Below are 70,299 nucleotides of genomic sequence, written 5' to 3' on the forward strand. Positions count from 1 at the left end.
CCAGTTGGTGGGGCTGTCTTCCTGTGAGGGTCAGTGTGCTAGCATCCTGCCCCCAGCTACCTGTGTCTCAGGCTGAATTCTGAGTGAGTGTGTCTGAGAGGTGAGGGTCCCTGCCTCTACTCAGCCTCAGGTCTCATTCATGCAGCAAATGCTGCCCTGGGTTCATCATGCTGAGAATCCTGGGTCTCTGGTCACCTTTGCTCCAGCTTATGGGAGAGGGTCATCCTGAGAGAGGCAAGCTGAGGATACCTGGAGCTGCTGCCCATCACTCAAGGGTCAGCTGAGGACACCTGGAGCTGCTGCCCATCACTCAAGGGTCAGCTGAGGACACCTGGAGCTGCTGCCCATCACTCAAGGGTCCAGCTTCTAAAGTAGGCATGACACCAGTGAGACAAGGTCGCTGCCGTCAGTTCCAGAGCTGTGGCTGAGAGATTTTGTCCAGGGAGAGTGGCAGGATGTAGAACAGAGGTTCTCCTAGTCTCTCCCAAAAGGAACTGACTTCATTTGCAACAGAGTATGAAGTTCAAACCCAAGGGTGCTCTCAGAGTCAGTGGAGGTTGCGGTGAAGGGCAACTGGGAGAAGACTGATAGATTCATGAGAGACAGAGCATAACTCTAAGATGGCTAGTTTTCTGGAGAGAAATGGAGAAAGAGAGAGCTGGGAAGAGACTTTCTGGGTTAGTAAGAAATCTTGAGCACTGGCCTTTCCTTTCAAAGGAGTCAGAATTTGATTGGATTAGTCTGTGAAGCAATTTATTCCCTAGGGTGATGTCAAAAACAATCGAGCAACAACTTGCGATGACGAGTTTAGCAACTGGGTTTGGTCAGGGGAAGAGATGAAGAGAGCCTTCCCACACCTCCATCATATCAACGTGGACCTGCCCACTACTTCTCAGAGGAAACAGACTTTACTGTCGTATTCCAGTCAATCACTAAACAAGCAAACACACAGATAATAATAAGAAGCTTGGCAGGGGGGTGGGCCTGGCATCTGCAGTTGCTGCACTCTAATGTCTAAAATGTCCAGTTTTCAACAAAAATTACAAGACATGCAAGTAAACAGGAAAGTGCAACTTGTACACCCCAGAAAAAACAGCAGGCAACAGAAACTGCCTGTGAGAGTGACCAGATGTTAGATTTAACACAGAATAGAAAGTAGCCAAAGTCTCTTCATATTTTTCATAGAGGCGGAGTTTCACCATGTTGTCCGGGCTGGTGTTGAACTCTCGGACTCAAGCGATCGCCTGCCTCGGCCTTCCAAAGTGCTGAGAATACAGGTACAAGCCATTGGCTCCAGTCAGAAGGTAGCCATTATATATATGTTTAAAGAACTAAAGGAAACTGTAATTAAAGAAGTAATGGAAGATAGGATGACAAATGACACATCAGTAGAGATCACCAGTAGATAAATAAAGATTGTGAAAAGGAACCAAATGGAAATTCTGGAGTTGAAAAGTCCAATAACTGAAATGAAAAATTCACCAGAGAAATGAAGATTTGTTTTCACACAAAAACCTGTGCACGAATATTCATTGCAGCTTTCATCTAACAGCTTTCACACAATTGCTTTGGGCTATTCATGATAGCCCAACACTGAAAATCCAGGTGTCCTTCAATGGGCGAACAGTTAAATAAATTGGGACTCATTCACCCTATGGAATACGTTTAGCAACAAAAAGGAATGAACTATTGATACAGACAACAATCTGATAATCTCCAGAGAATCATGCTGAATGAAAAACAAAAAACCAATTCAAAAGGTTACATGCTGTTTTATTTCAGTTATATAACATCCTTGAAATGAAAACTTTATAGAAATAGATAACCAATTAGTATCTCCTAGGGTTTATCCCCCAGGGTTCCTATAGTGATTAATGTGTTTGTTCTGTGTTTTGAAAATATCAATGCCAATATTCTGATTGTGATATTGTACTATAGTTTTGCGAGGTGTTACCATTGAGGGAACTGGATAAAGGGTTCATGATATTCTATTGCTTCTTACAACTGCATGCAAACCTACGATAATCTCAAAATAAAAAGATTAATATATAGAAAAAGAATTAGGATACTTCTGCTTTGGGTCAAGATAGAGCCACAGAGAATAAATAGACACTTGTAAATGTAAAACAACAACAACAAAACCAAGACAAAAACATTATTCTCAAGAGGTAGACAAGAAAGGACTGGGAGGTGAGCCCTGGGACGTGAGCCCTTCAGTGGCCCCAGGTTTCAGCCCTGAGAGTGTTTCCAGGTCATGGTGCAGGGAGGATACCCTGGCAAAGCTCAGTGTATTCCTTGAGTTGAGCATTTGTGAAGTGTGTATATATGTGTGTGCATATGTGTGCATATATGTGTGTGTTATACATGTGTGTATATATGTGTATGTGTGTGTACATATATGTGTGTACATATGTGTGTATATATGTGTATATATAGTGTGTATATATGTGCATGTGTACATATATGTGTGTATGTGTGTGTATATGTGTGTATATCCGTGTGTATGTGTGTATACGTGTGTGTATGTGTGTGTACATATGTGTCTGTATATGTGTATATATGTGTGTATATATGTGTGTGTATATGTGTGCGTGTATATATGTGTGTATGTGTGTATATGTGTGTACATATGTGTGTGTACATATATGTGTGTATATGTACATATACATATGTGTATATGTGTGTATATATAGTGTGTGTGTATATACGTGTGTATATGTGTGTGTATATATGTGTGTATATATGTGTGTGTATATATGTGTATGTATATATGTGTGTGTATATATGTGTGTATATGTGTGTGTATATGTGTGTGTATGTATGTGTGTGTGTATATATATGTGTGTGTGTATATATATATGACAAATAAGTGCATGAAAATATGCTCTCCATAATTAGTAATTAGGAAAATGTAAGTTAAAACTGCCATGAAATAATACTATATACTCCTTAGAACGGCAACAGGTTTAAAAAACGGGCTACGTCCAGTGCTGGCAGAGGTGGCAGTAAATGGAACTGTGTACACCACTGTGGGAGTGACAATGGTATGGCCCCTGGGGAAATCGGCATGGCAGTTTCTTATAAAATTAAACATGTGACTCAGCAATCCTACTCAAAGACACTTATCCAAATGAAATTAAAATCTATGTTCACACAAAAACCTGCATAGGAATGTTTGTTTGTAATTGCCGAAAGCCAGAGAAAGCCCAAACTGCCCCTCGAAAGTGGATAAACTGTGGTACATCGGTAATCTGGAGTCCTACCTGGCAAACCAAGGGGCAAACCATAGAGGCACAACACGAACGAATCTCAGGGCATCAGCCTACGTGAAATAAGTCAGGCTTGGAAGGTTCCGTGTTGTATGATCCCAGAACGTTTGGCATTCTGGAAAAAGCTATATTACAGAATATTACAGAAACAAGAAAAAGATCACTGGTTGCCAGGGCCTGGGAGTGGGGAAAGAACGTCTGACCACAAAATGGCACCGGGGATTTGAGTGGAGGTGACACGACTATATGGGTGTTAAAAACCCAGAGCTGTGAATGTTACCTTATCATCATTTTGAGATGGAGTCTCACTCTGTTGCCCAGGCTGGAGTGCAGTGGCGCCATCTCGGCTCACTCCAACCTCCACCTTGCTTGGGTTCAAGCAGTTCTCCTCCCTCAGTCTCCCTAGTAGCCGGGATTACAGGTGCCTGCCACCATGCCCAGGTAATTTATTTATTTTTTTGTATTTTTAGTAGAGATGGGGTTTCACCATCTTGGGCCAGGTTGGTCTCAAACTCCTGACCTCAAATGATCAGCCTGCCTTGGCCTCCCAAAGTGCTGTGATTACAGACTTGAGCCATCGTGCCTAGACTATTGTTTAATAGGGGAAATAAGTCCCATCCCAAATGTGTCCCCAGTCCCTCCTGGTGTCCCTGCCAGCTGGCTCTTGGGATCCCAAACGTGTCCCCGGTCCCTTCTGGTCCCTGCCAGCTGGCTCTTGGGAGTCTTACTGTGTCATGTCTCACATCTCACCAGGTCCCATCTGTTGCTGACCAGGTTAGGCTGGTATTTAACCTCAGTCACTTGGAAGTCAGGTGAAAAGACAAAGGGCAGCTTTCAAGAGGCACCTGTTGCCTGTGTGAGAACGATTTCAGCAGCTTGCTCAAACGTGACAGTAGTGTTAGCTCTGCCTGGGGGGGGGTCGACCACCTGTTGAGTTCTGAGAGTCCAGGCGGGCTGCAGAGTCAACATCTTTGGGGACACATCCGCATGTTTCTGTCTCTGTTTCGAGGGCTCTGACTTCATGCCCCAGGCCTTCCTTGGCTGAGCAGTCCAACCTCTCGGTGACTCTGGGACCATCACAATCAGGTCCTGAGTCTGCCACTCAGCTGGGTCTGCCTTCCACGGAGAAAGCAGGGGCTTCTTCGTGAGCTAGCGCCAAGCCCCCAGCTCCATGCTTAGCCCTGGACTCTTCACTGGCAGCCGCCGTGTTTCATTATCCTTGGACTGGGCCTCCGTGCCACTCGGCGGTGCCACCCAACCCTGCGGATCTTCTTGGCACTGTCCCCTTGTGTTTTCCAAATGCCTACGTCATCGTACTGCCACAGGGCTCTCCTCCACCTAGATCTTTCCTGCAAATCATCACCAGCAAGATTTTAACAAGGGAGTCTCCACCTCGTGTCAAGGGCCGTCCATGCCCCACCCAACAACCAGAGGGGTGGCTCCTGTGCCTCTGAGCAGTAGGTGGGCCCATCCCAAGTGCTCATCCCAGCACCCGCCTTCTCAGGCCACTCTCAGCACTACTTGCATTCATCAAGGGCCTTCTAAAGAGCAGGCCCAAGGACGGGACTGAATGCAGGGGATTTCAGCAGGGAAATGTCTACGTGGAGGAAATGGGGAGCAGCCCTAAGGGCTTGGGGAGCCATGACCCTGCTGCAAGAGTGACCGTGAATGAAGGGTGAGGGGAAGCAGCGTGGGAGACCACCATGCTATCAGAAAAACACTGGACGAGGCCTCCAGGGATCCCTGCACCAACATCTTTCATCAGAGGAGTGTCAGGTCTCCCAGGAGCATTTTGTATAGCACCCCAGTCTCTGGAAGCGGCCCATGACTTTGGGGTAAATACGGTTCTGGATTGCAGACTGCGACTGCTGGGGCCTGGGACAGCCACTCTCCCCCACGGCAAACTCGATTTGTATGCAGAAGAGCGGAACGTCACCATGAATGCACGGCCTACAAGTCCTCTAAGGAACCCAGCACCAACACAGAAAAGTACATATATTTTCTCAAGGACATGTGACACATTCACAAAAGATTGACCATAAAGTAAGTATTGAAACATTTTAAAAGATTGAAATCATATGGTGAGTATTCTCTGCATTTATGCTACAACTCCATGAATACAATTTAAATAGAACATTCTGGGCCGGGCACTATGGCTCACGCCTGTAATCCCAGCACTTTGGTTGGCCAAGGCGGGCAGATCACCTCAGGTCAGGAGTTCGAGACCAGCCTGGCCAACATGGTGAAACCTCATCTCTACTAAAAATACAAAAATTAGCCAGACATGGTGGCGGGAGCCTGTAGTACCAGCTGCTCGGGAGGCTGAGGGAGGAGAATCGCTTGAACTCAGGAGGCGGAGGTTGCAGTGAGCGGAGATCACGTTCACGCCACTTGAGACCAGGAGACCACCCTGGGCAAAATAGAAAGATTCCATCTCTACAAATACACACACACACATATATATATATATATAAAAATTGACCTGGTGTAGTGGTGTACACCTATAGTCCCAGCTACTCCAGAGGCTGAGGTGGGAGGATGGCTTCTGCCCAGGAAGTCAAGGCTTCAGTGAGTCAGGATCACACCTCTGAACTCCAGCCTGGATGACAGAGTGAGACTCTGCCTCTAAAAAAATTAAAATTGGCGGGGCGCGGTGGCTCAAGCCTGTAATCCCAGCACTCTGGGAGGCTGAGATGGGCGGATCACGAAGTCAGGAGATCAAGACCATCCTGGCTAATACGGTGAAACCCTGTCTCTACTAAAAAATACAAAAAACTAGCCGGGCGAGGTGGCGGCGCCCGTAGTCCCAGCTACTCGGGAGGCTGAGGCAGGAGAATGGCGTGAACCCGGGAGGCGGAGCTTGCAGTGAGCTGAGATCCGGCCACTGCACTCCAACCCGGGCGACAGAGCGAGACTCCGTCTCAAAAAAAAAAAAAAAAATTAAAATTAAAAAATAGATTAATTAAAATGTTTTAACAAAGGTTCATCTTACCCCTTCTTGTTATTTTTGTTTTTTGGGGTTCTTTTTTGAGATGGAGTTTCACTCTTGTCGCCCAGGCTAGAGTGCAATGGCGCCATCTTTGCTCACTGCAACCTCCGCCTCCAGGATTCAAGCGATTCTCCTGCCTCAGTCTCCTGAGTAGCTGGGATTATAGGCGCCCGCCACCACTCCTGGCTGATTTTGTATTTTTAATAGAGATAGGGTTTCACTTTGTTGGTGAGGCTGGTCTTGAACTCCTGATATCAGGTGATCCACCCACCTTTGCCTCCCAAAGTGTTGAGATTACAGGCGTGAGCCACTGAACCCAGCCTACCCCTTCTTTTATTCAGCATTTTCTTTACCAGTTTGTCAACCAACCAATTTGTCACCAACTTGCCACAGTTATCTTGCACTCAAATTGCACTTAAAAATAAAATTAGAAAACATAAAAACATCTGAAGGGAAAAATGGAAGCTCATTGTCATAGCATTTTTACACAGATACATACTAGATAAAAGAGCTGTAGAAAGTGCTGCCTCTTTGGCCCTCTTGTTTGCTGTTTGTGCACCAATCAAAACAACTGACGGTCGTCGGAATATGGTGCATAATTCAGACGGTGGAATATAATATTCTCTGACTAAAAACTGCTGCATTGAGTAAAACAACAGAAAAAGTATTTTTTCCCCAGGTACTCAGGAGGTTGAGGCACAAGAATCCCTTGAGCTCGGGAGGTGGAGGTTACAGTGAGCTGAGATTGTGGCCACTGCACTCCAGCCTGGACAACAGAGTAATTAAAAATAAAAATGAATGCATTAAGCATTCAGTGCAAGATATTGGAGAGAGAAGGACATAAATAGGATAGCAAATAAAGCAATAACTATTAAAGGAATTCAAACTAAATGAAAACCTTCCTACAAAGAAAGCTCCAGGGTCACGTGCCCTCACCAGCTGCTGCACCAAATATAAAATGCAGAGGCAAAAACCCCGTCAAGCAACTCGAGGCCAAGCAGCCAAATATTGGCTCCCAAGCCCCGGGGGGGCAGGGTGCACAAGGAAGCCGGCGAGTCCGGCACACACTTGCTTCTGGAACAAAAAGGCACGACAGAAATAGCAGCGTTTCAAAGCACAAATACACAATGAACGTTTTAGGCCCAGTCCAGGCACACAGCCTGTTTTAACATTAGACAAAATGTCCAAGAATGTCATTTGCTGCATTAACTTCCTGAATACAAGGAAGAAAATAGCATAAATGATGTAGAAACCTTGTTCCATAACATTTCATAGGAATTTAATAAAATGGGGCCATTTCTGCCAGAATGCATTGAGTAAGATGCAAACTAGCTCAAAAGCATTTGGCAAATAAAGCAATATCAGTATGACACTAGAATTATTCTCTTTTAGACACCTTTTCCCCCAGCATATTAATGATGTAAAAGGACTGAGGTAAGCATTTTCACAGTTAAGACAGGCTCTTCTTTCAATGCGGGCCATGGCTGGCTTGGTGTCGGCAGGGACTGCTGCGGCACCTGCCCTGATGAGCTATCTGAAAAAGCTGGAGGCACACTTGAAAAAGCTGACAAGTGCCAGGCACAGTGGCTCACACCTGTAATCCCAGCACTTTGGGAGGCTGAGGTGGGCGGATCACCTGAAGTCAGGAGTTCAAGACCAGCCTGGCCAACATGGCGAAACCCCGTCTCTACTAAAAATACGAAAATTAACCGGGCGTGGTGGGGGGCACTTGTAATCCCAGCTATGCAGGAGGTTGAGGCAGGAGAATTGCTTGAACCTGGGAGGTGGAGGTTGCATAGATCATGCCATTGACTCCAGCCTGGGTGATAGAGCGAGACTCTGTCTCCAAAAAAAAAAAAAAAAAAAATACGTTTCACCCATGGTGAAAAAAAAATCATGACAATGCCTGCAATCTGAAGCACACGTTTAAATTTGGCAAAATCTGAAGCGAGTGCCTCTCAGGGCCTCTTTGTTGGAATGAGAATCCTGAGCCAGGATTGAAGGCTGAGAGGGGGCAGTTGACAGGTGCCGGGGCGACGTGATGATGGGGACTGAACTTTGCTAATGCTTGTCATTTACTCCAGTCCCAAAATTACACAGTTTTGGAATAAAACTGCTGCCCAAATCTATTTTTCCATCAGCTTTGTTAGTTTTTAGTCCATGCTTTCTTTTGCAGAATAAAAAGTCTTTCCTATTTATGGCATTATAGCAAAAATGTCAATATTAGCATATTATAAATGATAGGGAAATTCCTTAAGTTAATAGAGGATGTCTGCAAATACCCAGAACAAATATCACACAAGTCCTACAACCTTCAAAGATTTATCTTTGAGATAAGGATGATAAAATAAAAGCCCACTATCACCACCTGTTTTACATTGAAATTGAGGTCCTAGAAAATGCAGTTAGTCAAGAGAAACACATAAAATGCATGTGACTTAGGAAGAAATAAAACTCTAATCATTTATATGATAAGGTGCTATGATTGTATATATATAAAAAAATCTAGATAAAGCCAGAAAACATTATTAAAATAAAAACTACATTTAGTAAGAATCCTGGCTGTATGATTACTCTTTAATTGTCAATTGTATTTATTCACATCAGTAATAAAAACTTAGAAAAGAAAATGTTTCAAATGGTGTGACATTTACAATAGCATAAAAATCAAATATCTAGAAATAAATTCAACAAGCTCTGTGTAAGACTCTACACAGAGAACTATAAAGCAGTTTTTTTTTGGGAGAAATTAAAGAAGGCTTACATAAATGGGAGGTTATAGCATGCTTGGAGATTTGGAAAACCCTTGCCTATCGTAAAAATATGTAAAGAAAAACTTACATATTATAAAAATGTAAATTCATTAATGGCAAAAATCACAGTTACTTTTGCACCAGCCTAATATTTGGGGAGAATTTGCATTTTTATAATGTGTGAGAGTTTTTGTTTACATATGTTTATAATATGTAAAGATTTTCCAAATCTCCAAGCATGCTATATGGCATACTCTTAATGGCAAACACCACAATTACTTTTGACCCAACCAAAATGTATCTATAGATTTAATCAAAATTCTGATAGGCTTAAAAAATTTGGATAAACAGGCTCTAAAATTAAGTGAAAATCTAAAGTAAAATAATCGAGAAATTCTTGGAGAGTGACAATATGAGGGGTGGAAAGGACATGTGTGCTTATTCTAAAGCTACAGTAGGTGAGATGATCTGGCCTTGGTGCAACAACAGACAGAAGAGCAAATAGAGAGCCGAGAACTAGACCCCTGCATCCAGGAACTCCTGATGTCTAGCTAAGGTGGTGTGGCAGGGCAATGAAGACAGGACAGGTTTTCAAAACGCCAGAGAGGTGGAACTTACCTCTGCCTCTCTCCGTGCGCAGGTAGATTATCCATCTAAATATGAAAAACAACATAATAAAGACCTAGAAGGTCATCAAGGGTGATATCTTTTATTTTATTATTATTATTATTATTTTTGAGATGGAGTCTCACTCTTGTCACCCAGGCTGGAGTACAGTGGCGCCATCTCAGCTCACTGCAACCTCCACCTCTGGGTTCAAGTGATTCTTGTGCCTCAGCCTCCCTAGTAGCTGGGATAACAGGTGTGCACCACCACCCCTAGCTAAGTTTTGTATCTTTCGTTTCACCATGTTGGCCAGGCTGGTCTCGAACTCCTGACCTCAGGTGATCTGCCCACCTTGGCCTCCAGAAGTGCTGGGATTACAGGCGTGAGCCAGCGCACCTGGCCAGTGATATCTTTTAAATCTGGTTAAATCAAGAACTGGTAATAAAGAAAAGGACAACCACCGAAGACCCCTGCTTCCTTGAGATGTATCACACTAGGAAACAACGCTACGACCACTAGAAAAAATGCAGGTGACAAATACACATAGGACATTCAGGAGCCATAAAAGCGAAGAAGACTGGAGCAACTCAAATTCCAAAGAATCACCTTTCTAGATAGTTGCTCTAAACGGCCGATTTTCTCTTGGGGGCCCATCTTGGGAGAGGACGGAGGATTGGGCTTGGCCTGGGTGTTGGGATTCTGCTAGGGAAAGAGAAGCCAGTGGAGACGTTGCTGAGTCTCGTGGGGCTGGAGGGGAGTGGACGGGAGGTGCAGGGCAGAGCCGGTTGTGGCCGCTGGACACTTGTCCAGGTCTAGGGTGGCCCGTGGCGTGGGGATGTTGGGTTGGGAACTGTTAAGAGGCTGAGTGGGCCGGGCGCGGTGACTCACGCCTGTAATCCCAGCACTTTGGGAGGACAAGGCAGGCAGATCACGAGGTCAAGAGATCGAGACCATCCCGGTTAACATGGTGAAACCCCATCTCTACTAAAAATACAAAAAATTAGCCAGGCATGGTGGCAGGAGCCTTTAGTCCCAGCTACTCAGGAGGCTGAGGCAGGAGAATCGCTTGAACCTGGGAGGTGGAGGTTGCAGTGAGCTGAGATCGCGCCACTGCACTCCAGCCTGGGCGATAGAGCGAGACTCCATCTCAGGAAAAAAAAAAAAAAGAGCTGAGTGAACTCCTCCCTTGCAGCCCCATGGTTCGTGATTCCCTCTGGAGACAGTGGCCTGCTCCCAGGGTACGGGGCCCCCGGGATTCCCACCCAGCTCTCCAGCCAGAGCGAAGAGCAAAACCTCTGCCGGGAGGACGGAATGTGTGTCCTCTTTCACGGCTTAGGAGAAACACTGAAGGGCTCAGGAGGGTTCTGCCCCAAATCGGTAACAAACTGAAAGTGACTGACTCAGAAAATCTCAAACCCAATCCTGAACAAATGCAGTCAGACGAATTCCTCAGACAAACTGGGTTGAAACCGTCAACCCCTCCCACACGATCCACCTAACCGAAGGAGAAAATCCTCTCCACGAGAAAACAACAGTTTGTCTTTAATAAGTTTATACATAATGTTTAGCCTCTGAAGTTCTTTTACGCATGATGTATGAAATGCAAAAATAAATAAATGGAGACATGAAAAGAAGATCAATGCATCTAATATCAAGAAAATAAATGTAGCAGGATGGTTACCTGTTGTAAAAAAGGAAAAAAAGGAAAGAAAGCCAGACAGTAAAAGGCCACCACTTATAATCTGTATGTTGGAGTGAGCAGACATGCATTAAAAGAACTATTATAAATATGTCTTTAATATAGAGGAAAAGATGAACAAAATAGATGAGAAGATGAAGAATCTTATCAGAATATTGGAACCTAAAAAACAATGGTATAAGCATTGTTAAACTAAACATCATATCTAAAATTTGAAAATACATTGGATGAAAAGACAGAATATAGCTGTGCTATGCCCACATATCCTTTCTGAGAGTAGGTCCTGAGATACTTTCACAAATTATGTTCTAAGTTAGCATCTCCTAAAGTGTTTGGCAATAATCAAGGTATAATTAAATTTTGCTTAAAATATACAATGTATAGAAAATGTTAGATTAAGCAACACTCAACAGGCTAAGCAACATGTGTTTTGTGAGTTTTATTTTACCTAGCTAATACGCATCATGAATCTTCAGAGAAGGGTTCTTTTTTTTTTTTTTTTTTTTTTTTTGAGACGGAGTCTCGCTCTGTCGCCCAGGCTGGAGTGTAGTGGCGCGATCTCGGCTCACTGCAAGCTCCTCCTCCCAGGTTCACGCCATTCTCCTGCCTCAGCCTCCCGAGTAGCTGGGACTACAGGCGCCCACAACCGCGCCCGGCTAATTTTTTGTATTTTTAGTAGAGACAGGGTTTCACCGTGGTCTCGATCTCCTGACCTTGTGATCCGCCCGCCTCGGCCTCCCAAAGTGCTGGGATTACAGGCGTGAGCCACCGCGCCCGGCCGAGAAGGATTCTTAACATATTCTTTTGTTTTCCTTCACACAGGCCAAGAGTCCTAATCAAGATTTTCTGCAATCAACTATGATTCTTCTAAAAACGTGTTGGGTACATTCAATAATACACTGAACATAGCAGAAGAATGAATTAGTAAATTCAAAGAAAGATGAATAGAAAATATACAAATTAAAGACATTCTTTTATGGGACTGTCAATATAACTGACTGGTTTTATAAGTTAATTGATTTCTCATCAGAAACAATGGGAACCATAAGAGAATGGGATGACAGCGTGTTGTTGGATTTTTAAAAGAAAAAGATGGCCAACCTAGAATTCTATAGTCAACAAAAATATCCTTCAAAAATAAAAGCAAAGACCATTTCAGACCAGCCAGGCTGCTGCAGGAAACACGTAAGGGAGATTTTTGTGCTGAAAAAAAAATTGTCCCAGATAGAATGCAGAACTTCAAAACAGAAGACAGTGTCCTGGAAAGGCTGAGTAAGTATGCAAGTCAATGCATGGAAAAACAGAGAGAGAAAGAGAGAGAGAGAGAGAGAGAGAGAGAGAGAGACTGGGTATTTAAAACAATGAGATTACAGATGTTTAGAACATATATAGAAGTAAAATATAAAATGACAATAGCACAAAGGGCAGGAGGAGGTAGACGTGGTTAAATTTCTGTAAAATGCCTGTACTGTTTTTGGGAAGTGGTAAAAGTACAACTTTCTTTAGACTGTAACAAGCCAGTAACTCCCGTTGTCATATTATAACTCCTAAGAGATCATTACAAAAGTGTATAGCTAAAAATCTAATGGAGATAAAATGAAATAAAAACACTCGATTTGGCCAGGCGTGGTGGCTCATACCTGTAATCCCAGCACTTTGGGAGGCTGAGGTGGATGGATCACAAGGTCAGGAGTTGAGACCAGCCTGGCTAGCATGGTGAAACCCCGTCTCTACTAAAAGTACAAAAAATTAGCCAGGTGTGGTGGCGCTCGCCTGTGATCCCAGCTACTTGGGAGGCTGAGGCAGGAGAATTGCTCGAACCTGAGAGGCAGAGGCTGCAGTGAAACAAGATCGTGCCACTACAATCCAGCCTGGGCAACAGAGCATGACTCCGTCTCAATAAATAAATAAATAGTTGTTCATAAAAGATATAATTAAAGGATATGGACAGATTGGGATGGAAATATGATATAGTTTATAAACATTACCCAAAAAAAGCAGCAGTAGCTAAATAAACTTCAGAAAAGAAGTAGACTTAATAAAAGAAATATTGCTCCCAATAAAATGAATCATTTGATCATTTTAAAAAGATCAATTGGCCGGGCGCGGTGGCTCAAGCCTGTAATCCCAGCACTTTGGGAGGCCGAGACGGGCGGATCACGAGGTCAGGAGATCGAGAGACGATCCCGGCTAACACGGTGAAACCCCGTCTCTACTAAAAAATACAAAAAAACTAGCCGGGCGAGGTGGCGGGCGCCTGTAGTCCCAGCTACTCGGGAGGCTGAGGCAGGAGAACGGCGTAAACCCGGGAGGCGGAGCTTGCAGTGAGCTGAGATCCGGCCACTGCACTCCAGCCTGGGTGACAGCGCGAGACTCCATCTCAAAAAAAAAAAAAAAAAGATCAATCAAGAAGACACGACAATTCTAGACTTCCATTCATCTGATAACATTGCTTTAAAATACGCAAAAGCACAGCTTGGCAATGGCAAACCTACAATCAGAGTTGGCAGCTTCAATCCACCTCAGCAACTGATAGGACAATTAGACCGAAACCGAAATCAGTAAGGTGGAAGAAGATTTCAACAACACAGTTAACCACTGGAAATAGTTAAAATGTATAGTCAATAACTGGAAAATAAACATATTTTCAAGTGCACGTAGACACAGTTACAGGAACAGACCGACTTCTGCTTCATAAAGAAGCCTCCAGCATTGTTAAAGGATTGAAACGATCTACGTATGTTCCCTGACAACAGGAAAAATAAAGCCAGATACTGCGAACAGAAAGATAACTACAGGCCGGGGGCCGTGGCTCACGCCGTTAATCCCAGCACTTTGGGAGGCCGAGGAGGGCAGACGACCTGACGCCAGGAGTTTCAGACCAGCCTGGCCAACATGGTCTCTACTAAAAATGCAAAAAATTAGCTGGGCATAGTGGTGGGCACCTGTAGTCCTACCTACTTGGGAGACTGAGGCAGGAGAATCCCTTGAACCTGGAAGGCGGAAGTTGCAGTGAGCTGATGTTGCACCATTGCACTCCAGCCTGGGTGAGTGAAGAGTGAAACTCCGTCTCAAAGAAAAAAAAGTAATGATAACTATAAAAATCTGAATGTCTGCCAGGTGCGGTGGATCACGCCTGTAATCCCAGCACTTTGGGAGACCGAGGCAGGCAGATCACGAGGTCAAGAGATCAAGACCATCCTGGCTAACATGGTGAAACCCCCTCTCTACCAAAAATACAAAAAGATTAGCCGGGCGTGGTGGCGGGCGCCTGTAGTCCCAGCTACTCGGGAGGCTGAGGCAGGAGAATGGCACGAAACCAAGAGGCGGAGCTTGCAGCCAGCCTGGGCGACAGGGTGAGGTTCCGCCTTAAAAAAAAAAAAAAAAATCTGAATGTCTGCAAATTAACCAACAAGTGTCTATGTAATCAAGGATTCAAAAAAGAAATCAGGATAGAACTCAGAAACTATATTAAAACAAATGATAATAAAACATATATAATAATCAACACTTGTAGGATATTTATGGGTTTAAATTAATTCATTATATTATGAAAGAAGAAAAGTTAAAAAAAAATTATTGACCAAAGAGGCTGGAGGGAAAAAGAGCAATTTAAACCCAAAGAAATTACAAGAAAGGGAATAATAAAGTTAGGAACAAAAACTAATGAAATGAAAAGCAGACACACAATAGAAAGATCCATAGGCAAACTTTTTTTTTTGAAAAAAAGTAACTATATTGATAATTATCTACAAGACTGACCAAGAGCAAAGAGAATCAAAAGTTGTCAAGAGTATGAATTATCATGATCAGAAATGAAAATGCGGGCATCACTTCAGATCCTACGGACATCCAAAATGTAATAAAAATATTCTATGAACAACTTTATGTCAATACGTTTGGCAGCTTCGATGAAATGGAAAAATTCCTTGCAAACATTACCAGTTATGAAGACTTAACACAGATAGTATTCCCACAGTAATGAAGACAGTCCGATGTTGCTGTAAAGTTAGATAAACAGACCAGTGGGATAGATAGAAGTCCAGAAACATATGTACCACATCTCTACAGTCACCCAACCAACCACTGAGAGCCCCTGCAACTTAGTAGGGGAAAGATGGTCTTCTCCATGAGTGACATGGCAGCGTGGGGACGTCTGTATGGGAAGAATAAAAATACTAACATTGCCCCTGAGTTGGTTCAGGTTCTCCTGCAGCAGAACCTGAAGTGAGAAGATCCACGTGTCTGTAATTTACTGGGGACACGCGCCTAGGAAAATGTGGGAAGGAAAGTAGGATTTCAGGAGAGTGAGGGTTTCTGTGCAGGCCCAGCTTCTGCCTAATCAATGGCAACTCTTCATCATAGACCGTAAGTTTATCTTGATGCAGACAGGGGAGCTTGGCTTTGGAACTCCAGCCAGAAACAGCAGTGACTAACGGCTGTGAAAGGGATATAAAGTCCAGATACAGGGTCTTCCCAAGTACTGTCTCAGCCGTGGACTCTTGGAGACAGATGCACACTGAGGCTGGGGTGGGGCAGAGAGAAACAGTGGTATGACCCAAACGGACCTGGTGGAGGACCTACAGGGTCCTTGGCTCCCCCCACCTCCCACCTCACGTCATACACAAAAATTCATCCAAGGCGGAGCCCAGACCTAGATCCGAAAGGCAGAACAATAAAGCTATTAGGAGAAAACCTTCATGACGCTGAAGTGAGTAAAAAAAAAAAAAGACTTTAAAAATTAACAGGACGTGAAAAACATCAGTCATACAAGATAAAAATTATAAATGGAATGTAATTAAAATAACTTAGTTATCAGAATATGACATTAAGAGAGTGAAAAGGCAAATCACAGAGTGAGAGTGTGCCTAATTTCATTTGTCTGGAACAGTTCGTCCATCTTTCCTTGACATTCGTGACCTCGACTCTTCTGATTACAGGCCAGATCTGTTCTCATGATCCCTCAGTTTGGGTCTGTCTGGTGATTGGCTGTGCATTTTTGGCAGGATATTAGTCAGCTCAGGCTGCCACACCTAATATGACATGGTGTCTGAAACAAAAAAAATTATTCTGTCGCAGTTCTGGAGGCTGGAAGTACAAGATCAAGGTGCTGGCAGATTTGGGTCCTAGTGAGGGCTCTCTTCCTGGCTTGCAAACGGCCGCCTTCTCACTGTGTCTTCACAGGCTGGGGGAGAGAGAGAACAAGCCCTCTGGTGTCTCTTCTCGTAAGGATACTAACCCCATCATGGGAGTCCCATCCTCACGACCTCATATAACCCTGATCAGCTCCCAAAGGCCCTGCCATCAATACTGTCACAGTGGAGATGACACATTCAGTCCTTAACCGGCAGAAATATCACAGAAACGACTCTCTTCTTCTCAGTGCATCCCATCAGGTGGTGAATAGTTTCGATTTATCTGGTTATTGATGACGTTCACTTTGATCATTTGATCAAGGTGATGCTTGCTGGGCTTCCCCGCCTGTAAAGTTACCTCTGACGGCATAAAGTCATAAAGTTTCTTTGTGATTGCGATGACTCTTCAGGAAGTTTCTTTGGAACTAAAGATCCCTGCGGTTGTTCAACTTCCAGTTTATTGATTTATTAACATCAGTATATTAAACTCAGATTCCTATTTTATTTAATGAACTGGAATCTTGACTAACATTATTGGTTTTGATGCTCAAGTTGTCTCTGGCGTGGCCGGTAGGAAGCGACTCCTGTGTATTTTCTGCAAGTTGTCGCCCTGGCTCATCCTGCCCCTGACCTGTCTCAGTCTGGAAACAGCTGCTTCCCCAGGGAGCCCCGGGTCCTGTCGTGGTGAGTGGTATTTAGGGCCCAGGGTCTGCCACTGGAGGAGGGGGTGGGGTTACTGCTTGCAGAGTCTCTTAGAGGAAGGAGCTGGAGAATAAATGGATTCCTCCAACTCCAATCCAACACCGCAGGCTGCATTCTAGTTTCATGCCTTTCAATATTTGTCACTCTCTGCCCACAGTGAGAAAGAGGACTCTCATTAGCTTTAATATCTTTACTTCTTTTACCGACTCCCTGGGTGTAACCACTTCCCTCCCATTGCCACTGCCCATCTCCCTGCAGATGCCCTTCTCATCATGCTTGGCTCTGGCCCCCTCCTTGCAGCCCCTCCTCTCCATGCCCAGCCTCCTGCCCTCCTCCTCAAGTACCTTCTCCACAGGGACGCCCTCACATTCTCCTCTCTGTGCAGCTTCGTTCACAATTAAAATTACGAATCACCACTGCTCACTTCCCTTCCCAGAGCCGGTTTTCTTCCAGAGATATTCTATTCTATGCATTGGAATTATTTATGAATAAATATAAGGATAGTTTCTCTCACAAATATTACTTGAACCCAAAGATGTGCATATTTATTTATTTTATTTTCATATGCATATGAAAATATGTCAGTAGACATTTGAGTTATTTCCCATTGGTGGCATTTATGCATAATACTGCAATATATAAAGGACATAAATATTATACAGAAAACTACATCAAGCATAAATGTACAACTTAGTGACTTTTATAAAGCAAATACTCATGCAACCACCACCAGCATCAGCAAACGGAACCTTCCCAGCAACCCAGAAGTTGCCCCACCTGTGCCCAGATTTGTCAAATGCATCGTTTTTCATGATGATCACTCTATTTGTGTCTTGCAGAGAAAATCAGTAACCAAATGGAAGATGTTGGTAATTGTGACTATATTAAAATTGGAAACTTCTGTTTATAAAAAGATGTCATCAAGAGAGTTAGGAGGAAAGCCTCCAAGCGGAAGAAATTATCTGTACTGCGTAGAACCATCAGAGGACGTGGACACGCTGTCCTGAGAGAACCCCTAGAATCACGGAGAAACTGACAGCCTGGTAGGAAAGAAATGGTCAAGACACTGAAACAGGCATTTCACAAAGAGGAAAACCAAATGGCCAGTCAGTGCACAGAAAAGACGTTCGACTTCCTCACTCCTCTGGGAAGCACAAACCAAAACCACCGCGAGATACTACCACGTGTTCCCTTGAGTGGATAAAATTAAAAAAAAAAAAAAAAGACTGACAGCAGGTGCACTGGGGAGGAAATGAAACGGTGGGAACACACACTGCTGGGGGAGGCGCAGCCACCTTGGAGGGTGGGCGTTGCCTGCTGAGGTGCAGGATCGGCAAACCTCATAATTCGGCCATCCCACCACGAAGGATCTGCCCAAGAGACACGGGGGCCGGGGACCCCAGGCAGCGTGCACAGGGATGCTGGTAGCAATGTTGTCCCTAAATGCCAAGATGGAAACTGCCCAAGCGTTTGTCGGTAGTAAAATGGATATGTACGCTGTGGTACATGATGCAGTGGATGTCAGGCTGCAACGAAAATTCATAAGCACCCCAGTGAATCCCAGGGGCGTGACACCGTGCAAAACAACAAGCACAAAACAGTGCATGGCCTGGTTCCATTCATAAAAAGCTCCAAAATTCGGGAGCCTGTTTAACAGGTGACGGCGCTGAGGGATGCACTCGTAGGTCGTCAAAATGTACACAGGAACTTGGGATTGATTGCTGGGTGTGGATCAGTCAGGGTGGGGGTCCCAGCTGGGAAAGAAGGGGGGCAGGTCAGAAGGAGCCCCTGGGGGCTTCTAGGGGTCTGGACAAAGTGCTCCTTCTTGATATTTTATGGCTAAATTGATGGGTGATTGTTTTGTGAAGATTCATCAAGCTGTACATTTTAAAAAAATGTTACTTTTAATTGACTTTGGGCACTATTCTGTGCATTATATTTCACATTTAAGAAGTTTTTGTTTAAAGAAATCCTTTCTTTCCTATAGGTTACGGACAGCTCACTATTTTTGGCTAAAAGTCATCGTTACTACTTTGAAAATATTCGATTTTCTCTGGCTGCTTCGAAGGCATTTTCCTCTGTGTCTCTGGTGCTGCACAGTTTGGTTGTGATGTCCTCAGTCAGGGATTTAGTGTTCTATTGTGTGGGCTTCCCTGATCTCGAACTAGGGGGTTGATGGAGCTTATCAACTGTGGGCCATTTTCAGATGCTGTTTCCAGTGACTACGTCTGCCTCTCCCACCATCACAGCCTCTCTGGCCAGTCTCCCAGGAGCACATCTCCCGTCCTGGCTGCCAGCCGCCCCTGACCACCCCTGCAAAGCCTCCAGCTCAGCAGGTGGATGTGAAGGGGGGATGGGGAGGAGATTCCTGTCCCTTTTCTGTCTCAGAACAGTTCCCCTCTCCGCCCAGTCCCTGTCAAGGGCAGTTCCTCTCATTCTGAGGTCCAGTGCAATGGAGCTCGCCTCAGTGGGCCCTGTGGTTTGGTGGAGTCAGAGACTTCCCCAGCCCCTTGTGCCCCTATCCATCTGAGCTGTCAGCTGCACGCTATGGGAGCAGGAGGACCCCAGGGAGCATATATTCCTGGTCTCTAAAGCCCCCGTGGGACTGCTGAGCACATGCAATTAGGAAAGAATGTTATGCAGATCTCCCATGTCTGGAGAACAGGCATCAAGCTCTGCCGCCTGCTGGAGTGGGCAGTGGCTTGGCAAGGGCAGGGGAGCCTAGAGAGCTCTGGGCCACTGTGGTCACAGGAAGGGAGGCTTGGGGATGACCCTATAGCACATCCTCCCCAATGCACACACATTCTACACATGCACACAGCCACACACAGCACACATACACAATACACACATGCACACATACATGCACACATGTACACACAACACACACAGGCACATAGTCACGCATGCACATATTCACAATCCACACATGCACACAGTCACACACACATGCACACAGTCACACACAGCACATATACACACATACACAGCCACACACATGTGTACACAACACACACACATACATAGTCACACACATGCACACAGTCACAAACATGCACACACAATACATCCACACACATGCATACACATGTACACACAACACATACACATGCATGCACAGTCACACACAATCACACAAAGCACATTTACACACAGGCACATATGCACATACTTGTACACACAACACACACATGCACACAGTCACACACACATGCACACATAGCATGTACATCACATGCAGTCACACACATGCAAACACATGTATAGTCACATACATGCAAACACATATACACATAATATATGCATCAATTAGTCACACACACATGCAGTCACACACAGCACATGCACACACACTACACACACACATGAACACATGTGCACAGTCTCACATAAGCACAGTCACACGGACATGCAACACACATGCACAGTCTCACACACACACACAGATGCACAGTGAGGCTCAGCCTTTACACTCCCCTCAGTCCTGATCCTTTATTTATTCATTTATTTATTTATTTATTTATTGAGACGGGGTCTCGCTCTGTCACCCAGGCTGGAGTGCAGTGGTGCAATCAGGGCTCACTGCAGCCTTGAGTTCCTGGGCACAAGCGATCCTCTTGCATCAGCCTCCCAAAGCACTGGGAATATAAGCATGAGTCACTGCGCCCAGCCCCAATCCTTTTAAACTGGGTTGTTGGGCTGGGGTCCCAAGGGCAGTGACCAGGGCAGCATGGGGAGAGGGGAGGGCAGGGAAAGTCACCTGACTCCCAAAAGATACAGAAATATATGGAGGCACATAGGGAGAAGGACAGAGAGAGAGAGCGAGAGGGGGATTCTTTCTTTCATTCATACAATGTTTATTGAACGTCCAATGTTTGCCAGGCACTGTGCAAAATCACATAAAAATGAGGCGGGAGGAGTGCAGTGGACAGGGAGTGCCAGCAGGTCAGGCATGAGTACAGACAGGCAGAGACACAGACTTCGAAGCCGGACCCCAGTGCTGGAGCTGACGCCTGCTTGCTTGCCTGCTGAGGGCGAGAATGCACCTGCTATGGGGGCCTGACCTCACTGTGGACACCCACCGTGGGAGCACCAGTCTTCCCCCGGTCCCCAGGGTGTGGAAGCCAGGGGCCTTTGTAGCCCCACATTGCCCGGAGTTGGATACAAACATCCCAAGAGCTAGGGGTGCCTCTACTGGCTGGAAGGTAACTTCCATTTCCCCAGCATGAACTCAGAAAGCTTCAGCCAGGCACAGGCACGTCCCAGGGAAAAGCTGGCTGAGGGCTTCCCTAATGCAGGTGTGTTTCCTCCTGGCCCCTGTCCCAGGCAGCCACCAGCACTGGCATCGAAGGCTTAAGGAAAATAGGGAAAGAAAGCATTTGCCCCTCTACTTTCTTCCCTCCCAGGCATAACTTGGACGACACCTGGACACTGGGGTTGGCCTTAGCTGACCTCATGACCCAGGACCCAGGTCTCCCCCAGGTGCCCCAGGAATTAGAAGCTAGGACCCTCTCTCTTCCAAGGCCCAGCAGCCTCTGCCATCATTTTCCAGCCCAGGCTCATTCAGGAAAGCCTCTGGGTCTAATGGTGAAAGCATCCAAAGTGCCCACAACCGGGTTGCCCACATGCTCGGTGAGGCGTTCAGCCGCCCCTGGCACCTCTCCCACCATCCTCCAAGAGGCACGATGACAGCTCCATGCAGCCCTGTATCAGCCTCGCAGCCGCCGCCTCCTGCCCGCCCATCCCACCACTGCCTAGGGTGAAGGGTCAGTGCTCAAGAGTCCCACATGGTCCCCACCCTGTCCCCTCTCTCGACTCGGACCCCCAAGCCCTCCCGTTTTGAGGTCACACACTCCCCTCCCCTCCCCTCTTCCCTGAGCAACCCCTCCACCTCCGCCTGGGCTGCAACCCAGGCCCATGGGCAGGTGTTAGCCATCCTGCCTTCCTTTGCAGGTTTCTGGGTCAAGACTGTGACCTGCCTCTTGCTCACTGCGCTCCTGCCATGGTATGCCCTGTCTCCTGCGTCTGTCCCATCTGCTGCTAACTCAAGGTCCTCCCTTCCGAGTCATCCCACGTCTCCAGCCCAGAAGGCTCTTCCCTTCTCTGCTTGGTGTCTCAAAGTCAACATCTTCTTCTCCCTGGTTTCCTGCTGTTGGTACACAGCCCTCTCTACCCACTGGGCTGTCCAAGTCAAGGGGCAGGAATCCTCCAGGCTTCTCCCCCAGCTTACCTCCCAAACCAGTCAACCCCACCACCTGCACAGCTGCCAGGCGCCCTGCTGTCCAACCCTCTGCTGCTGGCCCTAGCCCAGGCTCAGCTCCTCCACTTGCATCCACCTCTGTCCATTGGGATCCCCTCCAAGCTGGCCTCGCTACCCCGGAGGGCATGATCTTCCCAAAACACGAAGCGCACGGCCATGCCCCTTCCCTGGGAAAGTTCGCCTGCCTTCCCATGGGATGATAAGTCCTTCCCACTGCACACCTGAGCTGTGGGATTTCCTGCAGTTTCCCAGACCAGCGGGGCCCCCACAGCGTGAGGCTCTGCACCCATGGCCAGTGCCTTATCTTCTTCATCTTCACCTCCCCGCCTCCTTCGTGTGCCTTGACACCCTTCACTTTTCCTAGTGCACCCTCATCAGACTTGTCTTCAGGGCTGACCGGCACCCCCATGACTCTGCCTGAGTTCCAAGGGGACAGAGCCCATCCCTGCATCCTGCCTTCCACATTGCAGACTGCACGTGCCATGGACCGGGATGGCACGGGTCTCAGCCTTTGAACAGCATCTTCAGTTGATTTTCACAGTGATTGTAGAAGTGAAAGGTCATTTTCCTATGTTACAGTTAAGGAGATGGGCACGAGAGAGGTAAAGGGGCCTGCCCGGGTCCCAGAGCCCTCCAGGAGGGACAGGGGTTAGCCAGGGGTCTATCGTCTCTGCCTGCTGCTTCCTTCTGAGTGAATGTGTGGTTTCCTTTGCTCTGATTTGGCCAACGCAGGCAGCTGAGGCTGTGCTCTACCCACTTCCTTCCCCCCAGGAGGCTGCCTGACCCTCTAAGCGACTCGAGTTTGGGGTACCTCCACCAAATGCCCACCCCCCCATTCACCATCTGGCACAGCTGTAATGGAGCAGACTGTCTCCTGCAGTCCGCTGTGACACAGTGCCAGGGGCCCTGACCTCCAGGCAGTTCCTGAAGGAGGCTTGCAAAGCTTCCAGACTTTTCCAGGCCCTGCCAGGGACACAAAGTAGAAGGCTGGGCTGGAGCTGCATGGGTATTTCATTGAAAGTTCACAGACACGAGGGCTCTGAGCAGGGTCACAGCGTGGAGGAGGCAGGGACAGGGAGCATAGAGTGAGTCATCCCATCCTGGGACACTTTTGCCTAAGCCCTTCCTGCTAGGTGTCAGGTCCAAGGAGCCCCAGGAGCCTGGGAAGGGGCACGTGAGGGCAGGGACACAGACACTGGAAGCCAGGGTGCAGCAGCGAGGGGAGAAGCCCCCAGGCCCCAGACACAGGCAGGGCGGAGGCCAGGAGGCGGAGGGGGTGGGCTGAGGGCCAAGCTCACTGCCCCCTTGCTGTACTCAGCTTCTGATGGCCTTGCTGCCCGGTTCACAGCTCAAGGGAGCCCCAGGACAAGAAGCTCTGCCCTGCCCCAACCTCATGGGATCCTGCGTTTCAGGGACCATGAGAATAAACATGTCTCAGTGCTTGTCTCCGCCAGCGGACGTGCCTGGCAGGCCTTAGTAGTCGGTGAGGGGGTACCGCAGGAAGATGAAGACGAGGATGATGCAGGAGGCTGCTAGGGCAGAGCTGGTGATGTTGAACAGCCGGGCCGTCTTTGCATCCTCCACGGCTCCATTCAGGTCATTGAGAAGCTTCTTGTCTCGCACCTGAAGCCGGGAGGAGGAGAGGAAACAGGCAGTCAGCCAGGGAGCAGGGCCCCGGAGCAGCCAGGAGCCCAGCAGGGCCAGTGCCACAGCACTCAGCACAGTATCAGTGTCTTGTTTCCGAGAGCTGACAAATGAACTATGGTTCTGGAGGAGGCTGTCTCTGCCCTGGGGTACCAGACACTGATGAACTTAGGGGCACACGGGCATCATGTCTGAAACCTCTCAACCCTCTACTGTCTTATAAAGTAGGTAAGATGTATTTATATAGAGAGAGAAAAGCAAATATGGTAAAATGTTAACATTTGGGACATCTGGGTGAAGGACGTAAAGAAATTCTTTTCCCTTTTTGCAAGTTTTAAATGATCAAAATAAAAGAAGTTGGCCTCAGAGAGAATATGATTGGAGGATGGGGTGACACAACTCTCTCCTAATTTGATTGGTTCTGCTTAGTTTAAAATTAACTGGGATGCCCTGAGGACGAGCCTTGTGCATTGACAGGAGAGACAGCAATCTCCAGGGCCCTTGGGGAGGGATATTAAGGTGAAGGAAGTGGGCTGGCACTCAGGAAGTCCTGGGGAGGCAGTGGACTGAGCTGGACTCATTTCCAAGAAGCGACCTTCATTCAGAATGAGTTATAGGGCCCTCCGTCCTCAGCACTCTTTCTTTCTATCACATCCACAGACATGTGCGTGAGTTTGCTGTAAGAAGAAACCAGGATGAGGAAGAGAAAGAGAATGGAGAGAGGAAGAGAGGAAAAGGCAAAAAGTCTTTGCCTTAGTAGATTGGGGCTGGGCTGAAAGAAGGAAGGTGGGTAGATAGATACTGGGACTGACTAATGCCTGGATCCCTCAGTGCACAGATTAGGCAGATGAACAGGAGACCCAGGTCAGAAGAGTGGACGGACAGAGGACAGATGGGCGGTCAGGGCAATGGGTGCGTAACTGAGTGGAAGAATGGAAGCATGAATGGTTTGGCCTGTGGGTGGATGGATGGAAGAGGCAGAATAGTGGAAGGAACAAAGGGAGAGGAGAGAAAAAAGAGGATAGAGGGAGTGGGGAAGGGAAAGAGAGAACGCAATTCAGTGGAGTGGAATGGAGTGAAGTGGAGTAAATGCAGTGAAGTGCAATAGAGTGGAGTGGATGGAGTGGAGTGATGGAGTGAATGCAGTGAAGTGGATGGAGTGGATGGATAGAGTGGAGTAAATGCAGTGAAGTGCAATAGAGTGGAGTGGATGGAGTGGAGTGATGGAGTGAATGCAGTGAAGTGGATGGAGTGGATGGATAGAGTGGAGTGAGGTGGAGTGAAGTGGAGTGGATGGATGGAGTGGATGGAGTGGAGAAGATGAAGTGGAGTGGATGGAGTGAATGGAGTGGAGTGGATGGAGTGAATGGAGTGGAGTGGATGGAGTGAATGCAGTGAAGTGGATGGAGTGGATGGAGTGGAGAGGATGAAATGGATGGAGTGGAGAGGATGGAATGGATGGAGTGGAATGCATGGAATGGATGGAGTGGAGTCGGTGGAATGGATGGAATGGATGGAGTGGAGTGCATGGAATGGATGGAGTGGATGGAGTGGAGTGAATGGAATGGATGGACTGGAGTTAATGGAATGGATGGAGTGGATGGAGAGGAGTGGGTTGAAAGATGGAGTGGAGTCAATGGAGTGGAGCTGGAATAAAAGTTGGAGAGAGAAGGGAAGGGAGGGAACAAGGTCAAATGAGCAAGTAGATGACTTGGAAGATAAATTGTACAGAACGTGCTATCAAAATGGAGAGATCAACGATGTGAAGAAGCAGGTATTGAGGAATCAGGGTAGGGAAGGAGGCAGGAAGAAAGTCTATGCTCTCATCGGGTTCTCATGCTAGTGGTTTTGGAGGAAACTGACATCTGATTGAAATTTGTATTCCTTTCTAAGGACTGAATGTGTCACCCACTTATTGAGGTCTTATTTGATGCCTTTGTTAAAATAAAGTTGTATAACTTTCTCCAGAAAGAGCTATTACATCTTTTGTTAGACTTAGTCTATTTGTTTTGGTTTTTATTATCATGTAAAAGTATATTTTAAAATTGTATGTCTAATTGATTTTGTATCCAGCTAAACTATCATATTGTACTAATTGACCACGTGTTCTTAATAATAAATCATATCAACAGCAAATACTAATAGTTCTATTTCCTCCTTGCAGTCTATTCCTAGACAGCACAGCATAGAGGTTAAAGCACAGACGCAGAAACACTGACTGGATTTCAATCCTGATTCTGTGGGTCACAGAGTGTGCAGCCTTAGGCAAGCTAACAACTCACTCTTCTGCTCCTCATTTCCTCATCTGAGACATGAAGATGACAACAGTGCTGCCTCCCAAGGTTGTGGGGAAGCCTTAATGAATTGATGGATGTGAAACTCCACCACAGAGCCTGGCCAAAGTAAGCTCCTCTCATGGAGGCAAAGAAGATCCCAGAGTGATCCCAGTGGGCAGCAATGAGGACAAGCAGCTGAGCCTCATTCTTGACCTCAATGTACCAGGAAGGATAATGCTCATCGTATCATTAGAGGTCTATGATTGCATTAGAATTTCCACAAGATAAACATATTTTTTCTTTCTCTAATTCATTAACAAGGTAGATTATAATTCATTGATTTTCATATACCAAGACAACTCTGAATTCCTAAAACAAACTTTTGGTCATGATTTCTTTGTTGGATACTTGGAGTGAGGAAGAACGTGGCAGAGGGAGGGTGAAACACTGGGTGTCAAAAGTGGATGGAGTGGCGGGCAGGAGGCTGAGGCAGCTGGGGTATTGGGTGCATGGAAAATGGTGGCCACAGCTAAAGAAGATAGGGAAGAAGAGGGCGGGGGAGTGATCCCGGAAAGGTGGGTGGATGGAGCTGAGGGGTTATATAGATGGAGACTGGGTGTATGGGACAGAGAAATGGATGTAGAAACTTGTGCTGGGTAGGGAGGAGGGCTGGATGGATATAAGAATGTACGCTGGATGAGTGGGACAGGCAGATAGCTGAATTTATGAATACGATGCTTCTTGATGTACAATGGGGCTACAGTCCAATAAATCCATCATAAGTTTAAAGTGTCATAATTGAACGTTTCATACGCATTTTCGTATGATGCGTTTTTCACAAGCCCGGTAAACTGAGGAGCGTACTGAGTGCCTATGGGTTTCCTGCCATTGTGAAGTTGAAAAATCATATGTCAAACCATCATAAGGTGGGGACCGTCTGCACATGCTGGATGGGGGAACAGGACTATAGACGAACATATGAATGTATGTCCAAATGGACAGATGGATACGCAAATGTATGCCACGTGGGTGGGGCAGCTGGGTAAGTGGGTAAGTGAATGGCTGCTGGATGGGAGGTGATGTGTGGATATGTGAGAGCATGTTCAGTGGGCAGGATGGGCAAATAGATGAATACACGAGAATGTGTGCTCATGTGTTCATGGTGGCTTGGACCAGGGCAGTAGCAGTGAAGGTGGAGAGACCCGGCCAACTTCTGGACATGTGTTGAAGGTGGAGCTGACAGCGTTTGCTGGGATCAGGTTTGCAGTGTGATAAAAAGAATGGAGGCCGGGCTCGGTGGCTCACGCCTGTAATCCCAGCACTTTGGGAGGCCGAGGCGGGTGGATCATGAGGTCAGGCGTTCAAGACCAGCCTGGCCAAGATGGTGAAACCCGTCTCTACTAAAAATACAAAAAAATTTGCCGGACACGGTGGCAGGCGCCTGTAATCCCAGCTGCTCAGGAGGCTGAGGCAGGAAAATTGCTTGAACTTGGAGGGCGGAGGTTGCAGTGAGCTGAGATCATGTCACTGCACTCCAGCCTGGGTGACAGAGTGAGACTCCATCTCAAAAAAAAAAAAAAAAAAAAAAGACTGGAACTTCAAGTGATTTCAATGAATGGACAGGTGGTTACAGGAATACAGGAACAGATGCCAGACTGGAGGGGCAGGTGCACAGATGGGTTTCTGAATGCCCGCTGGATGGCTGGAGCAGGTCCATGGCTGGATATAGTAATGGACACTGGATGGCTGGGATGGATCCATGAGCTGAATGGGTGGAACAGGTAGATAAATGAATTTATGATATGTTTTGAATGGGTAAGACTGGTGGATAATAGGAAGGAGGGTTGTTGATAAATATAGCATAGACCACTGGATGGTAGATGGGTACACAGATTCATTAATCAATCAATCAATCAATCATCAATCAATATTTACTTAGTGCTTGCTCTGAGTAGTTGCTATTCTAGGTCCTGCTTATATTACAAGGAATAAAACAGAGTCTCTGTCCTCATGTAGCTTACATTGTAGGGAGAAGATACAGAAAATAAACACAATAAATAAGTAAAACATGTAATGTGCTCAGTGTGCTAAAAAGAAACCCGAAGAGGCTCAAGGGAACAGAGAGTGCTGTAGGAGGTGCGAGTCTAGCTCGGTGGCCAGAAAAGACCTTGTGGGAGATATTTGAGGAAAGACCAGAATAATGTGACAGACTCGGCCATGTGTTCATCCACAGGGAGGCACGTCCTGGGCACATAGAGCTCTATGTGCAGGGCCCGGTGCCTCTGAGGACTAGGTGCAGAGTAGGGGCAGCAGATCACAGAGAGAAGGGGAGGACATACGGTCAGAGGAGACCATCCAGGAGCACGGTGCAGGCTCTGAGGGTGCTTTTTAGTCATTTAGAGCCGGAAAGATGAACGTGATATGACATATGTGAACCAGGCAGTGCTGGCCACTGTGCTAAGAACAGACGGTGGGGGCCGGGTGCAATGGTTCACGCCTGTAATTCCAGCACTTTAGGAGGCCAAGACAGGCGGATCACGAAGTCAGGAGTTCGAGACCAGCCTGACCAACATGATGAAACCCCGTCTCTACTAAAAATACAAACATTAGCCTGGTGTGGTAGGGTGTACCTGTAATCCCAGCTACTTGGGAGGCTGAGGCAGGAGAATCGCTTGAACACAGGAGGTGGAGGTTGCAGTGAGCCGATGTCACGCCACTGCACTCCAGCCTGGGCAACAGAGCAAGACTCCATTTCGAAAAAAAAAAAGAAGGGATAGCTGAACAGGCAGAGAGAGGTGGATTGAATGGTCCAGGGAAGTGTGAGGGTGGCTTGGACAGGGCAACAGTGGTGAAGGTAGTGAGACTTGGCCAGCTCCTGGACATGCATAGTATGTGGAGCTGATGGTGGTTGCTGGGATCAGGTATAGAGTGTGATAAAAAGCATGGAATCTGACATGATCTCAAGGTTTTTGGGGTTTGATCAACTGAACAGGGAGCTGTAGAACGCTGCAAAAGGAAGACTCATTTAGCAGTTCAATTTCTGACATGTCAAGTTAGGAATGCCCTTTACACATACAGTAGACATTTGGCGTAGCACTTTGTGTGAGTCTGGAGTTCAGAGATGAGGTCTAGGGCAGAGATATAAATTTGAGAGGTATCAGCAGAAAGATGGTATTTAAAACTGATATAGTTTGAACATCTGTCCCCGCCGAATCTATGTTGCAGCGATCCCCAGTGGTGGAGAGGGCCTGGCGGGAGGTGTTTGGGATATGCGTGTAGGTCTCATGGCTTGATGCTGTCCTCACCATAGTGAGTGAATTCCTGAGAGCTGGTTGCTTAAAAGTGTGAGGCGCCTCCCCGTTATCTCTCCCTTGCTCCCAGTCTCGCCATGTGAGATGCCTGCTCCCACTCTGCCCTCCACCATGACTGGAAGCCTCCTGAGGCTTCCCCAGAGGCAGATACCAGCACCATGCTGCCTGTACAGCCTGCCAAATTAAACCTCTTTTCTTATAAATTACTCACTCTCAGGTGTTTCTTTACAGCTGTGTAAGAATGGCCTAATACTAAAGCCATGGTACTGGATGGGGCGCCAAGGGAGTGAACGTGAAGGAAGGAGAAGACAGAGGGCTGAGCCCTGGAGACCCGCAGTGACAGAAGGTTAGGGAGCCAAAAGCAATTAGGAAAGGGGCTCGAGAAGAGTGGGCCAAGAAGCAGGGAAAGCAAAGGGGGCGCAAGGGTGCTAGATGGCGGAATGGGCTGAGAAGCATAAGCAGAGGTGGGACATAGAGGATGGGGCAGCTATGTGGGTGCAGGGGCAATGGATGGTGCTGGGTGGGTAGAGGAGAGCGGGAGAGAGAACAGGCTGATGGCTGGGAGTTGAGTGAGTCCATCAAAGCAAGGAAGGAAGGAAAATGGAAGGACATTCTGATGATGAATTGAGGGCTAGATGGCCAGGCAGTTCTTCTATGACTGTGAATATTGACGGATGACAGATGGGTGAATGTGTGAAGGAAAAAGAGTAGGGATGGGCAGATGGGTACAGAGAGGAACTGGCTCTGGCTATAGAGATGGACGGGACAGGTCACTGGAGGAACAGGGGAGAGGAAACACAAGGAAGGGATGACATGAAAGTGGATGAAAGGGCAATGTTATGGTCTAATGTTCATGTCCTCCAAATTCCTGTGTGAAATCCTAACCCCTAAAGTGATGGTAGCAGTTGGGGCTCTTGAGAGGATTAGGTCATGCATGGGATTGGCACCCTTATAAAAGGGGCCCCAGAGAAGCCCTAGGATTTACTGGCAAATAAGGACACAGAAGTTGACAGCCTGCAACCCAGAAGAGGGTCCTGATCAGAACCTGACCATGCTGGCACCCTGGTCTCAGACTTCCAGCCTCCAGAACAGTGAGAAGTTAATACCCAGAGTTTATAAACCACCTAACCTATGATAATTCGTTACAGCAGTCTGGACAGGCTCATGCCACTCAACTTGGAGGCACATGAATAAAGCAAAGGAAGGAAAGGCGAGATAGATGTGGCTGGAAGGTCAGATGGGCAATGGACGAGAGGAAACAAAGAATGGAAATTTTACGGCTGAATGATTAGCTATATTGGTAAAGCAGGTAGGCGGATGGTAGAAAGAATGAAGGGGGTAGAAGGGGAGAATGCGTGGCTGAAAAGTGGGGCAAAAGGAAGGAAAAGAAAAAAAATGAGAGGGAAAAGAAGAACGTGAGAAATTGATGCATGAACAGTGAGAGACAGGGTGGATGAGGAGGGAGGGAATAGAGAAAGTGACAATTGCTGGATTGTGCTGACAGATGGGGTGAGCTGAGGCACGCTGAGTATGAAGAAGGCAGTGAATGGGTGAGTGTGACTCAGTTTGGGGAGCAGCAGGAGGAAGGGTGGGTGGATGGCTTGAAGGGTGAATAAATGTGTTGCCTTGTGAGGTCACAGCCATATGAGGTCACAGGATGGAGGGATGATTGGGTCTATTGACAGGTAGGGCTGGGAAGAAAAGTGGGCAATTACTAAGAAAGTGAGGCTAGATGAATAGTTTAGTGGGTTGATGCAGAAGGTTGGTGGGGACAGGATGGGAGAGCAGGGCAGGGAGGGGAGCCTGAATGATCATGTGTGAACACAGGTAGATGGAAGCTTGGGTGGCTCTCTGGAGGAGTTGAAAGGAATGTGGGAGGATGGATTGAATATAAGTTTGGATGAATGGACAGAGGGAGGATGGACAGATGGATGGACAGATGATGGATGGATGGGCAGATGGAGGATAGATGGATGGACAGATGGAGGATGGATGGGTGGATGGATAGATGGATGGATGGTGGATGGATGGATGAATGGAGGATGGATGGAGGATGGATGGATGAACAGATGGAGGATGGATGGACAAATGGATGGATGGATGAAAGATAAATGGATGAATGGATGGAGGGTGGATGGATGGGTGGATAGAAGATGGACAGATGGAGGATGGATGGACAAATGGATGGATGGATGAATGATAGATGGATGGATGGATGGAGGGTGGATGGATGGGTGGATGGAGGATGGACAGATGGAGGATGGATGGATGGAAGATGGATGAATGATAGATGGATGGATGGATGGAGGGTGGATGGATGGGTGGATGGAGATGGACAGATGGAGGATGGATGGATGGAAGATGGATGAATGATAGATGGATGGGTGGATGGAGGATGGACAGATGGAGGATGGATGGACAAATGGATGGATGGATGAAAGATAAATGGATGGATGGATGGAGGGTGGATGGATGGAAGATGGATGAATGATAGATGGATGGATGGATGGAGGGTGGATGGATGGGTGGATGGAGGATGGACAGATGGAGGATGGATGGATGGAAGATGGATGAATGATTGATAGATGGAGGATGGGAAAGATCAATGTGTGATGCTGATATTCAGAAAGGAGTGAGTGGGCGAGTGTGTACATCGAAAACCCAAGGCAGAACCCACCCACCTAACCTGTTCTTTCTGATCGCCCTGCCACTGGAAGGTCTCACAGCCTCCTGGGCTCACATCTAGCAGCTGCTGTGTCCTGGCCACACCTGTTCCTCCTCTCCCACCCCCATCCCCAGCTCACAAGTTCTTCCACCTGGACCACCACACTGGGACTTGAACCCTCTGCCTCGAGGCTTGACTTGTCCCCTTCCCCTACACTAGTTGCAGATTTCATGGCACTGATCATATCCTTCTCTTCCATGTCTCCTACAGATGAGAGCCCAGCCCCTCACGAGGTTTTCAAACCCCTCACTGCACTGCCTCAGGCACTCTTCTAGGACTGTCTTCTATTTCCCACCAAGGACAGGGGCCTTGCCAACCCCCTCGACTGCCCCACCTATGTGTCTTAGTTTATGCTCTTTCCCCCGCCTGAAACACATTTCCCCTCACCAAGCTTCAAGGCCCGGTGAAATTGCTGCCTCCTCTTAGAAGTCTTCCAGCCTCACCCCAAACTGGGAATGAAATATTCCTTTTCTGAAACACTGTGGTGCTTCTTCCGTCTCATGTGTCCTCTGTCCACAAACATGCACACTCAGGCACATACACAAAGCACATATGCACACACCCTCACACACTTGTGTACACACATTTACACGTGCCATGCACACTCGTGCGATTACACACACATGCACACACACTCAGGTACATACAGCACACATGCACACACCCTCACACACTTGTGTACACACATTTACACGTGCCATGCACACTCGTGTGATTACACACACATGCACACACACTCAGGTACATACACAAAGCACATATGCACACACCCTCACACACTTGTGTACACACATTTACACGTGCCATGCACACTCGTGCGATTACACACACATGCACACACACTCAGGTACATACACACAGCACACATGCACACACCCTCACACACTTGTGCACACACATTTACACGTGCCATGCACACTCATGTGTGATCACACACACATGCACACTCGGGTACATACATCACGCATGCATGCACACCCTCACCATTAGGTCAACATGTCTTGATCCATTGTTGGCCAGCTCTGCCTTGAGCACAGGTTGGCTGGGGTGAACAGATGTGGCTGGGGCAGGACTGTCTCTGGAGGCTTTGCAGAAGAGAGACCCAGATCTCACAAAAGCTCTCCAGGCTGAGGATGTGCATATGCAGACCGGGCTGTGCACCTCGCTCACGTCACATTTGCCGAGTGACCGGGGCAGGGAACTGCTGAGGCCAGAAGGGTTAAAAACGCAGTTTGGATGCTGAGATGAGACGTTTGACCATCATCCAGCTGACCGCGGGAGCCAGTGGTCATCAGGAGGCAGCGTGTGGAGGCGGCATGAATGGAGAATTGACTTTCTATATCTCTGCCTTCCCCGGACACCAGGCTGTGCAAAATAAGGCTCCAATCTCAGCGCTGCAGATCCAGCCTGCGTTGAGCTGAATTGGCCCATGTGGGTGGGGGGTGGATGGATGGCTGGATGGGTGGATGGACACGTGGGGGCAGGCAAGGACACGCTGTCTATTTCGTACCACTGCATGCGGGCCTCCGCCCTGCTCACGTGTGCTGGCTTGAATGTTGTTTTGTTTCTATTTGTTTTGGGAACAGATGAGCGAACAGGGGCTCAGTGAGGCAGGATGGCTTGTCTGTCCCAAGAGCTCGGATTTTAGCCAAGACCTTCTGACCCCAAGTCCGCCCTGTGCCCTTGGTGTAGGGTACAGATCAGGAGACCTGCAGCTGCGTGGCCAGATGGATGCATTCCCATGAGTGGGGTCCACAGCCAGCCACTTTCGTCCTCCCTCCTGCCCAGGATAGAGGCAACTCACCTCCCACCCACTCCCAAGTATGCCCCAAAGCCTCTCTGCCCTGGCTGCTCCCAACCCCCGCAGGAAGGACACAGGAGGAGCAGGCCTGGGAGGAGGTGTAATGAGCAGTCCCTGCCCCTCAGAAGGGCCAAGCTCACACCACCCCCAACCCCTGCAGACACCCAGCACCACCCAGAAGTCTCTGACCTACCTACACCCGAGCCAGATGGGCCTGCCCCATGCCAGCCGGCCAGCCACAGCCTGGGCCAAGCGGGAGGAGGGACGGCTTCCGGACAGGAGCCCAGGCAGCCAGACCCATGTCCGCAGGCTGTTGGCAGGGCACAGAGAGGGGAGGCAGAGCTCCACCAGCTGCAGCGTCAGCCCCGCAACACCGGAGCTCTCTGCTCAGGATGGGTCTGGGGAGCCACAGCTGGAGCTGGTGGGAGGCATGACCCTCAGTTCCAGGGGTCCCTTTCCTTTGTTGCTTCTACACACACACACACGCGCACACGCATGTGTGCATGCAGGAATAGACACTCACCACACACGCACACATGATCTCACACACTTGTACACACATTTATATGTGCCACGCACACTCACGTGTGATTACACACACATGCACACTCAGGTGCATACACACATCACACATGCACACACACTCTCACACACTTGTACACACACATTTACATGCACCACACACGTGTGATTACAAACATGCACACTGAGGTACATACACAAAGCACATATGCACACATCCTCATGCACGTGTGTATACACATTTACACGTGCCATGCACACTCGTGTGATTACACACACATGCACACACAGGTACATACACACAGCACACATGCACACACCCTCACATACTTGTGCACACACATTTACACGTGCCATGCACACTCACGTGTGATTACACACACATGCACACTCAGGTACACATAAAATGCATGCACGCACACCCTCACACACTTGTGCACACACATTTACACGTGCCATGCACACACACGTGTGATTACACACACATGGACACACAGGTACATACAGCACACATGCACACATCCTCACACACTTGTGCACACACATTTACACATGCCATGCACACTCACGTGTGATTACACACACATGCACACACTCAGGAACACACATTACACATGAACATACCCTTGCACATTGTGCACACACATTTACACACACCATGCACACACATGCGATTACACACACAGGTACATACACACACACCACATATGCACACACGCCCTCACACACTTGGGCACACACATTTACACACACCATGTGCACCCACATGATTACACAGACATGCACACATATGCATGCACGTGTGCACACACACAAATACACTCATGCCTACACACATACACATGCACACACACAAAATATATTGTACACATTCATGCACACAATGCATCCACATGCACACATACAGTTACACTCACAGTACACGCCCATTTATGCAAATTACACTTGAGTACATGCATACACTGGCACGTGCTGGCTCACACACAGGCCCCTGTGTCAGAGCCCAGGGACGGGTCGGCACGCCCGAGGTTGAAGGTGCCCGTGCCAGTGGGCAATGCCGGGGGTTGGCAATGATGATGAGTCAGGAGCAGGACGGGAAAGCCGACGGCAGTTGCGATGCGGGGCGGGGTGGGGCTCGAGCTCAAGGATGGAGCAGAGGCGAAGCTGGCCAGGCGTCCTTCCTCCCAGCCAGCCTCTGCCCAGCCTCTTCCCTCCCCGCATCCCCCGTCTTCTCCCCCACCCGGCAGGGCAGCTGCACTGGTAGAGTACATCTGGCCTTGGCCACTCAAGTCTGGGCTGGGGAAATGTGATGATTAGGCTAAACGTGAGCCAAGCCCTTCCTTCCGGTGCCTCGGGGTGGGGAGGAGGGCACCGGGGCCTGCCCTCGCCCTCACGCTCCTTTCCCCAGGAAGGGCTCCAGCACCAGACACATTTACATAGGGCTGCCCCCCTCACTGTGAGCCCATCACAGCCTCCCTCCCACCATCTCCATCCCTGTCGCTCCACCTTGACCTCAGGGGGACTGGGTCATGTCTGCCCAGCACCTGCTCTGCTACCAGTCAGCTCTTCTCACAGCACTGAGGTGATTCTGGAAGTCATGCCCTCTCAGGGTGGAGGCTGGGGAGGTGTAGAACCTGTTTACATCCCTCTTCCCTGAGCTGTCCTGGCCACCCAGGACTGGTCTCCACGCATGGCCTGGCAGAGCTGTGTAAGCACCTGCCCTTGGGCTCCGGGTGAGGAGCTGGATAAGAAGGTGGCCCCTCTTCCTTTCCACAGGGGTAGGATTCCAAGCCCTCTTCAGCCCCATGCTGGCCCCATCCCTGTACACGGAGGAGTGGCTGTTGCCCAGGTCTACGTCCCATGTCCCCTGAGCCCGAGCACGGACCCTCTCGGCCCGCCCCCAGCCCCTCCTGCGGGTTCCGCTGTGCTGGCTGAGCAGAAAGCCAGGCTCTGATGGCTCAGGAGAGGGAAGGGCAGACCCCTGCCCGCCCAGACCTAGCCAGTACCCCGACCTCTCTGGGACCCGCGATCAGGACCCCTCGCTGTCCTTTGAACCCTTGGCCCCTCAACTGCACCTGCTCTACCCGTGTGCTCCCCTGAGAGGGAGAGGGGCCGGGCTTGCCAGCCAGGGACCGTCCTGCCGGCACCACCTCTCCAGCCCACCCTTGCCCCCTGCCGCCGCCCGGGCTCACTTTGAGGGAGTAGGCCAAGGCGATGAAGCCCAGGCAGCAGAAGTTGAGGTAGACGAAGTTGAAGATGGACCATAGGTAATAGTCGTTCACCTCGGTGGTGTCCGGGTAGACCTCGATGACGGTCGTGGGGTTGGTCATCGTCTTCTTCTCGGCTAGGTGCTTGCAGGCCGGGGGCGCGCCGGTGGCCCGCACGCTGTCGGTCTTGCTGCTCTTGGACTCCATGGGGAACAGTGTGGGCGCCATCGGGGGAGAGGCCGAGGGCTCAGGGGCAGGGGCCGCTGGAGCCTGCAGGGCGGGGGGCTTGGACACGCAAGCGAAGCAGCCCTTGGGCGAACCTGCCGGGGGCCTCGGGATCCAGAAGGCCCCGTCCAGGGGGACTCGGGCTTCCTGGGCGCCGTCCGTGGTGCTGGCCGGGGCTCCCAGCGGGGCTGGGCACTGGTCGGGGCCCTGGGCCTGGAGAGGAGACAGTGAGAGCGAGCTGGGCCCGGCCCACCGGCCAGCACCCACCCTCACGCCCGGCGGCCCCGAGAACAGCCCCAGTGGAGACGGAAATCCCTGCGGGGGCCGCCAGCTGCCAGCCTGCCACCTGCCTCCCCCACCCGCCCCGGGGCCTCGGCGGCCACAGACGATGCCAAAACCCTTCGCAGCAGCCTTGGCAGGGACCTGGGGCTTTCATCACTTTGCCATCTGCGCACAAACACTCACCCACTGACACACACAACAGCACCCCCCCAGAAGCACACCGACGCTGAGACTGACACTGTTGCAAAACACAGAGTGCCCCAGCACCCCAAACAACCCCGCACACATGGGGCGCGGGACCCACAGCCACGCTGCCTCAGCCGCCAACCGGCAGAGCGAGCAGAGCGGCCAAAGCACCTGTCCACGGCGCCCGCGGACACTCGATACCGCCACAGGCACCGCCACGGGCACCGCCACAGGCTCCACCGCGGGCTCTCCAGACCCCGGGCGCACCCGCGGGCGCGCTCAGAGCCACTGAGGAGTAAACAACTCCCCACACAAGGCGACGCAGGCTCAGCCACGAGCGCTGAGAACCGGCACAGGTGCGGGGTCTCCAACTCGTGCGCACCGCCCCCCACCTCCAACCTGGGGACCCCAAGCGCGCACACTTGCCCGGAGCCACGCACCCCCGGGCCATACACAGACGCACAATGACAGGCTGCGAAACGAACACTTCTCCAACGCGGCACCAAGTCGCTCGCGCCCTGCGCCACCCCGCGTGCCCAGCGCCCGTGCAGCGCGCGCCGGGGGGTCTGCGGCCGAGGCTCTGCGGCCCCCAGCCCTACCCGGGTCTGCCGCAACCGCTCGGACGGCGCCTCCTCACCTACAAACGACTCCTCCTCGGCGCGCGGCCGGACCCCCTGCGCCTCGGTGCGCGCGTCCTTCCGCCGTCCCGCGGGCCGCTGTCTGTCCACTGATCCGCGTCCCAGCGGCCCAACCTTGAGGGGGTGGGGAGCGTGCGGGGCTCGGCGGCGGCGCCGCTGCCTCCCCAGCCGCCTGTGCTCCCTCCGCAGCGCCAGACCGGCCGCGCGGCTGCAGCCCAGAACCTGACTCACGGCGGCGGCGGCGGGCGCAGCCACCTCCCCGCCTCCCGCCTCCTCCTGCCGGGAGGGTGGGGGCTGCGGGCCCGGCCGGAAGCCGCGACCCCGGGGAGTTGCAAGGTCCTGCAGGGATGGGACCCCTACAGCGCCCGACCAGGGTGCCGGCGCCACCTCCATCTCCCCGGACCCGCTGTGTCTTCCTCCCCACCCCACCCGGCCCCATCCCTCTCGCGGAGCCCCCCGCCCCGTGAAAGACTAGCGGCTCCCGGAACCCTCTCTATCTGCCTCCCCAAGAGAGACCCCCTTCCTATTAACGCTCTCCCCATCGCGCTCTACCCCAGCGCCTGGGCCCTGCTGCCTCAAGGGACCCCCGCCCCTGGGTCCTGCCCTTCTGGCCTGTTGACTCTCAGTTCCAGCAGCTCAGTTCCCTCCTAAGGAAGCTCCAGTCCCCTGAGCCCCAGCAGGCCTTCTACCTGAGTGCCCATCTCTGCCTGTCCTATCTCTAACCAAGTCACCAAGGCCCCCAAGGCCACCCTCCAGTCCCTTCCCTCCTTAGCCCACCAAGTCCAGGCCCTCCGACAAGTTTCAGAGACCCCTACTCTGTTCCTTCCTGGCTGAGCCCACTTCTCCCATCGGAGCTTCTGCCCCCTTTCCTGGAGTCTGACTTCACCCAGCCAGGGCCCCACTCCAGTTCACTCCCAGAGTCTGGGAGCATGCGGCCTCTCCTGCACAGACCCCAGGTCACACTCCCTCTGCCCGCAGGGCAAAGTGTCCCATTCCGAGCTCTGGTCCCATGCTGAGGTCCTGGCTGCTAAGGACACTTGTCTCCCTGAAGGCTGGTCCACTCACCTGCCCACAGCCTCTCTGCGATCCCTACCAGCCCTTCTGGGCCCGGTCCCCTGAGGCTTCTTTGTTCCCTGTGAATCACTTTTCCTAACCAATGCTGGTCCTCCCAGCCTCAGCCGGCTCCGCTGCCCCACCACATCCTCACTCTCACCGTACGCTTGACCCCAACTGATCTTCCATCCCCCTAACAGTCCCCATGAGTCCCTCCCCAAAGAGAAAACTCTGGCCTTGCCTCCCTGCCTCCCTCCGAGTCCCCCACTTCACCACACAGGTGCCCTAAACTGGGTCCTCTTCACCAACCTCCGGCTCCCACTGAGCCCCGACCCCCTCCAAAGTCCCCCGGAAGCTGAGGGTGCATGGCGGCCCCCGTTTCCCTCCCTCATCTCTCTCCAAGCCCTGTCTTCCCATGAAACTCCTTTCTCCTCTGCCTCTCTAAATTGGCCTCCTGTGTCTCCGCAACCCTCTTTCCTGTCTGGAAGGCCAGTCCTGCTTGGGGTCCTTCTGTCTGCCTGTGCCTGAACCCCAGGTCATCTCTGAACCCTTTCTCTCCCCAAACCTCTGTTCTGAACCCTGATCCCCTGGAAAAGCCCAGCCCTCTGCAAGCCCCTCCCCTTTCCAGCCTAGTCTCCACCCCTCATGCCTGGGCTGACCCCTGGCAGAGCGTTATCCACAGCACGCCAGGAACCCACAGCACAAGGCTGATCTTAAATGATGCTGATAAACCCTAGTGAGCAGGAGAGGTCATCAAGCATGAGGGGCCTCCTCCTCATCTCCTTGGGCACCCTGGCCATGCTCTCCCTGGAGCCCACAGGCCATGGGTGGATGGGGCCTGCCAGAGAACCAGGGTTCCGTTCTCCCTCCTCAACTCCCTCCTCCTTTCCAAGGGCCTGGCCCAGGGAAAACGACCTGGTGTCTTCAGGTGGGGCCTGATCTTGGGGGCCTCCCAGGCTGCGTGTGGCCTGTGTGCCATGCCCCCATGTCTCCCCAGCATCTGAACTGGGCCTACCTGACCAGCCACCACCTTCTGGGAGACACTGGCCTCTACCACACAGCCTGGCCTCTACCACACAGCCTCTCCCCAGTGCTGCCCCAGTCTGCCCTGAAGGCTTCAAGCAGTGAGGAGGCCTCCATAGAAGGAGGAGAGGGTTGCCTGGGCCCGAGGGGCCAGGGCCTGCCCAGGGTCACTGGGTAGGTGACAGGGGAGCCAGGGCCTGCTCCCGGCCTCAGGCCACCTTGGGGCTGCCTCTCTCTGAGGCCAAGAAACACCACTGAGAGGGAGCCAAGGGTCACAGAGGTCACAGGGCAGAGCCAGGGCCCAGCCAAACTCAGCACAGCCAGCATTCATGTGACTGTACTGGGCTCTCCAAGGGCCTGGGCTCCAGCATACTCTCTGCTAGGGGTTTCTGGTTACAACCGTGTCTAGACAGGAGGGACTCCAGGGTCAAATCACCAGCTAGAAAACCAGAGGAGCCTGGGGTCAGACTCCAGGGCCCCGAGAATCCTGCCGGGCCGGAGGGAGCCCTCAGAGCAACCCCAGGGCAGCAGCCGTGAAGATGGGAGCTGGACGGAGCTGACAGGCTGCAGAGGGAGGGAGAAGGGGAGAGTGGGACAGGGCGGGGACAACAGGGCACGGCTGCCTCCTTGCACCTCTCTGCCCCCTCCGGGCCTCAGTGCACAAAGCATCTGACGTCGGGACATTTGTCTCCCCAGAAGCTCTGCCGGGCTCTGCTCAGATTCCAGGAATGCCAAACGTTAGGCATGTGTTTCCAAGCCTCCATGCCACCCCGGGTAAATGTTCTTGCTCCAGGTGTCTGCCGTGGTGTGACTCTGGGGTGCAAGCCCTGGAACCCCCTTGGGAGGAAGGCCAAGGCAGCCACCACCCTCAGGCGGAGGCATCAGGATAATGGCAAATGTCACATTCGCCTCATCTTCTAACCTGTTGGGGTGGGGCTCCAAGTGACTCCAGAGCTACTGATCCCAAAAGGAACTCTGAGCTCACCACCACATGCCCACAAACTCCTACTTAGCCCTTAAAACCCCATGGGCTGCTACCACTGCATCCAGGCAATGCTCCCAATCCCTCACCTCCCAGCGGAACAAGCACACTGCCTTAATCAGCCTGGGCATCCGTGACTGTGGCAACTGTGGCTGGAGGGGACTTCTGAGTCCAATCCCTGCAACCAGCGACCCTGGGCAGGCTTGACTGGCGCCAGCTCGGCTCACTGCGCACAAAGCTGCTTCTAGGGCCTGGGAAGCAAGAAGGCCCAGATAGGCCAGCCACCCATGCCACCTGGGGCCATTTCTTTCCCAGGATGAGAGGGCTACGGAGGGTGACTGGGAGGCCTGCTCTGATGGTCCCTGAGAGCGGAAACATCCTCTGTTCAAGTGCCATGGCTGCCTGGCTGGGCCACTTCCCTGAAATCACTCCTCAAGGCTGGCACTCATACTGGACACCCTGTCGGCCCCACCCTGCAGCCCCAGCCAAGGCCACATCCTGCCGGCCACTGCTCCAGACCTGGGAACAAGTCGGTCCCCGCTGGCCAACCAGGCTGGACAGCTGGCCACGGCCCTGGAGCCCATGGGCTGGGAAGGGCAGGGGGCCATAGGCCCAGGGCACCCCAAATGCTTGTCCTGGTGCTGCCCTGATTCAGCTGCCGTGCTGGCTTCGCACTACCCACTCCTCTCCCCATCCCAAGTTGGAGCCACCCGCCCCCCACCCCCTGCCAAGCAGAGCACACCAGCACAGAGGGGAGGCCAACAACTGTATTTCCACATCAGCTGGGGCTCTCGGTCGCCCAAGGGGAGGACAGGAGTCAGCTGCAGAGGAAGGCTGACGCCAGCCCCCGGTCCCAGCCCCACCTCCAGGCCAATGCATGCCCCAGGGATGGGCTCAGTCCCAGGACCACCATGCAGGCTCCAGAAGGTGAGTTTTATCCCCTCACTCCTTCCAGCTCATCCTCAGGCCTCCACTGGCCTCATCCACAATGGGCCCAGGACACTGGACAGGTAGGGGTGGCAGAGCCCAGCTGGGCCCAAGCTGGGCAGAGGGGCCCAAGCTCGGCATAGGGGCCCTCGGGTAGGGCAGGTTTCCAAGGGAGGGTCCGGAAGGACGGCCTGGTGTGGGGTGGCGGCTCAGCCCAGCGGGCGCTGGTAGGGCTGGGGAGGGGACTCCCTGGAGATGAAGGGAGCCCCAGGATACACAAGCTCGGCTGCCAAGCTGGGGCGGGGTCTTCCAAGTGTATGGAACAGATCTGTGCTCCAGATCAGCTCTACCCCCACCAAACAGACAGACGGATGGACAGGCAGACAGATGGACAGGTGGAGAGACAGGCGGACAGGTAGGTGGCGTTTCTGAACTCAGGGAGGGGAAAACCACAGAACAAAACAGCAGGTCTGGCTTGGGCCGCCGGCTTCCAGGGCGCCCAGGGCAGTGGGCAGGCAAGTGTGTGAGTGTGTGTGACTACGTGTGGGAGGCGCCGGGGGGCCGGGGGCCTCCTCCTCCGGGACTGTCCTCTGTTTCTGTGCTGGCACGCCGACGGCTTGGGAACTAGAGGCGGGCAGCCTCGGCGAAGCCCACACGGTTGTTGTCGCGGTCAAACACGGTGTAGTAGCGGCCGATGAAGACGTCGCCCAGGATCCAGAGTGGCCCGCTGGGTGGCGGGATGTCCATGCCCATGAAGCCGCTCAGGCAGAGGGTCTTCCCGGCCTGCGACACCTGGGATGGCCCTGGTGGTCAGCACCCAGGCCTGGCACCAGCCGCCCCCCAACCTGTTGCCGGCTCACCTGGGGCATGCGCCCCACCCCCGTTCACCTGGGCCGTGTGCGCCCCCCGCCCGCTCACCTTGAGCGTGTGCACCCACCGCCCACTCCCCTGGGGCGTATGCCCCCTCTGCCTGCTCACCTTGAGCGTGTAGTCCTCTGGGGACAGCTTGTAGCCTTTGCCTCCCAGCTTCAGTGTGATCGTGGGCAGGGTGGACACCTTCTCACAGGGGATCATGTACTAAGAGGGGTCACAGCGGTGTCAGGGTGGTAGTGGTGGTCTTGGGGCTCCCCCTACCAGCCCCAGCCCCAGCCCCAGTCCCCGGCGCTCACCTCGCCCTGAATCAGCGGCACGGCCCCGATAGCTTTCTGCAGCTCACGCACCTCATCCACGGGGCCCACCATGAGGGAGGTGCCTGTGTCCACAATGGCCTCACAGCCCTCCTTGCACAGGGTCAGCCCGCTGGCCACCTCCACCCTGCAGGGAGTCAGGGCGTGAGGCCCCTGCCTGGACTGGAGTGTGCTCTGGAGGCCCAGTGCCCCCCCCGGGAGCCCCTCTCCCATACCCCTCCCCTGGCTGGGTTGCACTCTCCTCCTCTCAGCGCTCCTGGATGCACAGGGGACCGTGAGTCCTCCAGGGCGAAGGGTGGAAGAGGAGACCCAGAGTGGCAGAGGGGATGATGGTGATGGGCATGGAGGGGATGGATGGATGGAGGGGATGGAGGGGATGGAGGGGCATGGAGGGATGGACAGATGGAGGGGATGGAGGGTCATGAAGAGTCACAGAGGAATGGAGGGGATGGAGGGATGGGGGGGATGGAGGGATGGAGGGATAGAGGGGATAGAGGGGATGGAGGGGATGGAGGGATGGGGGGGATGGGGGGGATGGAGGGGATGGAGGGGATGGAGGGATGGGGGGGATGGAGGGATAGAGGGGATAGAGGGGATGGAGGGGATGGAGGGATGGGGGGGATGGAGGGATAGAGGGGATAGAGGGGATGGAGGGGATGGAGGGATGGGGGGATGGAGGGATAGAGGGGATGGAGGGGATGGAGGGGATGGGGGGGATGGAGGGATGGGGGGATGGAGGGATAGAGGGGATGGAGGGATAGAGGGGATGGAGGGGATGGAGGGGATGGGGGGGATGGAGGGATGGGGGGATGGAGGGATAGAGGGGATGGAGGGGATGGAGGGGATGGGGGGGATGGAGGGATGGGGGGATGGAGGGATAGAGGGGATAGAGGGGATGGAGGGGATGGGGGGATGGAGGGATGGGGGGATGGAGGGATAGAGGGGATGGAGGGGATGGAGGAGATGGGGGGGATGGGGGGATGGAGGGATAGAGGGGATAGAGGGGATAGAGGGGATAGAGGGGATGGAGGGATGGGGGGCATGGAGGGGCATGAAGGGCTGGTCCGACCCCATCTCTTTCTCGCCCAGCTCCACCACTCCCCACAGGCACCCCCACCTGCAGAACCCGGTTCCTCCAGGGTCCCTGCATGCCGCTCCCACCCACAGAACCCAGGGGAGCGGACTGCAGCCACTACTCACTGGTCCAGGCGGACCTGCCAGTAGGCCTTGCGGGTGACGTTCAGGTAGGACAGAGAACCCCTGTAATACTTGGAGTCCGTGCCGCCCAGCATCAGCTCACCCCCGGGCTGCGCGGTTGGGTCCCTAGGAGGAAAGGAAGGGAGGAGTCAGCTGTCACTCCACCCCCCAAGCACAGGAGGGCCAGGTCAGGAGTAAGGGGGTGAATGTGGCAATCGGGGAGAGCTTCCTGAAGGAGGGGCTTTCTGGGCCTGCAGGGATGGAAAGGCCCAGAAGGCAGGAGGAGGGACGGACTCCCTTCTTCCTGGGGTGGGGCTGCTCTGCGTGGGCCCAGCCTGCCCCGGAAGAGGTTTTCCTCAACCCTCAGGTTCTCCTGGTCTGCTCAAGAGCCAAGGTTCAGCCAGACATCAGGGTCAAGGCTGGGGGCAGACAAGGAAGTGAATGCCAGGAGCCCAATGAGGAGGACCCTGTCTGTCTGTCTAGAAGAGAAACCAAGGAAGGCTTCTAGGAGGGGGTGATGGCACAATCTGGGAAGTTGGGATGGCTGGGTCCGGCCTCAGGGCCTCTGCACTGGCTGCTCCTGGGAACAGCCTCCAGCTGCATTCCCGAACCACGCCCACTCATCTCCCCTCATCCAGACCAGCGATGGCCAAGGTGCTTCTGGGCAGCAGCACACTGCACTTCCCAGGACCTGCAGCCCGCGTCGCCTGGGTTCGTTTCCAAACATGACTCAAGTACAAGATTTCAACGCAGCAAATCCTGCCAGTCCCGTTAGAGAAGCTCTCTGTGTCGGGTGGTCCTGCCATCCCGCCAGGGCATCTGTAGCTAAGCTGGCCACCATCCCGCTGCCCGTCACTCGAGGCAGCACCAGGCCTGACCCAGTCCTCCCAGCACTGCTCAGGGCCTCCGCCCTCCTCCAGCCTCCTCCGCCTTTGCTTCCTGTCAACACCTCTGCAATCCCAAGTGTAGAAACCCGATCAGTGCCTTCCACCCCTCCTCTCCTCACCAAACATGCTTTCAGAAGCCCTCAGACCCTCCCTCCTGCCTGGCTTCACTTCCTGCCCAAGCCGCTGCCTTGAGACTACAGCTGGGCACTCACAACTGCGTGCCCCTCCCCCCACCTGGCACTCAGTCTGTGTGCCCCTCCCCTCACCTGGGCACTCACCCTGTGTGCCCCTCCCCCACATGGACATTCATGCCTGTGTGCCCCTCCCCGCACCTGGATACTCATACCTGTGTCCGCCTCCCTGACCTGGGCACTCAGGCTGTGTGCCCTCCTCCCCCATGTGGGCACTCATGCCTGTGTGCCCTCTTGCCCTCAGGGGACCCCTCTTCACCTCGCTGCCTCGCCTGTGCCCCAAGGCTCCTGGGGAAATGGCCCAGCTGGTTCACCTGTGTCCTGGCCTCCAGTGAGCAGCTCAGCCCAGGGTGTTGCTAAGGAGTATTCACTGCCCAGGCAACGGACAGAGTAAAGAGGCCAGGCCAGCCCCACGGCCGGAATTCTGCCAGCAGTGCCCCAAGGTCAGGCGTCAGGCCCAGAGACTCCAAGTGCCAAGTGAGCCACATGAGGTGAACCTGCCCCTGTCAGCCCTGGAGAGTATGGGGCAGTGACCAGGCACAGCTCAGGGCAGGAGGCCGCCGGCTGACACGCTGCCCACCCCCAGGGCAAAAGCCCCCAACCCCCAGTCACCCCTCTTATATGGAACCCTCCACTCAGGTCTGCCCGAGAAGAGGAAACTAACTAAGGCCGAGGCCCCCTTCCAAAGGTGGCCTGACCATGGCTCACCCATGCTGAAGCAGTGGCAGCAGGTGGGGACCCTGGGGGAGAACCCTTTTCCCAGAAGGAAGGGCCCCCCTATGCTCCTCCTAGAGGGCAGCCAGCACCTGCTGGGGACACCCACAGAGCTGCTCGCTGCGTGGTGCCGGGGACCCACACCCACCCAAGTCACCTCCCCAGGGACTCCCAGGCCCCTGGGCACCATGCCCCCTCTCCACCATCAGCAACCCGGGACCAGGACCACACATGCCCATCACCAGGTCCAGGGACCAACGGGCCAACTGAACCAAGAGGAACTGCCATGACCCCCGAACTGGGTCTGTTCTCATAGGAAGGAGGCCCAGCTGCCAAGGTCCCAGGACCCACAGCCTGGCCTGAGCTCCTCCCACTGGGAGACCCCGGCCAAACAGCTTTCTCTGCGATCTGCTTACTCCTCTGCAGAAGGGCGGCCAACCCCTGCCTCCCGGACACCCTGAGGTCAGAGGTCAGGAGCTCTGGCCACAGCAGCAGGGAGGGGGCGGCACTGAGTGGGGGTGCCCGGGAGGCTCCCAGCCCAGCCCCGCCCTGCCTCCCAACAACGCTGAGCTAGGAGAGCAGGAGGGGAGAGGGAACCCACGCGCCCACCTGTTCAGGTAGAAGGAGAAGATGTTCTGGTCCACCAGCTTCTGCTGCATCAGGTTGTCGAAGACGGGCAGCACGTTGTTGACGGAGATGCGGGGATAGGCCATGCCCAGGATGCCGTCGAACTTGGCTGCGATGAAGGTGATGCCTGGCTGCTTGATGGCCTCCCCGAAGACCTGCCTCTCCACTTTGACACCGCCCAGGGCAGCGGTTGATGACGCTGACTTGCAGGGCACCTGCAGGCCAGGGCAGCGTCAGTGGGTCGCAGACAGGCTGAGCCCTACACCCCTCTCTGAGCATGAGGCTGCGCTACAAAACCCAGCTCAATGGATACCCCTCATCTCACACACGATGGGGCCCAGAGGGCCCAGCAGAAAGGGCTGGAAACGGTGAGCTGAACACAGCGGGGCATGGGGACGCGGGGTGAGGTGGAGCCCTCTTCGTGGGAGACTTTGGGGCTTAGTTTTAAGGAGATGGGAACCAGGCAGGAGCACAGACGGGGAGACCCCTTGCCCCACTCCCTGCTCTGACCTCTTGTTCCCACCACCACCAACAAGCAGGTCCTGCTCCTGCTCCTGCTCCTGCCCTCAGCCTTGGGAACAAGAGACAACCCGGGCCAGGAGCCCGAGAGACGGGGAAGCCGCCGACCCCAACCCAGACTCACAGCCGTGCTGCCCCCGTCTCCCTCTCTGACTGTCCCCTCCCCCAGCCCTGGATGAGGCTGCAGAAAGAGAACAGGCCAGAGCAGGATGTGGGAAGGGAACGACAGCTTGAGGCTGACACGGGGCGGAGGAGGCGGAAGAGGACAGACGGGGCAATTTCCCGTTCAGGCTGAGCGGGGCCCAGAGGAGAGGGCTCTGAGGAGCCCCTGTACAGACCTGGACTCCAGCCCAGCACGGACTGTTAGGAGCAGGTCCAGCTGGAGGAAGGGGCCCTCTTCCCAGGTCCCTTGGCCTGCAGGGGGGCTCTGCTGCCCTCCTGGCCTGCTCCGGAGCTGGGGGCTGTGTCACCGTCCCACTACTCCTGAACCCCTTGCGGCCTGGCCCACCCCCAGCAGACAGCTCCGAGGTGAGAATTCACTGAGGCCCAGGCAGGGTGACAAGGGCCAGCTCGCCCTCTCCTTGGGCAGGGAGCAGCTCTGCACAGGGCCCTGAGGATGGTGGAGCGCAGGCAGGGCCCCCAACAGCCACTGCTGCTCCCCCTCCCTTACCCTCCCAGGCTCCTGCAGGTGACTCTCTGCCAGCAGCCCCCACAGCGGGTTCCTGGCAATCCTCCCAACCCCAAGCCTCCCCAACCCCTTGGCCTGCTGCAAGGATCCTGTGCAGCCCCAGGCCCAGCCCTCAACACCTGCTGGCACCTCAAACCCAATGTGCCAAAAAAAGCCCAATCAATCTGCCTTGTCCTCCCTCCCACTCACTGTGGCCTGACTCCGGGGACCCCTGCCCCTGCAGCCCCCAGGTTCGAGGCTCTCTCTCCAGCCTGCACATGACCAGGCCCATTCCCAGGCCCCTCCTCATCCTGCTGACCGCCCCGGCCACCTGAGGGCTGGGGTCGGCCTGGGATCACCGCGCCCTCCCTTTCAACCACATACCCACGGTGGGTGAACCGCACACCCTGGCACCCTCGAGTCCCGGGAAAGGCCCCAGAGGGACTCACCGACACAGTGTCCTGGCTCAGGTATCCGGAGAGGCTGCCCGAGCCGTAGTGGATGGCAAATGAGGTGCCATTCTTCACGTAGGTGCTGGACTTGTCGCTGTTGTATTTGTGGTGGAGCCCTGCCCCGGGCGAGAAGAGGGCCCGCCGGTCATCCCGCAGCCCACGCCACGGCCACGGCCCTCCCATCCCCCTGCAGTCTACCATGGAGCCCGCTCCCCCCAAGCTGCCTCCCCAGGGTGGGATTTGGAGGGGATCCGAGGCCCACCATCGTGCCAGAGCCCCAGGACTGTGGGCTGTGACCCCGGGCCTCCCTCCCAGCCACAGCTGGCTCCCTCCGCGGCCACCCCAGCCCCAGCGCTGCTGAGAGCAAGACCACAGCTGGTGGTTCACCCAGAAAGCCAGTGCCTGGAGCAGGGTGGAGGGCCGGCCTGGCTCATGGGGCCAAGAGGTGGGAGAAGTGCATTGCCCAAGGATTCCTGAGGCAGCCCTGTGGCGACATCCCAAAAGGGCAGGACCTGGGAGACGGGGCCGGGGTACGTGACTCACAGCAAGCGATGTCCAGCAGTTTGCAGTGGATGGAGGGGACCCACAGGTTGGAGGAGCCCGTGTCGAAGACGACCGTGAAGCACTGGGGAGGCGTCCCGATGCCGATCTCCCCGTAGTACTGGGCCTGGCAGGGGACAGGGTCCGTCAGGGATGGGGAGGGGGCCCTCTCTCCCCACCGGGCCTCAGAAGGCCCGGCTGTCCCCAGAGCCAAACCCTGAAGCCTGAAGGCCCATGCTGGAGGGACGAGCATCATGGGGCCCACAGCTGCCAACAGCCACCTACTCCAACCGGCTCAGCCTGCAGGGAAGATGGGCCAGGTCCCCAGCCCTCAGTCCTAATGCCCACAGGTGCTTGGGGTCTCCAGACCTCTGGGTTCTGCCACCTACCCCTGCTCGACACATGGTGAGGCTGAGGACTTCCCCACGGAAAAGACAAGTCCGGAGGTCAATCCAGGGTGGGGACAGATGTGGCCCTCGGCCTGAGCCCCAGGTACAGGAAGGGCCTGCCTGGAAGACTCCCCTGGTGGCCTGGGGTCCAGGGCCTGAGAAGGGAAGTGACTTCCTCCCCAGGTTGGGACCGTATCAGGGTCTGATTCTGGGTGTCTCAGTGCCTGCCCTGCCCTCCAGGGTGAACCCCAAGCCTGGAGGGCTTCCAGGCAGAGGGGTTCAGCTGGTCAAGGGGAGAAGGTAAGCCTTAGTCACTGCCTGCCCAGCAACCCTTCCTTAATGGCCCAGGGCCTCAGTTCTCCCATGTGTACACAAGGATAGCAGGGACAGGTGGGGGTGCTGACTCAGGGATCAGGCAAGTACAAGGGGTCCCACGCCCACTGAGCATCTCAGGAGGCAGAGAGTAAGAGGGTCCTGGAGTTTGGGGTCGCCTGGGCGCCCGCTTCCCCCAGGAATAGAGCCTGGGCCACTGTCAGCCACCAGATTCCTGGCACCAGCCCAGTCCGATGTTTCTCCGACCGCCTGGCTTCACAGAGCAGCAGCAGCTGCTGACTCATGGCCCCACAGAAGTGACCACTGGCGGGGGGACACTCAGCAAATCTCCATGTGCGCGTGTGCATGTGTGTGCCTCGGCGTGCTCTCGCGCTAGGGCGATCAGGAACTGGCCGGTCGGGACCAGGCACACGGCACCCGGTTCCCCCCAGGCCCCCTCCCCACAACCCGCCCAGTCACATGCCTATGAGTCTTGGGCTTCCTGTCACAGCCAGGACTCGGGCCAAGCAGGACAGAGGGCAAGGACCCCCCGCCACAGTGGGCCAGAGCCCCGAGGCTGGACAGCAGGCCCTGGCCTCGAACTGACCCCATAGAGCTGGGACAAGGCTGACCAAGCCCCAGCTTGCTAGGTGGCTTCCAGAGTGCTCCCCTTTGGATCCTGCTTCCCCCTGAAGGAGTCGTGGGCACAGGAGGGGCTGCTGCCAGAGGAAGAAGATGGGGAGGGGCTGGAGAGGGGCCACGAGTCACCATAGGCCTCCTGGCAGGACAGCAATAAAGACAGGCTCCAGGGCAGCCGGCCACACCCAGGCAGACCCAATGACTGCCCCCCGGGCGAGCTGGCACTGAGGCCCAAGGCCACCCTCAATCACCCTCCCAGGCCCGAGATCCTGCAACCACAGGGGCCAGTGGCAGGAGGTCCAGGATGGGGAAGACAGGAGTGTGGCTGAGCCTGGACGTCACCCTGGCCAAGTGAGTCACTCAAACTGTGCCCCTGAGAACAGGAGGCGGGAGTGTCCCCACAGTCCCAGGGAGCTCTCTGGAGAGCAGCTCCGCTCCCAGCAGGGCTAAGACCCCATACTCACGTCCATGTAGTTCTTCAGCACCTCGGGAATGGGCCCCTCGGTCACGGCCGGCATCGCCTGGGAGTACTTCGAGATGGGGCCTTTGGCAATCAGGTCCTCCACAGGGCCCCCCATCTCCGACATGGTCCGGCGGATGGACGTGAACTTGTGCAGCGGGATCCTGTCAACCAGGGGTTGGGGCATATCAGGGAGGTCCTCCCGCCTGCCGGCCGAGGCCGCTAACATTGCACATCCATCTGGAGGCCCCTGGGGAATCTCGAAGTCACCATAGCCAAAACCAAACTCCTGCCTGTCACCTGGAAACTGCTGGCCCACCTCCTCCGTCAGTGAATGGCAACCCATCGCCCCCCCGAGGTTGCACAGGCCACAGTCCTAGGAAGTGGCCACCCACCACCCACCTTGGCCCCACACACCCAACCTGGGGGCCAGTGTGCCCACCCCTCCTCTCCTCAGCCATTCTAGAGGCTCCAAAGCCCCCAAGGGCCTCCAGTCCTCCCTCTGCACCTGCTCTGGTCTCCTCCAGGATGGTGGCCAGCATGGCTGCTCAGGGTGCTGGCGGGCACCTGTCACTCCTGCCCAAAGTGCTCTGAGGTAGCCCACTGTACCCAGCCCCATCACACCTGCTCTCCACCCAGAGACCAGCACGAAGGTGGCCCCACCTCCAGGCTGGCACTGGCAGCTCTGCCTGACCTCCTAGGTGGCCTCCTCTGGCCATGAGATGGGCCCTCCACGCCACCTCCGGAAGCCCTCCTTGACTACCCATCCTCCTCCACATGGACCCTATGGCTGTCCAGTGCCCTCATCCCACACCCGTTCCTGTGCATTGGCCCTTCTCCTCTCTCCATGCGGCTCCACGAGGTCCAGGACTGCACCCGGGGCCTTAGAGGCTTCTGTGCTCCCCCACCCACCACCCTGCCTCCTCCGACAGCTGCACTCAGGGCACCCCTCCAGAGCCCTGTCACCCAGCACACCGCCCGCCAGGGTGCAGGAGGGAGCTCCAGATTGAGGTCAGGGGTCCTGAGTTCTATACACAGGAAGTAAATAACAGAGAGGGGGTCCCTGCCCCTTCCCCAGGGCCACTGGCCTTCCCCTTGGTGTGAACCAACTCCTTGTTCCAAAGAAGCTCCCCTGGGCTTTTCATCACCTGCAGAAAACCTATCCCCTGCCCCAGGGACTTGAGAGTCCAAGGTCATAGCCCGCTTTTCCTGGCACATCACGGGCGTGGTCCAGGAAGATGAGATTATTGCCTAAAAGCTGATGGGCTGGAAGAGCCCCAGGTTCTGTCCTGGGGGAGGGACATGCCCTCCAGGGACCCAGGAAGCAGGTGTAATAGTATCAGTTGCACAAGAGCTGGAATCAGGTGAGGGCTTGCATTCAGCTACCCTGCCCTCCAAGAAGCCCCAGGATCCTTTCCCCACTGCCTTGTCTGTCCTCCTTGGAGAGGGGAGGCCTGTGGATAGGCTGGCAAGGTCAAGGCAGGCTCAGGCTTGTGGCTGCTCCCCCACAACGACTTTAATTGGGGTTACCCGCCCCCAGGCCGTTCCCCACAGCCTTTGGTGAGGCTCAGTCCTACCCAGCCCACTGCTCCTGCTGGCCCAGCCAGCTCCAGCCTCTGCAGCCTTCTGACCTCACCCACCTGCCCAGGGGCAGTGGACCCATCTCAGGTCCCAGGTCTCCCACAAAGGCAGAGCAAGGGTGGGGCAGGTGCCCAATGGGATGGGTCAGCATACCCCTCCTGGGAATGCAGGCTGCCTTGCAAGGGCTGGGGAGGGGAGTCAAGGAAGCCGACTGCAGCAGCGGCCCTCCTCTGCCCAGCTGGTCAGGTATGTCGGTGGCCCAGTCAGGTATATCCAGGCCCAGTCGGTGGCCTCACCTGGCACAGTGGCTCGGCCTGAGGAGCCTGTGGGCCTCACTGCAGCACAGCCCCAGGCCCGGGGTGGGTGAGCCGGCCCACTCCCTATGCCTCCTCCTCTCCCAGGGACATGGGAACTCCTAGGGTCTGGAGGGGCCTTCCAGCCCAGGGCCTGTGATAAGAGCCGCAGGAGCAAACTTTTAAAGCCCCCAGTTCACAGGTGGTAAAGGGGTCCCTAAGGAAATGGACTCGCCCAGACTCGGGGGCTCTGGGGACTGCACCTAGGTCTCCAGCAAAAAGGGCGCTCAACGCAGACCCCCAATTCCAGCTGCCCCGGATGAGCACTACCTCCCCCAGCCCCGCCCCATCTCCAGGGAGGCTGCGGTCAGTCTGCAGTCCTCACGCCTCCCCCTGGCCCCTCAAGGTACACCTCAGGGTGGCATGGGGAGAGGCGTCTGGCACCTCTGCCCCAGGTCCCCTGCACCTCCGGAGCCCGGCGCCCGGTAGGCGGGTGGGCCGTGCAGGAGACCGCGCAGGGCGGCACAGGTGCATTCCAGCGCGGGGGGCGCAAGGGGCTCGTGGGGTCCCCAGGGGAGCGCGGAAGTCACCACAGGCCCCGGGACCTCGGGGCCGCGACCCCTGACCGTCCCCTGAGCCCCGGACCCTGAGGCTTCACCTGACGAGCGCGGCGGCAGGCGCAGCCAGGATGCAGAGGGCGAGCAGCAGAAGGCTGGGGGGATGCATGGCGGCGGCCACCGGGTCGGAGCGGGGCGCCGAGGCCGCGCGCTTATAGCCGGGATGACGGCGCAGTTGGGCCGGATCAGCTGACCCGCGTGTTTGCACCCGGGCTGGTCACGTGGGCGAGGCTGGCGTGCGCCGGGCGGGGCCTGGGCGGGGCGACCTCGGCGCACGCGCACAGCGCCGAGGAGTGCGCCCGCCACGCCCACCGCCCGCGGGGTCAGCCCGGCTCCGCTTCTGGGGTCTGGGGGATTCCCGTTTCGGCCTGGCAGGGGTCGTGGGGCGGCCCAGCCTGGAGGGCCCCGCGGGGTGACCCCTGTCCCGGCCGCCGCGGCCGTCCCCGCGTCTAGGCCTACGCGGGGCGGTGCGCCCTGGGCTCCTGCACCTGCTCCTCCCGGCGCCGCCTCGCCCCCTCCGAGACGCTCCCAGACCTCCTGCGTGGAAGCCTCTTGCAAACCAAGGTTAAATTCAAAGTCCCCAGCCCACCGAATGGACCCTCCGCTCCTCCTCAGGGCTTCCAGAGAAACCTGGAAAACCAGCTCAGGCCCTGCGGCAAAGGGGGTCGGACCTGCTCCGCCCTCTCCCTCTGGGCGCTGTGCTTAGACTCAGGCCTCACCGATGGCTCTGTAGCCTCCAGATCCCTAATTCCAACCTCACCCTGGCACAGCCTCACGTGGCAGACATCTGGCCCGAAGGCAGGCAAAGTATTCCATCCCAAAATATATTCCTTTCACAGGTTTTGATATGGCCCTGTACAGCTGTCTCTTGAGGGCGAAATTCACATTTTCTAGAGAAGCTCCTTCCCTAGGAGGTCGGGCACTTTTTAGCCACTCACGTCAGCTCTTTGTTTTGTTTTGTTTTTTGTTTTTTTTTTTTTTTGAGACACAGTCTGGCTCTGTGGCCCAGGCTGGAGTGCAGTGGCGCGATCTCGGCTCACTGCAACCTGTGTCTCCTGGGTTCAAGCGATTCTCCTGCCTCAGCCTCCCGAGTAACTGGGATTACAGGCGTATGCTACCACGCCTGGCTAACATACATACATATATATATATACACACACACACACACACACACATATATATATATACACACACACATATATATATATAGTATTTTTAGTAGAGATGGCGTTTCACTATGTTGGCCAGGCTGGTTTCAAGCTCCTAACCTCAGGTGATCTGCCTGCCTCAGCCTTCCAAAGTGCTGGGATTACAGGCGTGAGTAATCCCACTTCAACTCTTTAGGCAAAACTTAACTCAACCACTTGCCAATCAGGAAATCTTTGAACCCCTATGACCTGGAAGCCACCCCTGCCAACCCTGTTTCCAGGCTGATCCAGTGTATACCTCACATGTGTCGATTTATGGTTTTGGACTGTAACATCTGTCTCTGTAAAATCTGTAAAACCAGGCCGGGCGTGGTGACTGTTGCTTATAATCCCAGCACATTCGGGGGCCAAGGTGGGAGCATCGCTTGGGCCGAAGAGCTTGAGATCAGCCTGGGCAACATGACGAGACCCTGCCTCTACAGAAAAAATTGAAAATTAAAAAAAAAAAAAGTATAAAACCAAGTTGTTACCCACCCACCTTGCTCACATATTCTCAGGACCTGCTGAGGCGGTTTCGCAGGTCATAGTCCTCCCATTTGCTCGGAATAAATCTCTTCAAATATTCTACAGTGTTGGGCTTTTTTTCGTCAACACTCCCTATACACAGGTACCCAGATGGGCCTCATCCTTACTCTCCAAGTGTCCCCTTCCCAGGTGGCCACTCTCCACCTCCTTAGAGCAGCACCTCACTGGGCCCTGCCCTGGCCACCCTGGGCCCTCCTCCTTTGGCCCAGACTTGCCTGTCTCTTAACGTGGCACCATCCCTGGAACCCTGTCTCCAACTTGGCACCATCCCTGGCGGCCCATCTCCAACGTGGCACCATCCCTCTAGGCCCTGACCTCAAAGCTGAGCAGTGGAACCAGGTCAGAAACTGGGTCTCCTGACACTGAACCTGCGGAGGCCACGGTGACAGCTGCCCCGGGACTTCACCATTCTTGTGTACCCTGGTCCTGCATGGCATGGGGGACTGAATTAGGCCTGTTGGAGGGGAGGGCCCAGTCATTCCCCAGATACTCTGGAGCACGCAGCCAGGCGGGAGATGGAGCCGCTGTAAGTAGGAAAGGGATACTGGGACAAATAATTTTAGATAGGTCCAAGTCACACAGGAAACGGAGCCAGGGGATGTGCTAAACAGCGACCTCCGCAGCAAGGCCCCTCCAAGAAGGTGGCATCTGAGCCTGGACCCAAATGAAGGATGCTTCCCCGGGCTCTCACCCAGGGTGCATTTTCTCCTCCCAGCTCCCTGCGAGGTCGGCGGGCCCCACCCCCCTTTACAGAGGCAGCAGGGTTCTGTGGTTCTCGGTGGGAGGGATTGGAATTCCCACCTTTTCTGTAACCAAATATATCAGGACCCTGGCCCTTGCAGAACCTCCCCCAGCAGGGTCTGCCTGATGGCCACAAATGAGTGGCCGCCCCCTCAGCCCCGCCTTCCCACCCATTTAGAGCCCTTCATCTGAGGGGTTTTTAAGCCCAAACACAGAAGCCCAAGCAGGCAGACACCCTTGCCCTCAGAAGCCGCCCAGCTGGTGGGGGGCCACGGTCAACCTGGACCTGGCACCTGGGGTTATCACCTGCTTCCCAGCGGACTGGCATCTCGGAGATGTCAGCCGACCCCAGGTGGACTGGACTCCAGCAAGGGGTGAAAAATGGTCGCAGCTAGTGTCCCCTGAGCTGCCCTGCTCGGTCCCTGGGCCCAGCGGTGGATGAAGCGTTTGGTGTTCAGGATACTGAGATGTGCACCTGTGAGGACGCATGCTAACAGCGCGTGGCCGACGCTCCGCCCAGAGGCCCCGGTGAGCCGGCGAGGCTGCAAGCCAGTGGGCAGTGCGGATGGCCAGTGGGGCCAGAGGCACGACATGGTGGCGAGCTGTGGGGTGTATGGGCCGGTGCTAGTCAGGCTAAGAGCCTTGGACCAACCCCTGGACAATGGGGCACTGCTGAGCAAGGACCCTCTGGGGGCCCCAAGGGTGGAGAGGCCCCATCCCACTGCAGAGACCATCTGTTAATTATTACAGAGGGGGCATTCTGCCTGGGCCCCCTCGGCTTCCCAGCTCCTGGAGCAGAGTCTGGCACGTGGTAGGTGCCCAGTAATTGTGTGTGGGATGAATGCCTGGGTGTTCAGGGTCCCTGAAGGACTGACCCACCAGGCAGGGTGGGACCCTGCAGGCATACTGGGTGAAGGTCAAGGGAGTGACTTCTAATCCTCTTGCCTCTGGCTCACCCAGGCAGACCCTCACAATCTGGGCCTCACCTCTGTCCCTGGAGAGTCAAGGTTGGGCTAATGGTCTCTGGAGCCCTTGCCTGCCCCTGCTAGGAGCTGAGGGTGCAGAAGTGACCCCTGACCTCCTTGTCTGGCTCAATTCCCCAGACTTCTGCACCTGCCAGGCCAATTCAGGAGACCCTCTTCCCACCAGGCCTGCCTTCGGGGCTCCTGGGCCAGTGGGCGCCTGAGTGTGTCCAGGCCCTGCCTCTGGCAGAGTGCAGGGGACAGGTCACTTTTTCATCTTTCACACCCTCATGCTGACCACATGCAGGGACACGGGCTCCATCTGTGGGGTGCTCCGCCCACCTGGAGAGAGGAGGCAGGAGGTGGGGGCTGGGTCCAGGCTCCATCTTGGCCTCTGCCATCGCAGCCCATTGAGCTTCCCACCACGGAGGGGCCCCAAGCTTCTCTCTGGGAAGCCAACCACAGGACGGGGGTCATGGCTTCTCCAGCTGCCTCCTCGCTGTTTGGAGAGTCAGGGGATCACAGGATGGCAAAGTGCCTGAGAGGGAAGGGGCAGAGAAGGGAGTCAGACCTGCTGGGTGCCCACTGCGTGCTGACACTTCCTAACAGGGGCAGGCAAGGGTTGGAGGCTATCAGCCCAACACTGCCTCTCCACGGGGAGTGCTGAGTCCCAGACTGGAAAGGGTCTGCCTGGGTGGGTCAGTCCCTTGGGGGCCCTGAGCACCTGCTCATTCATTCAACATGTGAGTCTCGGGCATCTACCAAGAGCAGGCGCTGCTCTAGGAAATCGAGAAAACAACAGAGAAATTCCCGCTCTCGCGCCGTTCATATCTAGACAGGGGTGGGGGTGGGGAGGTGTGTGGAGGGGCAGACATTAAAATGAAGTGGGGGGGCCCACACAGGGCTTGGAGAGTGGAACATGCCAAAGAGGAGTCTGCTGCAGGGCACAGGGAGGGCCAGATGAGGGCCCTGAAGGAAGAGAAGCCTCTTCTAATCAGACCTTTTTTGAGACGGAATTTCATTCTGTTGCCCAGGCTGGAGTGCAGTGGCGTGATCTCCACTTACTGCAACCTCCACCTCCCAGATTCAAGCAATTTTCCAGCCTCAGCATCCAGAGTAGCTGGGATTACAGGCACATACCACCACGCCTGGCTAATTTTTGTATTTTTAGTAGAGATGGGGTTTTGCCATGTTGGCCAGGCTGATCTTGAACTCCTGACCTCAGGTGATCTGCCCACCTTGGGCTCCCAAAGTGCTGGGATTACAGGCATGAGCCACCCTGCCAGGCCCTCTAATCAGACTTGAAGGAGGTGATGAACCAAAGGCCTGGTCAGGAGGCGCTGACAGGAGAACAGGAGAGCAGAGGCCGTGAGGCAAAGGGAGCCAGACTGGAGGCGGGGAGGAGAGGAAGCCGTCTGAGGTCAGAGAGAGGCAGTAAGAAGGGGTGAGACTCTGGATACACTTTTAAGGTAGGGCCTTTTGAAAGAATTTCCAGGTGGATTATTCGAAACCGCCTTTGCAAAATTATGGCTGAGACAGTGAAAGAGCTCTAACTTAATCAACTCCTTCTTGCTTCTAATTTCAAGCTGTCCTTGTTCATTCCTGGGCGTAGGCTGAACTATCTTTGAGAGGAATTTAGTTTATAGTTTAAACAAAGACGTTAACAGCCCTTTCCCAAAGCAGACCTCCTTCTTGCCTGGGAACTAGATTGCCTTTGTAGGACTCACGTTAGCCACACGATTAGAAATTATGGTTTAGGAGTCATGCAGCTGGAGGCTACAAGATTCTCATCCTCCCTAAACTGCTCCTAAGATCAGTGCTCAAGATACTTTGCAGACCCTGCACTTGATGGATCAGCTGGCACCACCCGGATCAATAAACTGGCTCATCTGATCTTGTGGCCCCCACCCAGGAGCTGACTCAGCGCAAGAAGGCAGCTTCAACTCTGTGATTTCATCCCTGACCGATCAGCACTCCTGCCTCACTGGCTTCCCCGTACCCGCCAAGTTGTCCTTAGAAACTCTGCTTCCTGAATGCTTGAGGAGACTGATTTGAGTAATAATAAAACTCTGGTCTTCGCACAGCTGACTCTGCGTGAATTACTCTATTGCAATTCCCCTCTCTTGATGAATGGGCTCTGTCTAGGCAGCAGGCAAGGTGAACCCCTTGGGCGGTTACGGATTGGACCGATAGTGTGTGATGGAGGGGCCAATACTGACATTCCACGGCCTACCCAAAACCCTGGAAGGATGGCCTTTTATTGGCTGAGATGGGAACAGATGCAGGAGGAAGAGGCTTGGGGAGGAAGGCCGGGAGCTCAGTTTTGGATGCTTCAGGTTGAGACAAAGCATGTGGGGCGAGCAGGTGATTCTGCTGCATGGCAGCAGTGATTTGAGTTGTAAGTCCGGGGAGAGGTCCGGGCTGAGATGGACATGAGATAGTCATCAGCGCCATGTGTTGTGATGATAAGATTGGATGGCACCAGGCTGAGTGTAGCTAGAGAATAGAAGAGGTCTAGGGACTGAGCCCAGGGGCCTCCCAACTTTAAGAGGTTAGAGGATTGAAGCTGGGTGCAGCGGCTCACGCCTGTAATCCCAGCATTTTTGGAGGCCAAAGCGGGTAGATCACTTGAGGTCAGAAGTTTGTGCCCAGCCTGGCCAACATGGTGAAACCCTGTCTCTACTAAAAATACAAAAATTAGCTGGGTGTGGTGGCAGGTGCCTGTAATCCCACCTACTCGGGATGCTGAGGCAGGAGAATCGCTTGAGCCTAGGAGATGGAGGTTGCAGTGAGTTGAGATCATCTGCACATCAGGCAACAGAGCAAGACTCCGTCTCAAAAAAAAAAAAAAAAAAAGAAGAAGAAGAGGTTAGAGGATTGAGCAGGCACCAGCAAAGGAGATAAGGAACCATATGGAGGCAGGAGAGGCCAAGAGGGTGGGGCCAGTAGAGCTGGCTGAAGAAAGTGGTAAGTGGCTCTGCTGATGGGCCTGTGGAAGATGAGCATTCGCCACTACATTTCACAATTTAACCTTGACAAGACCTGTTTTAGTGATGTGGTGGTGGTGAAGTTTAAGAGAGAATGACTATCATATTCAGTCATCAGGACAGTGTGGTATTGACACAAAGATAGATGGGTGGACAGGAAGGAAGAGTCTCAGGCACACAGCATCAAGGCGACATGGAAATGCAGTGGGGGAAAGGGTGATCTTTTCAGGCAATGGAATGGAAAGGTCTCGATCCCTCCCTCACATCATACACAACACTCAATTTTAGATCCGTTAGGGATGTGATGCAAATGGTAAATCCTTTAGGGAGGAAAAAGGCAAAGAAGGCCATCTTCGTGATTTTGAAATCAGCAAAGGTTTGTCATTTAAATAGAACACACACAGAAAAACACCAAAGAGAATGGAAAGAAAAGTCACACATTGGGAGAAAAGATTTGCAAAACATATTTGATAAAGGACTTGTATCCAAAATAGTCAAAGAACTCTCAAAGCTTAACAAAAGAAAATAAACAACGCAATTTAAAAAATGAGCAAATCGTCTGCTCAGACACCTCACCAAAGAAAAAATGCAGCTGGCAAATAAGCACACAAAAAGATGCTCAACATCATACGTCATTAGGGAACTGCAGGTTAAAACAACAGTGAGACACCTCCACATACCTATGAGAATGGCCCAAATCCAAAACACTGACAACGCCAAATGCTGGGGTGGATGTGCAGCAACAGGAAGTCCCATGCGTTGCTGGCGGAACTGCAAAATGGTGCAGCCACTTCGGGAGACAGTTTGGCAGTTTGTTACAAGGCTTAATGTACTTTTGCCATACCATCCAGCAACTGTCCGCCTCGAGATTTACCTAAATGAGTTGAAAACTTATGTTCGCACCAAAACCTGCACAGGAATGTTTACAGCAGTTTTATTCACTGTCACTAAAAACTGGAAGCAACAAAGATGTCCTTCTGGAGATGAGTGGACAGACAAACTGTGGTCTATCCAGACATCGGAATATTATTCAGCACTAGAAGGAAATGAGCAGGCCAGGGATTGAACTCAAGCAGGCAATCCCAGCACTTTGGGAGGTTGAGGTGGGTGGATAGCTTGAGCCCAGGGATTTGACACCAGCCTGGGCAACATGGTGAAACCCCATTTCCATAAAAAATACAAAAATCAGCCCGGCTGATGGAGGGAGCTTGTAGTCTCAGCTACTGGAGAGGCCGAGGTGGGAGGATTGCTTCATCCTGGGAGGTGGAAGTTGCAATGAGCTGAGATTGCACCACTGCACTGCAACCTGGGCAACAGAGAGAGACCCAGTGTTAAAAAAAAAAAAAAAAAAAAAGCTACAAGCCAGGAAAATCATAGAGGAACCTAAGTGCATATTGCTAAGTGAAAGAAGCCAATCGGTAAAGGCTACACACGGTCTGATTCCAACTCTATGACATTTCAGAAGAGGAAAAACTATGGAGACAGTGAAAGGATCAGTGGTTGCCAGGGGCTGGGGAGGACAGATGAATAGGTGAAGCATAGAACATTTTTAGGGCAGCGAAACTGCCGTGTATGATACTGTAATGGTAGAACAGGACATTATGCATTTGTCAAAACCCATAGGATGTACCACTCGAAGAGCAAACCCTGCTGTAAACGATGAACGTTTGTTAACAGTAATGCATCCTTGCATCATTGATCATCATTTATAACAAATGTGCTGCACAAATGCAAGATGTTGATCATGGTGGCAGTGTGTGTGTGTGTGTGTGTGCGCGTGCGTGTGTGTGTATGTGTATAACTTCTCTTCCTCGGTGGGGAAGGAAGGGGACCAGGGATCCTTCTGCAGCCCTACGGCTTAAGGGACGGCCTGAAGGTCAGACTCCCTGGATGGGGTCAGGCGCTGGGTGTGGAGCAGGGAAGTGGTTTCTTCCCCAAGTCTCCTGCCAACCCCAAGAGTAGGAGGGGGAGCAGCTGAGATGCTGAGTCATCCCTGCTCCAGCCCTGCCCCTCCCTCCTCTTAGGACTGAGTCACCCCACCCTCAGAGCTGGGGCCACCATGACCCTCAAGAGAAAGGGGGGCTGTGGCACCCTGGGGCTCCAGCCACAGGCAGCTTTAGTTCTGCAAGAGCAGTTGAGGAGGCCAGGGAGGGAATTAGCTTTCTGTCAGCTGACTTTGGACAGGACTGGGGCTGGTGGGGGAAGGGTGGAGGCGGTGAATGACTGGCACAGTTAAAGCAGGGGGAGGGGCTGCCCAGGCACAGGTGGGGGACAGGGGGAGGGGGTGACCAGGCACAGGTGGGGGACAGGTGGAGGGGGTGCCCAGGCACAGGTGGGGGACAGGGGGAGGGGGTGCCCAGGCACAGGTGGGGGATGGGGGAGGGGGTGCCCAGGTACAGGTGGGGGACAGGGGGAGGGGGTGCCCAGGCACAGCTGTCTGGATTCCCTCCAGGTCCAGGACATGGCATCTTTGGGTGTCTTGCTGGGAAGGGACCCAGCTTGGCTGAAGGTGCACTGTGCCTTTAGGATCCCCCCAGTCCCCCACCCCGACCACAGGATGGGGTTATCCACCTCACCCACCCTGGACGCTGCCCCTGACCTTCAGTCTGGCTCTCTGCCCAAGCAGGAGGAGTGGCATGCAGTGCTCACAGTCGCTGGAGGCCTCTGCTGTGTCCTCTTCCAGGAGCCTCAGTCTGGCTCCAGAAATGAGCACCCCTAAGTCCTGAGCTTACTGCGGGGCCCAGTTCTGCACTGGCTGCCTGGGTGTGCGTTTCTGGGCATCCCCTGGGGCTGGACAGGCCTGGGTGCTGTGGAGGAGAGTCAGATGCCAGTTATCAGTTGGGGGGTGAACTGGATGACCTTTTTTTTTGTTTTTGTTTTTGTTTTTGTTTTTTTGAGACGGAGTCTTGCTCTGTCGCCCAGGCTGGAGTGCACAAGCTCTGCCTCCCGGGTTCCCGCTATTCTCCTGCCTCAGCCTCCCGAGTAGCTGGGACTACAGGCACCCGCCACCACGCCTGGCTAATTGTTTTGTATTTTTAGTAGAGATGGGGTTTTACCGTGTTAGCCAGGATGGTCTCGATCTCCTGAGCTCATGATCCACTGGCCTCAGCCTCCGAAAGTGCTGGGATGACAGGTGTGGATGACCTTCGAAGCTGCCTCCTGCTCCCCACCTGTGCACATACACTGCTCGGGCACCTGACCTTCCAGGATCACAAATGTGTAACAAGAAAAAACCCAAAAGCTTTAGGGTTCAGCAGTCTCTGAGGGATGCAGTCTCAGGGCACTGATGAAAAGGAGACCAGGGTCCCAGTGGCCCACAACCCCTCTGGATTAGGGGCTCCAGCTCCAAGGATTGAGCCTTGAGCCATGACCTTCCTCCATCACGGCTGCCCTGGGAGAGCCTAGTAGGCACATGGGGGCCTCGGAAGACCCCAGGATCCCACAGGTATGGGTACACCATGGTAGGTGGGAGACCCCAGGAGCCCACAGCTATGGGTGAACCGTGGCAAACGGAAGACCCCAGGAGCCCACAGGTATGGGCGCACCATGGCAGGAGGCCGAAGAACCCACTGGGCTCTGCACCTGGAATAACTGAATACGTGGCTCACTGTCCCCCAAGCTTGGCTGGGGACTCCTCCTTCATGTTTTAACAAAATCCACTGCACCCCTGGGATGCCGGTGGCTGCCGCACGCTGGGGACAAACAAGACAGATGCAGACCTGCCTTCACGGGGCACAAGGAGCCAAAGCAAGTGCTCAGCCAATAAGAGACGTAGTTCCAGACTGTGGCGTGTGCTGAGGGGAACGCTGGGGCTGGGCTGCCTCAGAGACAGGGAGGAGGTTGGGGTAGCTACAGCAATGACTGAAGGCCTTCCTCAATGACGGACAGGAGCCAGCCTGAGAAGGGAATAAGCTGGAGGGACTGAGAGGCCCCCATGGCTAGGAAGGTGGGAAAGGAGGTGATGCGGTGGGGTCAAAGGGGTGATGGGGGCCCACCAGCCAGGGGGTGCATCTGGCACAGGTGTGGCTCAGCCAGGCTGCAGGGAGGCCCAGGGAGGGAGCTTCCCTGCCCTGGCTCACTGGGGAGACAGGCCTGGCACCCAGGAAGGGACAGGAATGTACATGGACTCCTGTGCAAATTCCTGTGATGAAATTTTCTGTGTCAACTTGGCTGGGCCACAGTATCCAGATATTCGCAAACACTCGTCTAGATGTTTCTGTGAAGGTGTTTTTCAGAGGTGATTCCCGTTCCCATTTAAATGTGTCGACTTTGAGTAGAGCCGATGATGCACCAGGGTATGGTGGGCCTCAGCCAGTCGGTTGAAGGCCCTAAGAGAAAAAAGACTGAGATCCCTGAGGAGGAAGGAATTCTGCCAGCAACACACTGGGGACTCGTGCTGCAGCATCAGCTCTTCCCTGGGTCTCCAGCCTGCCCTGAGATTTCAGACTTGCAGCCTCCATAATTACACAGACTAACTTTAGAAAATAAATCCCTCTCTCTCCGCCTGTATACATATCACACCCCATTGGTTCTGTCTCTTTGGAGGGCCCCAGCCAGTACAGATGAGCTCGGGGAAGGCATCCCCAAGGGAAGGGTCCCGCCCTGCAGGGGTCTGAAAACCAGGCAGCCATGCTGGACAGGCCCATGGTGCTGGCCTAGCCAGGTGTGTGAAGGGGTGGGCCTCCGGCAGGGAGGCAGCTGAAATGTCTGGTCTGCAGGCTTTGGAGGGAGGGCAGGTGAAGGTTGAGCCCAAGCAATGGTCAAGTAGGAAAGGACAGAGAAATTATTGGCCTGAGCGTAGGGTGGTGATTCACCTGCAGTGTGGCCAGGGGCTCCGGGGTCCTCTGGGCTCGAGAAGGTGAGCTAAGATTGCAGCATTAAGGATGGGACAAAGAGCAGACAACAGATACTAAGGAGAGGAGGATGGAGAGGGGGATGGAGAGGGGGATGCAGAGGTGGATGGAGAGGGTATGGAGAGGGGGATGGAGAGGTGATGGAGAGGGGGATGGAGAGGGGGATGGAGAGGGGATGAAGAGGTGGATGGAGAGGGGATGGAGAGGTGGATGGAGAGGAGATGGAGAGGGAATGGAGAGGGGTTGGAGAGGGGATGGAGAGGTGGATGGAGAGGAGATGGAGAGGGGATGGAGAGGGGATGGAGAGGTGGATGGAGAGGAGATGGAGAGGAGATGGAGAGGGAATGGAGAGGGGTTGGAGAGGGGGAAGGAGAGGGGGATGGAGAGAGGGGGAAGGCAGCATTTACTTCTTCCCCTCTGCTTCTCCTAGAAATAAGGATGGCAGCCAGGTTCCAGCACAAGTCCCACAGGAGCAGAGCTGCCCACATACTGGGTGGCTAAAACAACACATAGTCATTCTCTCATAATTCTGGAGGCAGACTCAGTGTCACTGGGCTGAAGTCGAGGTGTCAGCAGGGCTGGTTCCTTCTGGAGGCTCCAAGGGCAAACCTGTTCCTTGGCTTTGCCCATTTCTAGAGGCTGCCTTGGCTGGGCCTTGGCTGGGCCCTACCTACGTCTTCAAAGCCAGCACCCTAATCTGCTTCCATCTTCTCATCACCTTCTCTGCCTCCTCTCCTGCCTTTCCCTCCAAAGGACCCCTGTGATGACCGGGGGCCCACCCTGATAATCTAGGATAATCTCCCGTCTCGAGACCTGTTGAGTCACATCCTCAAAGTCCCCTTGTCCTGGTAAGGCCACATCTTACCGATGTCAGGGATGAGGATGTCAACGTCTCTGCAGGAGGTGTTATTTTACCCACAACGCTGCCATTTGTTGAAATGGAGAATGTTGGGTGAGGAAGAGGGATTCAATTTGGGGCCGAGAGAGTGTGCAGTGCCCATGGACTGAACTCACAAGTGGAGGTGTCCCCTGGGCCTGCAGGGTGAGGCCAGAAGCAAGGCTGGTGGAGTTCAGACGGAGCTCTGGAAGGGGCCAGCTGGTGGTGGCATCTGTGTGAAAACAAGGGCAAGCCAGAGGAGTAAGGGCAGGGGGAGGGGCCTGAATCCTGAAGCCCCCTACTCCAGAACTGGAGTGTCTGGCGATGAAGCTTGGGGCAGAGAGGGATACACTGAGAGAGGCTGAGTTGAGGAGCTGGGGTGGGCTGGGTGGGAGGAGTCATTAGGGACTGAGCTGGTGGGAGGGGACCATCAGGGCTGAGTTAGGTAGGATTGGGACCACAGGGGGCTGAGCTGGTGGGATGGGACCATGGAAGGCTGAGCTGGTGGGTGGGGCCTTTGGGGGCTGAGCTGAGTGGGACTGGATCATGGGGGCTGAGTTGGTGGGATGGGACCACGGGGGGCTGAGCTGGTGAGATGGGGCCACTGGGGACTGAGCTGAGTGGAATTGGATCATGGGGGCTGAGCTGGTGGGATGGGACCACGGGGGGCTGAGCTGGTGGGATGGGGCCATCGGGGACTGAGCTGAGTGAGACTGGATCATGGGGGCTGAGCTGGTGGGATGGAGCCATCAGGGTGATTTGGGGCCGATGGGGCCTCTGGTGTTGGGTTGGGTGGGATGGGCTGCTCGGTTTAGCTAGGGCGGTCCTGGTGGTTGATGGTTCTGCCCCAGTTCACACAGACTGGGTTGGCCGGAGATGCTTGTTTCTGGTGTTGGGCTTGTGAGTGTCAGGAAGAGTTGGGCAATGCCTGTGGCTTTCCCCTAGGGGCTCTTAGGACATCCGAATGTCCCACAGAACAGAGGCATGACTTGTGCCTCAGTAGCTGGAGGGTGTTGGAGCAAGGTGCCCTCTCCTGGCCCCAGGGGCCTCAGGCACTGTCCAAACATCTTCTCTCACCTCCACCCCCAGATGTGGCCAGTGACCACCCTCTAGCCTCACACTGGGCCAGCCATTCTAAAGGGGCCCTGACTTCCCCACCCAGAAGGGGCCCAGGCCATCCTGCCTCCAAGCCTCTTCAGTCCACCCCGAGAAGTCCTTGCAGCAGAGCCACAGGGAGTGGGAAGGGCCACCATATCCCTGCCCCGCGTCTCGGTGCAGCCCCCAGGGTAGGGCCACCCTGACCCCGTCGTGAACTCATTGTGGGGGTGCGAAGGGAGGGGAGAGCCAGAGCTCCATGGAGCCTGGGCATGGGCTCTTCCTCTCTCCTGGGAGAACCTGTTCTGCTGTGGGCTGATCTGGTCCCAGTCGAGGAAAAGGCCTTATCACCCTCCTGCAGCCCTTGCCTGCCTCCCACCCACAGCCAAAAGGCCTGTTCCCCAGGGTGGGACGGTGGTGGCGGTCAACACTCACCCATTCTCGGGATGCCAGCTCCTCTGTGGTACCCTGCCCCTCCCAGGCAGCTGGACAAACGGGTCTGGGGCTGTGACACCCCCTCTCTTTGGAGCAGTGACTCACATGGGCAGGGAGTGGTGGGCGGGGACAGGTGGCCCCTCTGCTCTGTGAACAATGCCCTGATTCTTCCAGCCTGCATGGGGGTCCTGAGCTGGGGGCAGGGCCCTGCCCAGAGGCAGATGCTGAGGCCTCCCCTTCCAGTCCTGGAGGGACCCCAAGCCTCACAGTGGGTGCTGCGGATACAGAGCCCTCGTCCCTTGAGTCACCCGGCATGATACCCCGCATCTCCCTGCATCATGCTAGCAGGAAGCACGGCTCTGTGACACACAGAAGACCCCAGGTGTGTGACTTCACGTGGGTTACTCACCTGTCTGAGCCTTAGTCTCCAATCTGTAAAATGGGATGGTGACGTCCGTCCTCAACCTGCCCCTCTGTTGGCTCTGGACCACTTGGCAGCCACACACGGAAGCCCAGGGCTCTTTGCCCCTCGGGCCATGGAGGACACACAGGTCCTGGGAGAAGCCTGGGAACCAGGCCAGGGAGCTCCTGCAAGGCAGGGAGGACGACTTCCAAGAGGAGGCCAGCCAGAGGGTGGGGAGCCTACTGGGGGAGGCAGGGCCTCGGGGGAAGGGCACCCAGGCAGGGGCCCCCAACACAAGCAGGGGCAGGGAGGCCAGCACGCCATCCTGCTGGCTTGGTCAGACCGAGGGTGCACAGGTGGAGGTGAACTGCAGCCCTGGAGGCTGAACAGGGAGGTCAAGGGAGGCTGGAAGAGCCTTGAATGCCATGGTAAGTGCATCTGAGTCTGTTCACAGGCGATCAGGTGGGTGCTGCTGGGAGTGTTGGCAAGGAGGCTCCTCTCTCTGGGTCCCACAGGGGACACGCTATAGCCCCTCACTCGCTCACCCCACTGAGTCTGCAGGGACTGCGCCCCTGTCTGGGCAACAGTTAACACAGGAGAGTGCAAGCTGGGCAGAGGGAAAGGGGGTTCTCGGGGTCCATGGCTCCCCCTGCTCCTTGTGCGCATAGGCTGAGTCCTCTTGGGAGGACCAGGGCGGGGCAGGAGGCAGCCCTCCCCGTGGCTCTGCACCGTGCTCCCAAAGTCTCCACAGAGACCTCCCAGCAGGGTCCTGTCTGCAGAGTGCAGGCCCTTGCCTGCCCCGGGGACGGAGCTACCACAGCAGGGAGATGAGGCCCCCCCTTTCTTGGTCCATTTGCTGCTCCATTTGCCAAGGGTTTGTGTCGCACGTTCTGTGGCCGGACGTGATGTGGATGCTGTGACGAGCAGAACAGACAGAAATCCCTGCCCTCCAGGAGCGAATAGTAGGGGATGGGGGACATGGGGGACATAGTAACAAACACAGGGGTGGTGACTGGAAGAGCAGTAAAGGGGAAGGGTGGGGCCACTGCTGGGGATGCCTGGGGTCCGGGTAAGGACGCAGAGGCAGGGAGGAAGCCAGCCTCCTGCCCAGCGGGCACAAATGCCCCAGGCCAGGGGTGCAGGTGGGCAGGCACTGGAGTGCACAGAGGAGGGAACTGGACCCTGCGGGCTGCACCCTGAGTGTCCTGTGGGGCACCTGCAGGACTGAGAACAGGAGGGTGAGGACCACCTCAGCAGGCTCTCAGGGCCACTGGCGCTCGTTGAGAGAGGAGTGTGATGGGGCGCGTGAGAAGCAGAGGAGGAAGATGCGGTGGCTGTGTGGGGTGTGGTGGCCAACAAGGCAGGGTGAGGTGGCAGATTTTGCTGGTGGGCTGGATGGGCGGACGGTGGTGATCGGGGGACGTCTCCTAGAAGGGGAGGCTGAGAAAGAGACTGTCTGAAGGGGGCGGTCAGAACTGCCAGGGGTGACTTGCTGCTAGGCCTCAAGTGTGTGGCTGATGGGCAGCGGGATGCAGGTCTGAGGGTGTGAGGAGTGCCCTGGCCGAGATGCACATGGAATCCCTTGGCCCAAGAGGATTTCCAGCCTGGAGGTGGCAGGAAATCGTAAGGGGTCAGGGTGGACACAGGGCAGCAAGGAAAAGCTGGGGAGGGGACAAAGCCGGAGATGGAGCAGCCAGCGGGGAAAGGGGGATTCCTGTGGAGGTCCCGGGGCCAAGCATGGGAAGGGCTCCCAGAAGCGACCGGGAGACTCGTCCGTGCTCTGATGCCCCAAATACGGCCATGTGCAGCCCTCAGGACCTTGCTGGGGCAGCTCTGAGTGGCTCAGGTTTGAAGGAGGTGGAGAGGAGGTGCCGGGAGCTGGTGTCTGAGGCTGACTCTCTCGGCGGGGCAGGCAAGCGACGGGGTGGCCAGGATGCGCTAGGATGCGCTCGAAGCTGCTGGAAGGATCTGGCAGCGGGAGGCGTAATCCCTGCAGGTGAGAGGGTGGCAGCTGTGATGCTGGGAAAGGTGTTCCCTAATCCAGTGGGGTGCAACAGAGTCAGCACCAGGAGGCAGAGGCGAGGCTGTGGAGGCCACTGAGGGCGTCTGCAGCATCCCTGGACCCTGACCCCAGACCCCTGGCCTGCAAGAGAAACCCCCGGGAAAGTTCACTCCCTCCCCAAGTGTCATGCACCAGCGACCGCTGAGGCCCAAGTCCAGGTGACCTCCGAGCACATGGTGTGAGGCCCTTCCTGTGGTCTGCAGCCCAGCCAGTGACTTCCTTCCCCTTCTGAATGTGGCTCCCACGGCCCTGTGCTGGGGTTGTCATGTGAGGCTGGCCTGAAGTCACAGCACCATGCCGCTTCCCCAGCTCTGCAGCCTCTCACCGTGGTCCAGGCAGCCCCTCTTCTCTGCCACAGCCGTCCATCCTGCACACACAGCCTGTGCCTCTCAGCTGGACGGCGGCTCTTCCACGCCCTTTGGCAGAGGCCCCACCCATCGGTGCACCTGCCTGGCCTCTGTTGTAGGTTCTGCCCACACAGGCAGTGCCCTCCTGCCTCCTGGGCCTGGCTGAGCCTGTCCTTCCACTGCTGAGATCATGACAAGGGGCGTCCACCCTCAGCCAGGACGGACCTCTCATCCTAGGGTGCAGACAACACATGGGAGCCCCGTCACAGCTGTTTCACCGCTGGGAGCTGTTACCTCCCAGGGGGCTGTGAGCTGCC

General features: G+C 54.2%; 2 protein-coding genes across 7 annotated transcripts; both read right to left on the reverse strand.

Moving 5' to 3' along the window:
• Positions 1-20,989: 20,989 nt before the first annotated feature.
• Positions 20,990-39,827, reverse strand: IFITM10 (interferon induced transmembrane protein 10). Of its 3 annotated transcripts, none has more exons than XM_065527743.2 (3): positions 39,593-39,827; positions 36,885-37,337; positions 20,990-24,036 (listed from the first exon to the last, which is right to left on the reverse strand). In XM_065527743.2, exons 1-3 carry the CDS (start codon positions 39,698-39,700, stop codon positions 23,887-23,889), a joined length of 711 nt encoding a protein of 236 aa, XP_065383815.1. In that variant the 5' UTR covers positions 39,701-39,827; the 3' UTR covers positions 20,990-23,886. The 3 variants fall into 3 exon arrangements, with proteins under 3 accessions (XP_065383815.1, XP_073868921.1, XP_065383814.1); XM_074012820.1 differs by lacking the exon at positions 39,593-39,827 and adding an exon at positions 38,033-38,627; XM_065527742.2 differs by lacking the exon at positions 39,593-39,827 and adding an exon at positions 38,230-38,461.
• A 2,210-nt stretch (positions 39,828-42,037) lies between these two features.
• Positions 42,038-53,614, reverse strand: CTSD (cathepsin D). Of its 4 annotated transcripts, none has more exons than XM_045370677.2 (9): positions 53,529-53,614; positions 51,001-51,160; positions 49,200-49,323; positions 48,654-48,772; positions 47,001-47,233; positions 44,603-44,725; positions 43,385-43,529; positions 43,194-43,292; positions 42,038-43,007 (listed from the first exon to the last, which is right to left on the reverse strand). In XM_045370677.2, the coding sequence occupies exons 1-9, from the start codon at positions 53,594-53,596 to the stop codon at positions 42,840-42,842; spliced, it is 1,239 nt and encodes a 412-aa protein (XP_045226612.1). In that variant the 5' UTR covers positions 53,597-53,614; the 3' UTR covers positions 42,038-42,839. The 4 variants fall into 4 exon arrangements, with proteins under 4 accessions (XP_045226612.1, XP_073868919.1, XP_045226613.1 ...); XM_074012818.1 differs by having other exon boundaries at positions 43,134-43,292; XM_045370678.2 differs by having other exon boundaries at positions 52,874-53,614.
• Between the last annotated feature and the right edge of the window lie 16,685 nt (positions 53,615-70,299).

Source organism: Macaca fascicularis, chromosome 14, assembly GCF_037993035.2.
Source record: "Macaca fascicularis isolate 582-1 chromosome 14, T2T-MFA8v1.1".
NCBI classification, from domain to species: Eukaryota; Metazoa; Chordata; class Mammalia; order Primates; family Cercopithecidae; genus Macaca; species Macaca fascicularis.

Excerpts from the sequence above, each read along its gene's own strand:
- IFITM10 (XM_074012820.1), bottom strand. The coding sequence starts at position 38,623 with ATGGAGGTGGCGCCGGCACCCTGGTCGGGCGCTGTAGGGGTCCCATCC. Across the intron at positions 37,338-38,032 it reads CGTCTGTGTATGGCCCGGGG|GCCCAGGGCCCCGACCAGTG; the intron begins GTGCGTGGCTCC and ends TCTCCTCTCCAG. Across the intron at positions 24,037-36,884 it reads CCTTGGCCTACTCCCTCAAA|GTGCGAGACAAGAAGCTTCT; the intron begins GTGAGCCCGGGC and ends TCCCGGCTTCAG.
- CTSD (XM_074012818.1), bottom strand. The coding sequence starts at position 53,596 with ATGCATCCCCCCAGCCTTCTGCTGCTCGCCCTCTGCATCCTGGCTGCG. Across the intron at positions 43,530-44,602 it reads TGGCAGGTCCGCCTGGACCA|GGTGGAGGTGGCCAGCGGGC; the intron begins GTGAGTAGTGGC and ends GACTCCCTGCAG. Across the intron at positions 43,293-43,384 it reads TGCCGCTGATTCAGGGCGAG|TACATGATCCCCTGTGAGAA; the intron begins GTGAGCGCCGGG and ends GACCCCTCTTAG.